The sequence below is a fragment of the Tripterygium wilfordii genome, chromosome 10 (assembly GCF_013401445.1).
Source record: "Tripterygium wilfordii isolate XIE 37 chromosome 10, ASM1340144v1, whole genome shotgun sequence".
NCBI lineage: Eukaryota > Viridiplantae > Streptophyta > Magnoliopsida > Celastrales > Celastraceae > Tripterygium > Tripterygium wilfordii.
Window position 1 is genome coordinate 4361436 of NC_052241.1, and position 51902 is coordinate 4413337.

A 51902-nucleotide genomic window follows, 5' to 3' on the forward strand; every position below is an offset into this window, starting at 1 on the left:
AACTACATCAAAACATCAAATATCAATACATCCACATCAGCAAAACACTTATCCCAATACAGCCACATAAGCAAAACACATTTTACAATACAGTCAGATCAGCAAAAGACAATATCTTTGTTGCCCCAATACCACTTCACCATTGCATTTGCCCTTAGAGGTGTACATCAGGTGGGTTCTAGGATATCGGACCGAATTAGACCCGACTATATTTTTTTTAGGTAATGAGAGACTCGACGAATAAGTAGTGTTTTAAATACCGGTTCAATCGAAAATCGGAGGGGTCACCGGTACGATTTAATAAAATATAGGTAAAATACTGGTTTAGTCAAATAGGCATGAATACCGGTTGTTTGGTTTGAAAAACTTCAAAAATGAGAATTTTTCAGTAAAAAAACACAAAATATGAAAATAAATAAGTTAAAAAAAAAACGAAAGGAGCAAAAGTTTAACCTAATTGAGATTTAAACAGTTATGTTGGACTTAGAGACCTAGTTTGGTAAAACTTTTTGAAAGTAGCAGATATGCTAGAAGAAATGGTGGTAGTAGAAATGTTGAGCAATTTTAGTAGCAGATATGCTGCATGAATGCTAGGTAAGTGTTTGGTTGTACTTTTGATGGTAACAATTATTCTGTATAGCATATTGTGACAAATTATGCGCAGGGCTATTAAGCATTTTAGCTGTAGGCAACACATGTATATATAAACATAAAAGTTTAAATTTATAAAATAAAAAAATTAATGAAAATAAAATAAAGATAATTAATTTACAACCCATAATTAAATAATAATATCAGTGACTACTATTAATTAATTAATTATATAAAGTGTAAAAATTGTGATATTTAATCAAACACTTTCTTAATAAGTAAGGGTATATTTGGTATATTAATAATTGACTAGGGACTGGTGTGAATCATTTGCAAGCGGACAAGTCGCACAAGTAATAAAGAGTGAATAGAGCATCGTTCCCATGAGAATGTTTTGGCAATTTCAATTCAATGACAATATAAGCAATTAACACACTAAAATGGCAAAGTGAATTGTTGATTGCTAAGGCTCCTAATTTCACCACTTCTTATCCGACTAAACTCCATTGGTTCATTCATTCTTACTTCTCAAGTTAGTTGTTGACAATCGATTTCTCAAACTATCCATTGTTCTATTCCTAGATACATTGAAAGTATTTTCAATAGAATCCCTGTTATTCCTAACATTCGGTTTCATATCAAAAATCCCTTAAGCATAATGGGAATCAATTAGTGATTGCATAAGTCATGAACCTATATTCCTATAGTTCATACAACCTATGTTTTCTATGGATTCTTGCAACCCTAGGTTTATCCTTCCGGTCTCAACCTAGACTAGAAATCATTCAAATGGTGATCAAGCATTTGAAAGCAATAAGCATATCCACAGAAAATCAACAACATAAAAAGAGATTCAAGAACAATAAACCAATTTCATTTAATCTTCAAAGAAGGGTTTCATTAGGACCCTTAGTTAGAGGATTAGTTCCTCATAACTAAGGAATACAGCATAAGATCCAAAATAGCAAACATTAAATACAAGATCAAAGAAGAAAAGAAGGAAAACTCTTTAACCCCCTTGCGCTTGCGCCAATGGCTGCTGTCGAGAAGCTCCCAAAGCCCTTGGTTTTGCTCAAAAAGGGAAAAGTCCCTAAGACCCTAAAAATCTAAGCTTTTATACCCCTAACAACCATCCAGTCGTTTCTTCTAATAAGTTTGTGCCGTTTTGAATGGGACCATTTGGGGTTTAGGGCAAGTTCGTGCCTTTTACAAAACTTCAGAATCGTCTCGCGAACCTGACTGATAGATCGGATTATGGTCCGATCGATTGGAATTCTCATCTGTCTGGCTCAGCTCCATGGATGTCCGATTCATCGGACCATAATCCGATTGATCGGTTCTGCTCTCTGGTTCCAATTCTTGCTCTTTCCTATCCATACAGCTACTTTTCTTCCATTTGTGCCCCGGCACCTGAAATGCGCAAATAACACTCTTTAAGCAGCATATAGTCCAAAATAACTCTTAAACAATGCAAGATTTCATGTAGAAGGATGCACAATTATATGAATATAATTGGCATATCAGGGACAAAATAGGAAAAAGTTGGTTAAAATTTGTGAAATTGTACAAATTTGGAGCATTTTATAAGTAGTATAAATGCTCTAAAAAAAGCCATTGGAATAAGTGTCATGAAATTATTGTTTGGATGACTTGCAACATTTATACTAACAAGTAGTATAAATGCTGCCAAAAAATGTCATTCAAACTGGCCCTTAGACTATAATTTATGTGGTTGTGTTGAACTTTCTTATAAGGATGTTTGTTACTTTGAGATTGAGTTTGATAATATTGTGTTTAATTTGATATCCAGAGTTTTATATTGTATTTATTACTTTATTTGGATTGATTTTAATTTATAGTATTTTTCAAATTTTCTAATAATTTATAATTTACTATAAATTATCAAAAAAATTAATTAATTAAATCATACCATTCGACCGATCAAATCGGTTGCTGGTGGCCTTGAAATCCGATGTTTAAAACATTGCGAATAATCCTGTTAGGCTGTTAAGGGTTATCGGGAATAGGGTTATTGGTTTTTGGATTATTGATTCCGGATCACTGGGTTATCGGCTCAAGCACTACCGGAATGGGACTTTCTAAATACACTCATTCTATTTACTTGAAATACCCACTCTATATCCCAATTAAGGCTTCTCACGCTGCCCAAGACCTGCCCAAGACTAATGTTCCCCTGATGAATGCTAGGATTTGACAGAGATAAGCAAATGCATCAAGGATGATTCGTTGAAATTATCAATAAAGTTCTAAAATTTTGCTTTAACAACTCTTTGTCACGTGGAGAGTTCTAATTAGGTCATTCTTGGTTCCCAGCAAGTGCCTTCACACATGACAGGATAATTATTGACCAAATAATTTTTTTTGATACACCCACAATATATCATCACTTGTTATAGCACTAATTAATTAATTAATAATTGTTAATTAGCAAAAAACAACTCTACTTTTAGACATAATTATTTGCCAAGTTTTTTTAAGAATTTTTTTTTGTGTTGGGGTAATGTTAAAATATAATTAATTAAGTCAAAAATAATCTTAAATTTTAAACCTTATATTCTAAACTCCGTATTAAATTCTAAAACACTGAATTATAACTACTTAATACTAATAACACAAAAGTTTGAATATTTAAAACAAATTTATACAAACATATTAACACATGTTACATTCCTAATCTTCCAACGCAATGGTTTCAGAAGGAAACCTAGGACACATATACTGCATGTACGTATCAATTCGCTCCGCATACGGGGTAGCCCACACAGCTGCACAATCATGCCTGAAGTGAACCCATTGAGGCATAATGGGAGGCATTGGGTAACCCTCTGTCAATGCAACCTGGACGTAGTGATTATTATTTACGTACCCGATAGCGATAGCAACATGTTGATCCGATGGTGATGGAGCAGATCGAAGTGGCAAATACGTCAAGCTTTGTGCAGCACTTAAAATGTGTAATATCACATTGAACTTCGAAGCAATCAAGAGACCCATGTTTGGCATAGTCATCCAATGCTTAATCGATGCTCCTCTATCTAATGCAAAGAAGTTCAGTGAGTTGTAAACACGAGTCCATTGGTCATCACTGTCAAATATTGCAACATATTGTGTACTGAATATGTGTAGCTCTTCTATTAAGTCATACCGAATATTTGCCCATGCATCTTTGTGAAGACCAAGACAGACAACTGTCACCCGAAAGTCACAATTTCCATCAGGTTTTACGTCTTGTACATGCATAATGTAAGGGTGCAATATAGGTAGAAACTGACGAACATAGGCATGTACAAAGTAATTGTAAACAGAGGAGCAACTATGTCTTGTTGGTTCCTGGAATTGGAAAATATATGGCTTTACAAGCTCAAATGTAGTTGTATTAGCACGAGTGGATATGTCATCTCTGTTCTTCAAGTCAAGGCCTCCTAACGAATAACTGTTTCTGGTTGGTTCCTGAGAATGAAGGGAATCATGCTCAACAAACAAGAACGCAGACGGATTAACACGAGTATTTGTTGCAACCTTTTTTTTGAGGAGGGGCGTCCACGAGTGTTTGTCTTAACAGCAAGTTCACGAATTGAAGTTGTTGATGGTGTGATTATCTCCCCCAACTTCCTTAAAAGACTGAATTTACCATGCCTTGATTGTTGTCTAAAATGTTTTGTGAACACTTGCAGCCCGACGTCACAATCAATGTCATCATCTTGAAGAGACACACACAGTGATAAGTCAAGTTTCCTTCAAAATTTATCTATGGAATCAATTGGTATGGGATGACCATCGTTCAAATATATTGCTTGCTCGTGCGCATATGGCAGTCCATAGCTCGTACGAAGTCGACATCCGCATTTGTAGCAAACTTCTCTGACATCCTTAAATCACATTGGAACAATAGTCTAGGACTCTTCCCGATTAGATTAGTTTCTGACCGTTTAATGGCAATGATATATCCTAAATTGCGTCTAGTATTTTGAATTCAATCAATTAGAGTTTGGCGCAAATTGAATACCCGAAAATGTATTAATTCTATTAGAAATTAACAACTTTTTAATAAAAATTGACAAAAAAAAACATAATTGGAATTGAGTTAAATATCATACGATGTCGGTGGAAAATTCGTTTATAACATTTTCATCTTCTTGTTTTATTTCGTTTTTGAGAATATCATCCTGACAACAATATACATTCACTTGAGCATCTGCAACTAATAAAAAATATTTCTTCAAATAATTAAAGAATTGTATATTTACCTGATCACTTGAACCACTTGAAAATTGTAGATCATTGGCCCAAATCCTCAGTTGATCCAAATTCATATCTTCTGCTGGTATGTATATTGTCAAGAAGAACCATCTCTATGTATATACAAACTAATACATAATGCACACAGGTCTGATGAAACCTAAAGAGACACACTTTAACATAGAATATATTCCTTGAAAATAGAGAATATATTCCCGAAACTAAAGTTGACGACTCCCTACAGGTGTAAACGTTAACAAATTAAGACACATATTTGCGTCATACGATGAGTCCCTTTCTTCTAAGTGAAAAGAAATATGTCATGTGCATGTAAAGATGTCATGAGCATGTAAAGCTTAGAAGAGTCCAATTTATATATATATATATATCCATGCGCATGTAAAACTTAAAAGAGTCCAATTTAGACAAAACAAGATAAGACATGATAAGACAACACATGAGTTCATTGCATGTGTATGACTAGATTACATAGGCAAAGTCATATTGGAGGGGTGTAAATATTAACACCCTACTGGAATTGGGTCACTTAGGAAAGCTTCCAGACAATGGGTCCAAAGTGTGCCGTAGTTTTAAAATGATCGGCCCATAAGTAGGTCCCCACATATACCAATAATTGTCAAAAGTTCAATTTTCTTGTCAATCTCATCCACAACTCGGCAAACTCTCTCTCCCCTTCCATGGTTCTCTCTTTCAATTCTTGGCAATTCTAGGGAAAATTAAATATTAATCCCTTATTGAAGAGTTTTGTTCCAACAATGACACTCTTAAAAGTCTTATTCCATAAAATTCATGTAGTTTGAACTAATATTTCAAAAAAGATAAAAAGTTAAAATATATAGTTTTATTGTCTAAAATACCCTCATCTTCATCATCAAACATGGCACATGCCTCCTGCACATGATTCATCTCTGACCTCTGCCGGAAGCTTGGTCTCTGTCATCGGAAGCTTCTTCTCCGTCCCTCATGGCTTATTCGAGAGTTATATGTCATTTTTTATTGATTTTTCATCCCGATTTTTATTGTATTCGAACTAGATCTACTCATACTCACCACGGGACCTATAGATCTTGTTGTTTTCATTCGATTTGTCATCACACCATTCATTTTGACATTTTCTGTGGTGATTTTCGTGGTTTTTTGGGATCTATAGACTGTAGGTGATATGTTATATGTTTCGATTAATTTGATATCTGTCATAATGTCATCTGTCTTGTAAAAATGTTATCTATCTTTAATGAAATGTTATCTGTTTGAAGTTTCGAAACAGATAATATATTAGAACAGATCCGAAACAGATATTATATCTGCAGATTCAGATCTGATTTCAGAAGGAAAAAAAGAGTTCGAAAAAACAATAAAACCTCGTAGGTAATGCGCCTTGATCCGTGGAGTCGATTTAGGCTTTAGGGCGTTGATAGTTGCCGGCTTTGGCCGTATTGGTCGGATCTAACTCTTTTTCAAACGGTGGCTGTGATTTTATGAAGCTTTTTCGACAACTCAATTGATAATCGACTGTGGGTGATGATTGGGTTTTGATCGGACTGACCTAGAGCTTCATTTTGGTAGTTGGCTTGTTGAAAATGATGAACGGACGATCAATTTCCAATATGGTGGAGCAAGAAAGGAGGAGGAAGAAGAAGAAAGAAAGAAAAAGGAGGGAAGATATTTTTATGAGTTCATAGATTTTGCTTTTTTTACAATTTTTTTTTTAAATTATCCTTATTTGAATACAACTTTTAATCTTTTTGTTCTTATGGGTAAAAACCCTTCTAATTAATCTCATCATTGCGACACAAAGACAGTCAATAGTTGGAGAATTTGAGTTGGAGAGATCTTTGGACTTTGATGGGCCTCAGTTTCTATTTCTTCATTAGCCAGAAGCAACAACAAGAATGGAAAATTCTCTTGTGATCCTCCACAGATTATTACCTTTTACTGGCCTTCACCTTCTCCTCATTCTTCTTCACTCCCTCTTATAACTTTCCTTTCAATGCCGGTTCTTTTCCGGTCAGACATCCCATGTTCGGTTTGGTTCCTGAAAAATCAATCACCTTCTCCGACCCTATACTTCCCCGGGAAAATAAAGCAGGAAAGAATTTATTGATTAATATTTTTTGGGGCATTCATCTGATTTGAGGTAACGATGTTCATACGATTCTTATTAAGATAATTTTAATAATAATTGAATGTATTTATGTTTATTTCTTATTGTATCTTCCATTTTCTTTTCTCGGAAACCAAACTAGAGATTTTCTATGGCCTCGGTATTTCTGTCCCGCGTGGTGGGCGATCTGACGGTGGGGAAGCCTGAGTTGGTGGAATCCTAAGAGATGGAGACGGTGGAGTCAGCTATTCCGGCAATAGGAGAGTCCACGGAGTGTGGTATACCATCACTTGTTGGTATGGTGGAGCACTGTGAAATGAGGCAGCAGAGGTTTGTGGGTATCCTGAATTCTCTAGATATTGTTGCGTTCTTGGCCAGGGATGAGTGCCTGGATGATCATGAGAAGGCCTTGAAAACCCCCGTCTCAGAGGTGGTTGTTCTATCTATTCTCTATTGAGATTGGTTGATCCTGGCACAAGGTTGGCTCTTCTTGTGTTTCTTTATCTTTTTGCTTTGAAGAATTCCAGATTCCTTTTAGCTGGATTTTGTTATGAGTATGACTGTATGATGTATGAGGATTGAGGGCAAACCTTGGCCCACTGATAGAGTTACTTGATTGCGAGTTAGGGGTCACAGGTTCCCAATTTGGCGGTAATTCTGCGTGTATGATTTAGTCATGCCCTGTGTTATGATTATTATATCGGAAATGATGATGAGATGATTTGAGCATTTTGCAAAGCCCACATATTGCTGCTTTTTTATTTGTTTGATGCTTGTGATTGTTTTATTTGGTATTGAGGGGCGAAATGTTATAGGAAAATTTAATTTCTCAAGAATTTTAACCACCCATGTGATTTTATAAGCATGATGACTGAATCATGCATGGGTGACAAGTCATTTGGAAGTGAATCATGCCCGGGTGACGAGTCATTTGGAACTTATGATGGGATGATATGATTGCTTTGATACACCTTCGTCGTGTTCTGTAACAGATTGTTTTATACTTGTGATTGTTATATATGTTCTGGTGATGAATCAATGCGTAGATGAGATGCTCTCTTATATGTATGCATGTGTATGTATGCACATAGATTTGTCTCTGATTTCTGCTGTGATTTAAGCGTTGCAAGGAAAGCATTGGACTGAGCATCATTTTAATTTTCTTTCACGAATTTACGGAGGCTCAACTAGATCTCTATAGTGAAAAGTGGCTTTCATGTGAATAGCATGTAATTTGGCTGTCAAAGATTTCTGTTGTTGATAAGTATAGCAGTCATGGATTGTTGCTTATTGTCCTTACTGGAAGGCATAGAGAATTAAAAGTGAGCAAAATGAAGAGATGCATATTCATTCATAAACTGTTGAAGTGATAACTTTTAAATTATGATTCTTTTGCTTAATGCCATCAGTACTTGGTAGACTGAAGTTACTAAAGTTTTGGATATAAGAAAAATCTTTCAAGCTTTTTATAAATGTTTGTCAGTGATTTTCATTCATTGGTAAGAGAACTTTTTCAGGTAAGATAAGTGGTTGGTTATAATTTAAAGAAAAGATTCTCAGGTGCTTCTCTAGCCAAATAGTGATAAGAGTAGAGGCCTCATGCCGTATCAACCATATTATTTTTTTGTGGGTTGTTCAATTCCAGTAGGGTGTTCTATCCTAATAGAGCCTATTGTAGGGAAAAAAAATTTGTTGGAAACATTTTAAATCAGCCGATTTTTTTTTTTTTTTTTTGTGATTTCTTTTCAGTTTCACAATTATATATTGCTTCCTTCGGTGAGCTCTCTGTTCATCTAGGTCATGTGCTGGAACTAAGTTTTAGTTTGTCGTATGAGTGGAAGAATAGAAGTTCTTGTTTGGCTGTCTGTTGACTTAATTTTTACAGGGTGCAATGCAGCCTACAATAAAATTACTTTAGGTTGACTATCCTTATTTCTGCTTTCATATTTAGTGTGGCCATGGCTCCTTGTTGAGGATAAGCTGATAAACATGATTATTGCTTTTTTAGTTTCACAATTATATAATGCTTTCTTTGGTAAGCTATCTGGCCATCTAGGTCATGTGCTGGAACTAAGTTTTAGTTTGTCATATGGGTGAAAGAAGAGAAGTTCTTGTTTGGCTGTCTGTTCACTTAATTTTTACAGGGTGCAATGCAGCCTACAATAAAATTACTATAGGTTGACTCTCCTATATGCTTTCATATTTAGTGTGGCCGTGGCTCCTTGTTGAGGATAAGCTGATTAAACATGATTATTGCTTTTTCCTTGAAAATGCATTGTATGTTATCGATTGTAATGAAAATCGGTCGTTTACGATCTGTCAATATATGTTTATCTGATTTCCTAGACCAGGATTTGTTGCTATTGGACTATAGTTGTTAATTATTTATTGATTAACTTTACAATGTGGAGCTTCCATTTGTACCTATAGCGAGGAGGGCAACCTTTGGTTCATAATAATCTACATGTTGAGAATGGCTTAATGAAACCACATTTTTTGGCAATAATAGCTATAATTTTTGTAGATATTGTTTTCACTTTGAGAGGGTTGAAAATGAGATGGCAGTCTGCTGATCAGTGAAATCGATTTACCTCATGGGCCACATAGGAGATGAAAAAAGATTGAAGGATATAGAGATGTAATAGTGTTTTTTGTTTTTTTTTTTTTTTTTCATTTTCCCAGATCAATGTACTAATTTGTTCACTCTACTAAATGATTTTGCTTCTAGTGCTAATGGTGATTACGATTTCTTGTTCTGATGCAAGATTGATAGATGCGCTGGAGATGATGAAGCAAGGAGTTAGGCGTCTTCTTGTTCCAAAGAGTGTGGTATGGAAAGGCATGAGCAAGCGTTTCTCAGTTCTATACCATGGGAGGTGGCTCAAAAACATTGATACCTCTAGCAGCAACGGTAACCTGACTGCCAACATCAACTGGCCTTCGGCTTCCACTTCTATCCGTGACAAATTCTGCTGCCTTTCTAGAGAGAATGTTATTCGCTTCCGTATTGATTGTCTTGGCGCTCTAGCTCCACTATTCCCCTTTCATCCATCTCCTCTCTGGGAGCCATCAACCCGAACTATCAATTCGTTGAAGCCTCCCTCCCAGCTATTGAAGTTACAAAACGGCCGCCAGGAGATCCCAGTGCGGTGGTTGTTGTGGAGCCCACTCCAGATGGTCAGTATATGATCATAGGAGAGATCTTAGCATCCAAACTATGGAAATGTAATTATTTGGTTGCAACCTGTGCTTTAACCAATCTCTTGGTCGGCCAGTTGTCAGGGGGTTGAGGATAACGTGACCTCAAGATCATTCCCCGATTTTTCAGTTGATTCTGCAGTTGGTGATAGTAGTGCAAGGAATGTGTCTGGATCAATGCGGCCGAAGAAGTTCAGTAGCAGAAGTATTGGCTTTAGTTCGACAAACACAGCCCTAGGCATGAGTCGGAGCATGTATAGGGGAAGAAGTGCACCCTTGACAATCAAAATGACAAGCTCGTTGGCTGCAGTCATGGCTCAGATGTTGTCCCACAGAGCAACCCATGTATGGGTAACTGAGGATGAAAGCGACGATGTTTTAGTTGGGGTGCTTGGTTATGCAGCCTTTATTTCTGCAAATCGATCCATAGAAACCCTTGTATCTGAGATACAAAACTGAATTGTTTGCCTTGTCTATGTTGTTCTGTGTATGAAAATTTTGAATGTTTATGTATCCTTTGTGGGGATTTGGAGGTTCAAATAGACTTCCTCATGTGTAATGCTCTTGTACTGTTGAATAATGAAGGGACCCTGTAGTTTTGTGTTCTACTACATCCCTGTTGTAATTGGTTATAACTTTAATAAAGATATTTTGATCATCGTCCGTAACCTCTAAACTCACTATAAATATTCTTATTGTAAAAACCCTAAGAATGAGAGAGAGTATGAATCCTTTTATTTAGAGAGGAGATCATCAATAAAATTTATCAACGTCACCTGTGGACGTAGGTAAGATTGGTCGAACCAAGTTACTCGTTATCTTTTGTGTGTGATTGATTTTGTTTTCGATTTCTCTATTTTTCGCATTAGTTTTTTGCATTGATCGTCAACATCCTTTTCCGCACAACATTCCTTCATTGCCAGAGTAACAGTTTCTTCAATATCATTTTTTAGGCCAGACGTGTTATGACGTTTATTGGCCTTGTGTTTTAGAAAGAGCCAGACCATGTTGGCAGGCCTGTAGGTGAGGCCATCCCCGATGGGTTTGCTCTCTATTTTCAGGTCCAGGAAAAGGAGAATAATTCTTGGTTGAACTTTATTATCGGATGTCACTGACAAAAGGAACTGTGAGAGGCATAAGATTGCATCAGAAGCCTCAGAATTAGAGATGTATAATGAGCGACTACTGTGAATGTATTCCTGAACACTAACGTCCAGACAAGTCCAATCATGATGACGACTCAGCCTTTTATATTCAATTTATAAACCATAAAATACCATGCAATAAGACGAAAATCTTTGAAAAATGCCTCTTACATATTCTTCAATCCTGAATTCCTGATGTCCAGTGAGGATCAAGGACCGACTATGCCTTACTTGGTGCACACGTCTGATAAAGTAAGAATTTACAAATGAACTTTTTTAAGTTTTTGGAGGTGTGAAAAAGAGAGAATATATAGTTGAGAAGATTCAGATATAGGCCAGTTGAGAAGTAAGATAGAGATGCCCTGTACCTGGTACCCATGCCCACATACATATTATTCAGGAGATGTTGTTATTACAACTAGCATTTGTTCTCTCTCTCTCTCTCTCTCTTAAATTATGGGAATTTCTGAAAAATTCCCATATGGGTTTTCTTTTCATTCACTTGATTTTCGTGGAGAACAGCTAACAAGCTTTCACTAGTTACATCCAAAGAAAGCTTTTGTATGACTAAATTATTAAAGACAATACTTTGATGTGTTTGGCTTGGATTATCTAATAGTATAATTTTTGTTGACAACAATTTTAATGTTAAGAGATAGGACATGTGTCATGTACGTAGCAAAACATCAAATATTAGGTATATGCTCTATGCACCACTAATCGCAATATCGGGTTAATTACACTTTGTCACTTTGATGATGGTTTATATATAATGGAGTTTCAAGCGTAACCTTTGAATATATATGTGTGTGTGTGTATATGTCATGGAGTTCCAACTGATATGTAAGCTTGTCAAAGGTAAACTCCATTGACCTTTTTAATCAATTTTATGACTTTACACTTGTTAAAAGGTTCCTTCTACTCTATATGAAGATGACATCTTTGACAACAATCAACATGCACGTTGAAGGAGTGTTATTATTCATGTACTTTTAATATGTATTTTATTTTATTTTATTTTAATTACCCAACGGTGGCATAAGAGCAGCCTAATTCGCCATTATATTATATGCATTTAACTATATATTTAAGAGTACTTATACATAGTTTATGGGGAAAAAATGTACACCTCTTATATAACCTTATTTATTCCTACTATATATGATAAGTTGATGACCTTCAACTCCATGAAACGTGAATATTTATTATCTATTGTGTCACTCTAATGTGCGCCTTCTTCTATGTATATATACATGGCAAGAAAAAAAAACACCAAGTGACCTACTTTTATCATGAATCATCAATCACCAATAATATATATATACATATATATGTATATAGAGACTGGTTAGTTAGAGTTGTGGAGGCAACAACATATTCTATTCAAAGCTTTGAAGCAGGGTTAAAGACAAAAATTGAAAATGTACACACTAGACATGAATAACACAGATAACTAATAGATTAAAAGTGGAATGAAACAAAAGCTACTTTGTCCGTTAGACATGAAGAACATATATATATATATATGTACATATATTCCAGACATGCTTGTCATTCCATCAGTCCAACTAAGATCATCCAATCACACACATTTAACCAAAGTAGCTCAGCTCTACCAATATTGGAAAACAGTTCATTTTAATTCTTTTTTAGTTGGATGACTGAAATTAATGTCACAGAATTATGCTATTTCACATCCCATCAAATCTTGAAGAGGAATAATGCTGTATTAGTGAGTGGAGAATGGAAGGCATGAATGGACTTTGTATAGGTTATAGCTTACAGCAATGGATAGGCTGCATTGACGGCCCTAATTTAGAGCAGGTCCAACTATCCGGTAGACATGTTGAGCTGTGGAATTATTGGTTAAAAAAAAAACAATGCATATAGTTAGCAAGACAAGCATAGATATAATTCTAGATGGAATTTATTCTATGTGCCTCAGATTTAATTTGCTAGTGCTTTAATTGTCTATAAATCCATGACACTTAATTGTCACTATCTCAACACTCTTGTATTAATGGAACCCATATATATATATATATATATATATGAAAGTTGTTAAATATATGCTTTGCTTATCTCATTCATCAATGATCCACTACTTTAGTGTAAAATGCTAGGAATATTAAACAATAATACACCTCAGAAACCCTAACTATTTGCAATGGTGGGTGGAATAATCGCTGGACCTCATTCCTTATTCTATACAAAACTGCTGACCATAACTTGAATTTTTTTTTTCTTTAATTAGTGAAAGCAACAACACACCTCTATTCACAAAGCACTAAAGAAAAAAAATTGAAAATTCAAGACCATTCGAGATGAATCAACAGGATAGAATTCTATACAACCAAACAAAATAATAAGAGAAAAAAAAATTCAATTTGGTCTTTCCTTTGCATGCATATAGTGTTGGTTATAAATACCTATACAACCTCTATTCATTCCAACACAAACCAATACACCCTCTCAAATAGCGCTATTGAAACCTTCAACTATTTAGAGTATTAGTTAAGGTTTGGAATTGAAAGAGAATATATATATATATTAGGGTTTGAAGATGATAGGGTGGGGAGATGTTTATAATGTGGTGGTTGCAATGTTTCCACTCTATGTTGCATTAATGTTAGGTTATGGTTCTGTGAAATGGTGGAACATATTTACACCTGATCAGTGTGGAGCCATAAACCGTCTTGTTTGTTTCTTCACACTCCCTTTTTTCACCTTCGAGTTCACAACCCATATCGATCCTTTCAAGATGAATTACAAATTCATCGCCGCCGATGTAATATCGAAGGTTATCATTGTCGTGGTGCTTGCTTTCTGGGCTAAATGTAGTAGCAAAGGAAGCTATTGTTGGTCCATTACGAGTTTCTCGTTATGCACTTTGACGAATACCCTAGTTGTTGGTGTGCCTTTGATCAAAGCCATGTATGGTGCAATGGGGGTGGATCTTGTGGTCCAAGCATCGGTGATCCAAGGCATCATATGGCTCACGGTTCTCCTGTTCGTCTTAGAATTCCGACGAACAGGGATCGACGCCTCTTCTTCTTCGAATACGAATACTAATCGTGGTGAGGATGTAGAGAAGGATGTGGACGAAGGCAACACAATTGCTACTAGGCCTTCATTTTGGTCTTTGATGAAGAAGGTTTGGCTGAAAATGGCTATGAATCCAAACTCGTATGCTTGTATCATTGGGATTGTTTGGGCTTTTATAGCTAACAGGTTTGTGAAAGAATAAATTAATCTCTTTCTCTTTCTTTTTCTGAAATTAATATTTCATATTTTGATTTAGATATTATTATATATGCTTTTTTTTTTTGTTTAATTAGGTGGCATATTGAAACACCTAGCTTGATGGAAGGATCTGTTTTGATCATGTCAAAAGCTGGGACTGGCACTGCCATGTTTAGTATGGGTGAGACCAATTTAAATGTATTATAATATTATTTTTGAACATATTTAGTCATGAATATATATATATATATATATATATATATATATATATATATATATATATATGTGTGTGTGTGTGTGTGTATAAATGTAAAAATTGGATGGTGCAGGGATTTTCATGGCATTACAAGAAAAGGTGATAGCCTGTGGAACAAGTTTAGCAGTGATTGGGATGGTGTTAAGGTTCATAGCTGGACCAGCAGCTATGGCTATTGGTTCCATTGCTGTTGGCTTGCATGGTGATGTCTTACGTGTTGCCATTATACAGGTATATACATACACACACACACACACACACATATACATATATACACACATATATATACATACATATATATATATATATATGTTAGGTCTTCTTCGTTCTCTCTCCACACAAAAAAGAAAAAGAAAATCTTAATTGTTCTTTCATTTATTTTATTTATTTGCAGGCAGCACTGCCACAATCCATAACATCTTTCATCTTTGCCAAAGAATATGGTTTACATGCACAAGTGATTAGCACAGCGTAAGTAATAATTAACAAAAAACACTTTGAATTAAGTGGTTGAATTTATTTTGAGTTCTCTGAATTAATATATATATATATATATATATATATATATATATATATATATACCATGTTTGCAGGGTGATATTCGGGATGATGGTATCTCTTCCAGTGTTGATAGCATATTTTGCTATCTTGGAGTTCGTACATTGATCCTCTCTGAAAAACTTGGCCACACCCAGACTCAGTCACTCTTTTGTTCTTTTCCTTTCTCCTCTCTTCTTTTCTCTTCTCCTCTTCTTGGTTTGGAAACTATTGGAACTAAATTAATTATTGCTTCCATATTTCTTACTGGCTTCACTACAAATAGTGATGTTATCTTGTATTGTTAATTGCGCGAGCTCATAGGTTGACCCAATAGACACCTGAAGAGTAGTGACCAAAGGTTCCTATGTCATAAATAATAATAATAATAATAAAGAAAATCTTGTTGATTAATTTGACTTATTATCTACGTTTATTGGCGAACGGGCTTGGTTATGCATGCCTAATTGCCTATACTTAGTACAGTCTGAGATTGGGACCCCTCCCATCCCCGAAAGGGCCGAACCAGTTCGATTTTTTTGGTTTAAGGCTTCCACCAAAAGAAAATGGGTCAAGGCCTGATCTTGGCAAGCTTAGCAGCCGATTACAACCCATTCGTAGGTTCCGTGGACTTAATCAAATCTTAATCATCACATCTCCATTTGCATTATGAATAATGTTTGAGACCTCAAAACGTGGCCCTCATTCAACTCCCAATTAATATGGAATGTTAGATGTTAAATGGTATTAGTAGTTTTTTTAAATTAGCAATATACAATAGAATGATATGGTCTAACTAGATCTGAAGAATTTTTAGTGGGCCATAAAAAACATACATGCTTCGACAATACCAATATAATGACATCATTTTGATGTGACGGGGATGTGGGCATGGCAAAGCAATTGCCCATATGTTTGCTCTTAGATTGACGTTCTTGCTAGCAGGCGTACCTTATGAGGGATTGGACTAATCGGTGCACAGGTGGTAGGAGCGGACAATTCCTTGGATGTGGTGTGGACCCCACAAGGGCAAAAAAAATCCCCCACAATTTTTTTTTTTGCTCATAGGCTACATACATACTAAGTCATGCCCGAGGGGCATGAAGACCATCACAACGAATAAAAATTACTCAAATCCCAACCCTCTTGGTGAGATGCCTCAAGGTCCTAGACAGACAACCTAACCAATTAGACTACCTCCCATTCTCAATCCCCCACAATTTCAATTGACATCAACCCTTGGTTGTACTGTTGTATCATATATATATAAAGCAGAAAAAATCCCCCACAATCTCAATTGGCATGAACCCTTGGTTGTAATGTTATATTATATTATATTATATATATATAAAGAAATAAAGGAACAAAAACTTACGGTAAAAGATAAATTCCGTTGCCGGGACTTGAAACCGGGTCTTTCGGGTGAGAGCCGAATATCCTAACCAACTAGACTACAACGGATCGCTAAATAATGGCCCATTTCTAACAGTTTCTTTTAGGATTGTAGATCTTTTTGACTATTAGCCATTTTAACGATTCGAAAATGCTAAAAAACAATTTCACTTGTGTTCATTAGATTCTCATATAGTCATATTTATAATACAGATCACACGCGACACAGAATATATTCTCTTCTCATGGCACCAAGCATATCAGATTGAGTCTGCAAAACCCTACTCTGCCAATGAACTCCTCAAGTTGAACACTAGAAAACACATGCACATGGTTCACATAAAATACATTCACAACTTCTATCTCACAACTTCACATTTTTTTTTGTGGGAACTCCTTGATAGTGGCTTCGCCACTAAGGGGGTTGCCGCCCCCTAAAGGTTGCCCCAACCACAGCGGCACAGACAGCTATTGTCAGGTAGGGAAGAACATGGTGACCGAGTCACCATTGTTGACTCAGTATGTTTGGAGGGGAATGGCTTTGATGTGGGCTTGTGTTGATGTTAGGACCGTAAATGGCTTATGGACAATTTATATGAATTCGACCCATGTGTACGTAGTTGCAAAAAAAAAAAAAAATAAATTGTTCAAGTGGCCCATTATCCCGAGTTCATAGACATGAAACTAAATTTGTCTACTTTGACAAATTTAACAAGTTGACCGTGGTCCATCATCCCCAGTTTATTGACATGAAACTAACTGGTAATGACACTTTTATTCATAACTTATTCATCCATAAGTTTATAAAATCTAGGTGGCATGCCACCTAGACATGTCTACATGGAAAATTCAAAAACATTTAAAAAGTTTTTTTTCCCGTACGAGCCTTCTGACATATTTTAAATACCACAATGACGCTTCCTTCGTTTTATTTACCCAAATGACATTTGATGCTGTTTTGAATGGCGTCATCAATAACGACGTTGTTTTAAACAATGTCACTAAGTGTAAATGTTTTTTAAATTAGAAAACGTTGTTTAGAATGACGTTATCATAAATTTAGATAAAGACGTTGATGTTAACAGCTTCAATATAGACAAAAGAAGAATGACGCTGATAAAAACAACGTCATTAAGAGAAATATAAATGACGCCATTTATGAAAGTATCATTCAATTGAGAATTGAACAGCTCACGGCTGTTTCTAAGAACCAGGAAAAAAACCTGTATAAATAACTGGAACTAAACCAAAATCTGAGCAAGAGTCATATTTAATCAACAATATGGCATCATATAACATCACGTACCAAGTCTAGTTTCTAATTCATTACCAAACTACAGCTATGGAATACAATGAACACGGTTTATATGCTAGTCCTCCGTCTAGTACGTGGCGGCCAAGTGCTAGGGGTAGAGGATGGTGTCGGAGCTTCCTGCGTGAGCTGTGATTACTGTGTACATGGCCACGTCCGCACGCTCGACCTTGTGTACGTCTAGGTACTATTGGTGGTCTACCTACCCCATCATGGGTAGTAACATCAGCAAGACGATGTCCCTCGCCAAGCTCATCAAGAATATCACGACATGTTGTGAACTAGTTGTGGGCAACAGTGGTAGCAGCATCATTAACCACATCCCTCAGAAAAGCAGTAGCTCTCCTAGCCCCCGCCAATGCCAAAGTCACTTGCGTAACAAATATACAATAATTATTAATTTAGAACTATTGTAAATGTAGATAAATGAGAAAAGACTTACCACTCGTTGTAGTCTAGATCCATGTGGCTCGAATTCCAATATCGGTCGACTCGGTATTGTAGTAGCAGGTGTAATTGATCGACAGGTGATAGATGAATACCACTACATGTATGCATCGAGACTAGTATAAGGGAACCGCTTCTGCACTACTTTATTGATCCGATCATCCCATTGTACTACCCATTCAGCATTCTTGTCAACCCAATTAACATCCCCGTGACCCCTTCTGGTCATATCATGTAACTTATCACTAGTATCCACTGGATCAGGGATATGTTGAGATAGCCCGAATTGTCTCATCACACGGTCAAGGCAATAAAGCTCTACTATCTCGAAGCATATCAGGGGAATGACGGACCTCCAGACTCGAGCACGTTCAACACAAACCACTGGTGCAATAGTCAATCGCTCTAGTGTATAAGGCATCCACTCAACTTGTAATAAAATCATGTCATATTGAAAGGGCCTTTTTCAGAAATTGATTAATAACTTTCATCAGTATACCTGGTGATGTGCTTGATGATCTAACTCATCTCTTGCGAATAAGAGGACTTGCCAAGGATTATGTTTGTAACTCCGACGAGTGCTCCATCTAATAACATTATATTATGATTTGTTTTACATTAATTAACAAACTACAACGATGACTTGTGAAGGATTACAAACCAGTGAAATTACCTAACTCCAAGCGGTCGTAAAGGCTCCTCTGCTTAGGCAATATCAACCTCTCCTGGTGGTTGTAGTGGAGGCACCTCTGGTATGCACAAATGCAATCTCTTCCAAAACCATAACTGCATAAATTGACACATTTGTGCATGTAAAATACATAAAATCTAGATATATAACTGGATAAAAATGGTAAGTTTTTAGTTACCTGACGTAGCATCACATAATTACCCATCTATCTCATACCCTACTTACATCATCGACATAAATTCTGATAAAAGCAAGCCAACATGACATCGCCCCAACTAAAATCTCGCATTGCCTGTGGATCTTCTAATAAAGGAAGAAATATCAATGGAATGTTGTCTCCTGTTGTGCTGGTGAAGAGTATGCTACCAAACATGGCCATAATGTACACCTTAGCATAACACAGAAGAACCTCATTCGAGGCATCAACATGAGGTGGGTTTAGATGATCCAAATGCCTACATAACCATGTCAAAGGCAAAGATGTGCCAGTCCTCTCCTCACTATGAGCCATGCGACCAAGTAATCGTATCATCACCTCATCGCACTAGTGCTGCCCAGTCCAAATAACTGTTGGTCCATCGACTCCGAGCTTAATATGGCCAATCTGAGTAACATCATAGAAATCGACCTGAATAACAAAGGTTCTGACATGTGCAACTAAAGGCCATAGATGATGATGCCTAAATGTTATATACTCCCGTACATCCTACAACAACATATCATATATTAACAAAACATATTTATATAACATGTAAAAATTTATATAACGAAATAGACTAACCTGTCCACACAAAACACGCTTCGAGCGATGCTCAGCCTACATTGTAAGAACACTACCATCCACCAACGCCAAAACTATGCTCCTAGTACCTAGTGCTGCTGCACGACCACCGCGAGTACACACCATCTGTCAACTCCCAGAAGCTGCAAAATGGCAATGCATTTAGCCATTTAAAGTAAATATGGTAATCTAAATTATATTAGATTAGATGAAATAAAACAAAAATTTTACTTTTAACCAGCTGATTGATGGTGTTTCTTATTATGGCCACTTTGACCACATATGCTACAATTGTATCGAGAACCACCCTCTCTCATATCCATTTTATTGGTCAATCGTGTCGATTTCGGATGACCTTTTTTTGATCTTCTGAGGTTTGGATCGGGTATTATTCGTGGCCCATGATACTCAGGCCATTGTCTCTCATTTGGAATCGGATAGAAACTTGGTCCATATGTACTCTCATACGCAGTCAATGTAAAGTACGATTCCATCAAATAAGCATATCCAATTTTCATTGCAGAACATGTAGCAAAAACATGTGAACACGGACGATGATACAAGAACCACATGTTACATGTATAAGATTCATTATTTGGGCGAAGAAAAACTACATCGCTTTCTAAACCACCTTGATTATTCTCCGTTCTCCTCACCCTTGTTGTGATCTGAAATGTTGGCTCATCGTGGTTGAACATCCGAACATGCTATCTCTTCAAACTCTCAATCTCTCTACATATATCCACCAATATTTGTGGTGGCCATTCCTGACCTTTCGATAGTGACTTTGCCGCCTCAATCCTCTGATTGACAAAATACTTATTTGTACGATAGAATGTTAACTGGACTAGGGCAATAATAGGCAAAAATCTACCACCTTTCAATACACTATTGAAAATCTCTGACATGTTTGTTGTCATGTTTACATATTAATGCCCATCATCGTATGATAAAGCCCATTTCTCAACCTCGTCTTTTTGTAGATAATTCCATGCTTCTAATTGATAGGTTTTCATCCTCGACCTCCGCAAATCAAACTTCTACTTTGATGGTTTGTTTGCCATCATCCGAATTGTCTTTTTCAATTCAGTATCCTTGAACTTGTCCATAAAATTACTAACAAAGTGTCGTGAACAAAACCTGCAGTATGCAAGTGGCTCGGGCCATTGCTCTCGCATTGCCCTTTTAATGCTAGCATGGCGATCAGATAACACACAAATACCGTGGTGATCCGTCACATAGGTCCGAATATAATCGATAAACCATTCCCAATTATGATTATTTTCGTTATCCACAAGTGCATAACATAAGGGAAAAGGCCATTGCCTGCATCAAATGCAACGACAATCAATAATTTGCCTTTAAACTTCCCATACAGATGAGTTCCATCAATACTTATCAATGGTCTACAAAACTGAAAACCAACAATAGATAGAGCGAATGCCCAGAAAACACTTTCAAATATTGCCTTTCCCCCAATAACTTCCTTATGATGAAAATTTGCTACAAAACCAGGATTAGAAATTTGCATAGCATGCAAGAACCTAGGGAGAACATTGTAGGATTCTTCAAATGTGCCAAATAATTTTTCCATTACTTTTCATTTTGCATTCCAAGCCATCTAATATGATACTGAGTACAACAAGTGGGTGTTGGCATATGCTTGCATAGCTGCAATGTTTATCTTCAAATCAGCTTTAACCAATGAGAACACCGCTTCAAATAGATATTCCGAATTTAATTGTTTGTGGCCCTGTTGTAGTGAAACATTAGTGCATATATGTGGACTCTTCATAACTGTTATCTTAAAAACATTCAAGTTTTCTTTCAACATTGCCCGAAGATACCATTTGTGATTTGGCTCATTGACACATCTTAATATGACCACACATCTTTTAGATCGTTCCGTCTTGTACTGGTAATTATTTTGTATATGCCAAGTCTTAACCGCATGGAGTAACTCATTTTTATTTTCATAAACCTGATTGACTGCAATATCATCATACTGAACTGGACGATTGTAATCCCAATCATTACACCTTGCATCTCTGGAAGAACCAATATCTCCAAATTCAAGAATTGGATATGGCATATCAGATTGGTACACAGCATTTTCTTGAACCACATCCTGGAAATCGACGGATTGTTTACCTCGGAAATAGGTGTGTTCATATCATCATTGTCACTATCATCAAAATCCATATCATATTCATCTTGTTCCTCCGAATTGTTGTTCGCAATTGCTTGATTAAAAAGATTGTTGTCCTCTCCATAACACATCTCCAGAATTAATGTCATATTCACTGATGAATACGGTGGCTGATATAAACTACCAAAAGCATTTTCATCAAAAAATCCGAATGAAGAATGCTTATTCCATGGTGTCGTCATTATTACCTTCACCAAAACATAGCAGAATAAAAATATCAACTACGCTATCATCCCAAGAATCAACTCAAACCAGCCACAAATTGAAAACCTACGCCTTAACCAAATCCGGCGACCCAAAATAGTTGAAGACCGTGACCATTGAAAAATGAAAAAACCAACATAGCATACATAAAAAGCTAGTTTCACTAAATTGTATCCCTATCTCAAGAACATGTATTATTAGTGGATTATGTGCATCAACAAGCAGTTCTCTGCTAAGAAATATGGCATTTTGAACAAATCCCACAAATGGCATTAATTATTAAGCATACCTAATTGAAACACTAATATAGAAAACACCAAATCAATCAAAAGGAAAATAGCTTATATTTACCTTATTGTGGTGGAATTATCATGGAGTGTGGAGAGAGAGTGTCACGCCCCTCTCTCCTAAGGTATACCGAAGTGTACCTATATCCATAAGAACGTGACCGGCAGGGGACCCCATCCCCTGAACCAACCCTTAATCCAATATGTAAATTATATAAAATGGTAACAACTCCTGAAACATAATGTGGAAATAGTCTCTCCAAAATGCCACCTATATACACCCACCCAAAACAATAGAAGTATCGACACAACAGTGAAAATAAGAAAACATATCTACCCGATATCAGACTGAGTAAATAAGTAACACATATACAAATACAATACTCAAAATCCTCAAAACTCGCTAAAGAAACAGCTCGAGGCTACACACCAGCTCATGCGTCCCACCGCTGACCATCGTTACCTAAATCCAACTCACTTGAAAGGGAAACAAGAAGATGGGTAAGCCAAGAAGCTCAGTAGGGCTTAGAAAGGGAACATCGATATTCAGAAATAAGAAATCCAGGAATATGATGCATGATATGAGGTACAATAAATATATAACTATCAATAATCCAACCAAGTAACATGACAGCCGATTAGGCTATACAGCACCATAACCACAAACACCAGTCTCTGATAATCCGTAATCCATAATCCACCCCTGGACCCACCCTAATCCCCGTAGGGTGTCTGCCAGTTTTGGTCCACACCGAAACTGGATGAGGATCGGATATCCCGATAGCATAGCCTACACCAGAGAGCATCCCCTGTGATGCACCTCACCTCATTTCAGACGGTCTATAGGTACGTACCCAGTTTATTGTATAATCCATCATAAATCCATATCCAATAGATTGGCTCGTATATGGGCCCCACAATGTACATCAACCACCTCCAATCACCCCACTCCCAAAAACATACTAACAATGATAATCAATAGAGAATACGTATAAATCAAACAAACAAGTCGTATTTCCACCCCCGGAAACCGACAGAACCATAAAATAATAAGAGTCTGTGAAACTGGAACTCTAGAATCATACGCGAGAGACATAGAAAACCCCTACCTGGAAATCGGAATGCAAATACCACGCACGCGTCCCCGTCAAACCCCTGACTCCGAAAGTCAACCAGCTCCGAATCTCAACCGGGATCACCGTCTACATTGAAAAACATGATATACGAAAATACAGTTAAAATACGGTCGGTCAACGGTGAAAGTCAACGGTCAACGGTCAAACCGGGTCAAAATCGGGTGAAATGGGTCAAAACCGGGTTAAACCGATCAACACACCAGTCAACCGAGTCAACTCGGCCTAAACCCACTCAACACCACCGCCGGCGATCTAACCACCCAAACTTGCCAAATCTTATATCAAATTGAAGAGCTCGATGAAATGAACTCATAAGTACCTGAATCAAGCCAAACCGTCGTCGGAATCGGCCGGATCAACCAAAGAAAGTTCACGGTGGCCGGAACTTCAATCTCAAATTTCTCCCAAACCGGAGCTCCGTTCGACGTGATTCAAGTTGGGTTACACTCGTCTCGTCAATATGCTTCTTTTGGTACCAACCACGACCACGACCGTCGCTGAAATCAAGAAATCACCGTTAAACCCCTTTTAGAGAGAGACAGAGGGGAGAGAGAGAAAATCGTGAAATAAGAGGGTATTTTTACGATATTTTTTTATTTTTTTATTATTTTAATTTTTCTTTTATACAATCTTTCACTTACAAAAACACCCCCGAAAACCGACAGAACCATAAAATAATAAGAGTCTGTGAAACTAGAACTCTAGAATCACACGCGAGAGACATAGAAAACCCCTACCTGGAAATCGAAATGCAAATACCACGCACGCGTCCCCGTCAAACCCCTGACTCCGAAAGTCAACCAGCTCCGAATCTCAACCGGGATCACCGTCTACATTGAAAAACATGATATACGAAAATACAGTTAAAATACGGTCGGTCAACGGTGAAAGTCAACGGTCAACGGTCAAACCGGGTCAAAATCGGGTGAAATGGGTCAAAACCGGGTTAAACCGATCAACACACCAGTCAACCGAGTCAACTCGGCCTAAACCCACTCAACACCACCGCCGGCGATCTGACCACCCAAACTTGCCAAATCTTATATCAAATTGAAGAGCTCGATGAAATGAACTAATAAGTACCTGAATCAAGCCAAACCGTCGTCGGAATCGGCCGGATCGACCAAAGAAAGTTCACGGTGGCCGGAACTTCAATCTCAAATTTCTCCCAAACCGGAGCTCCGTTCGACGTGATTCAAGTTGGGTTACACTCGTCTCGTCAATATGCTTCTTTTGGTACCAACCACGACCACGACCGTCGCTGAAATCAAGAAATCGCCGTTAAACCCCTTTTAGAGAGAGAAAGACGAGAGAAAGAAAATCGTGAAATAAGAGGGTATATTTACAATATTTTTTTATTTTTTTTAATTTTTCTTTTATACAATCTTTCACTTACAAAAACACCCACCTTTCAAAAACACCCCTAACTAAATTGTTCCTATTAACTTCAAAAATTCATAACAAATCCAATTTAAATCTGATTTGAGTAATTCTTGCGCCAATAATTTTCTTTTTAAATCCCCCATTTATTAAAAATATTTTCATAGTTTTATCTTGATTTAATTTTTATTCTCCCCAAATTCCGATTCACGATTATCGAGGTTCACTCCACCTCGATCAATGTGTCAAGATACTATGAACATTGTATAATTGGGTCAGGACATTACAGAGAGAGGCTCGGTGGGTGGAGGATGAATGCATGGTGACTTTTCAGAGAAACTCTAGTGGAGCATGAACGCACGGTGACTTGCGGTGGAGTCGCTGGAATCACACTGGTTGAGGAGGGGGAGCGACGTATGTCTGGGGCAGAAAGAGATTGTTCTGATTTAGGGATTTTATTTTCCTTACGAGAATGACTCTGCCCCTTTGAGACCCATTTCTTATTCTTCAACAGATGACGCTGTTCCTAACAGCGCCATCCTATGATCTCAAACAACGCTGTTTCAAAAAGCGTCATTATATGAAATAACGTTGTTTTCAACGGCGTCAATAGTATAAAAACTTTGTTTTTCGTGATGAAATTTTTAGTAACATCGGCATTAAGGTACAATTTTTTAAAACCGTATGACGTTGTTCCAAACAGCGTCATTAGTGTTCAAAAATATTGATGACGCCATTCAAAACAGCGTCAAATGTCATTTGGGTAAATAAAACGAAGGGAGTTCATTGTGGTATTTAAAATATGTTAGAAGGCCCATACGAAAAAAAAACTCAAATTTAAAGCCAAGCTTTACACATTTCTAGGCATTCACGAGACAAACACAAAAGCAAAAGACAAAAGTAAATATAAAAGTAAGCTCAAGGTCAAATCAAAAACAAAATCATTCTCTCTATATTCTTCCTCCAAAAATGTTAAGGGTGTGTTTGGAAATATTTTTGCTTTTTTGTTTCCTAAAACTTATTTTAAGTTTATATTTTGAAAACAAATCATAAATTTATATATATAAAACGGAGAATAAAAAATCTTTCCCCGTGAATTTCGGAAAAGAATGAAAAAGTAAGAGAATATGCTCACCGTGAAATACGGAGTACAATAATATCATACCATCATAGGAAACTATCGCACGTTAAAAAAAAATTGATTAAAAGTAAGGCGACTTTTGGGCCTTTGGCTTCTTCACATTATCTTCTCCAGTAAGACTTCGCTTTCTCATAGGTTTCACAATAACTCCTCATTGGTTAGATTCATGTATATGATTTAAAGCGACTTCTGGCTTCTTCACGTTATCTTCTCCAATAAGATTTCGCTTTCTTATAGGTTTCACAATAACTCCTCTTTGGTTCAGATTCATGGATATGATTTGTATTATTTCCAGATTCATATTCATGTATCGTGTGTGATCAGTTGAGTTTCCCTCCTTGCTCTGATATAATTTCATCTTGCCCAAAATAGTTTCTACATTTTCGCTTAAATTATATCGCTTCCTCTCTCGCTCAGGTGCGATTTGAACTCACGGAAGAATGTTCATAATTTCACGGAAGAATGTTCAGAATTTCGGTTGTTGACGATCTTTGGTTCCCCATTCTTTCCTTTGATTAGGAGTTTCATTCCAAGTAAGGGATTTAGCTTTTATCTAGGATCTTCCTTTTGACACCAACGATTTCTGTTTCTGAAATCGTTTAAATTAATATAGATTTTTTTCTTCCACTTTCTTTTTTGTAACAAAAGTTTTGTTCCAAGATAGAGATTGATCTGTTCCCTACGATCTCCATTTGGAACTTTCAATTTGTGAGTTACGAACTGTTTTAAAGCTAATTTTATTGTGAGCTTTTTCCCCTAAGGGTTACTTTAGAGCTTTGGGGATCTGCGGTGCTTTTGTTCTGACCATCTTTCCGAACTCTTTTGCTCGCCTCATTGTGCACTCCTGTTCACAGCCGGAGTTCAATGGGTGACTTTGATGGCTGAATAGTAAGAAGGTTGGTTTGTGGTCGAAGAGAGTATTGTCTTTGGCAGTTGGATAAGTCATAAATCGTATCAACTTATTTCAAATTTTTGCTATGTTCCAGTAATTTATCTTTTATATCTGATCAATGTTCTCTTCTTTTTTTTTCAATTGAGAGGTTACTAAATCGTATAAACTGATTTCAAATTTTTGCTATGTGCCAGTAATTTATCTTTTATATCTGATCAATGTTCTTTGAGAAATTTGGTTTTTTTTTAAAAAAAGGAGATGATATATATTTGAAAATTTTGATAGTTATATGACTTTATACTGTGTCTTTTGGTGGATTGGCTCATATTACTGAACTCTACTACAAAACAACTTAGAAGATATGTTGCTGGAAGATTAGCTCAACTTGAAGGGCTCTTCCATGCTTAAATGACTGCTTAGTAGTTGTAGTAGAGATCAGGGGGCTGCATTGCTAGGGTGATGACCAACTTTCCCTTTTGCAGGACGAAAATAATTGGATGGATTCCCATTTTCTGGCTTTTTTCAGGATTTGAATCGTCATATTCTTTGCTCGACAAATTTGCTCTTATGGCCCTCTAGGTGAAAGCAAAAAAAAAACTTGAATTTAATATTGGAGCTTACTTTCCAAAGTTTCCAAAGAAGAAAAAATATTAAGCACATGCCTTCACATTTTTTCCAACGTTTTCATTTGTTCTGAATTGCAGGAACTTGAGAATTGAAAATTTCTCCTTCGATTGGCCTCATGTGTATGAGGTTAGAATTCCTCTGTCACTAATACCGAGTTTGAACACCCTTCCGAGTGCTTCACTAAAGCTAATTTGAAAAAAAAAATCCATGTCCTTATTTTTTCCTAAAAGTTATGAATTTTGGATGTAAGATTACAATATACAATTTCCCTTTGATATCCTTTCATCGGATGCCAGTTCTTACGTTTGGGTTATTTCTTTGCACCCATTGTTTTCCAGGTCACATTTTATGTTATATTCCTCTTGAGACTTGATTGGTATTTCCATCTACAACCAAGGCCACATTTTATGTTAAATTCCTCTTGAGACTTGATTTCTATTTCTATCTACAATTAATGTTCTGTTGAAAGGAGTTTTTTGTTGTAAAAGACTGTATAATATTCTCAGTGATTGATCCAAATTAAGCCTTTGGCAATTTTTTTGCTAGAAATACATCAGCAATTATTGATTGTAATCACCAAGAAATTCCAAGTTTTTTTTATAGTTTCAGGAAGTTTTAGTTCTTATAAAATCAGAATTGAGCATCAAGTGTTGTAGGCTTTGTATATATCAGTCATGACTCGTGAGTAACTTGAACATTAATTGCTTTGTTATGAATTAAATTTCACTTACTTTTGTTCTAAATCACTATTATCTTACTAATTGGGGTTCATTTCTAGGTGTTCAGGTGAAAATTTATCGAAAATCCTATTCTACTCAAATTAATTGCATGGGATGATAAAAAGGACATGCAAAAAGAAGCTCGAGCTGAAGATGGAGCATTTCTGAAGCAAAGCACCTTGACAATACCATAGTAGTTAGCTACTCCTTTCACATGTAGCTCAAGTAAAGTTGTTACAGTTACGGCTTCGTAAATAGTTTTGTATTTTTTCGAGGCTTCAAATTATTTGTTTTGATGACTATCCTTCAAACCATGCGTTTGTTATTTTTCAAGGTTGATGAGGGCTCCAATGCTTCAATAAGGTCGATGAACTGTTCTGTTATAATGTGCCCTTCAGTGTTCCAGAGCATTTGAGCATGTAACGCCTACTGTTAATAAGCTTGCAAAAAAAGAAAATATGCAGTTGAATGTTAATTCTGCCACAGAGAACAAAAATATCAAACAAGATGAGTAATCATCCTTTGAAGGTATAGTTTTGATTCTCTTGGATGTTGGAAATCTCCATTTTAGTATGATAAGAAAAATAATTGGTTTTTTTAGGAAGAAAGACGCCATGTAGGGAAATTTGGTTTCTCATACAAAGCATATGTACTCAAATAGTCAAATATCGACTTTACTTTCTCATGTGATGTAAGTTCCAGTTTCATCTTAATGCCACATTTATCTATGGAACACAAAATTGCTTATCCAAGATTTTCAAAATACACCCTCCGTTGTTGCATAAAGATGTTCTTGAGAGGTACTTTAAATGTTCGTGATGGTTTTATTTACCAGGAGTTCATTTCCTGTACTGTAGTTATTTGTTTGTTATCTCACAGTTATGCCCATTTCTACAACTCAAGCTCCATCATCATACATTTTTAATTCCCAAACTAAATACATGCCGCGCGAAACGCGGGTGTGCAACTAGTTTGAGAAATAAAACTGAAAACAACATTCATTTGGCGGAGGATTTTGCAAGGAGAAAGAGGAAAGAGGAAAGAAGAAAGAATTTTATAAAACATCAAATACTAGTATTGATTTTTTGGTTTTTTAAAACTAAAAATGATTTTTAGTTTTACAAAATAATTTCGAAAAACACCCAACCAAAACGAATTTTCAAACCCATTTTAATTTTCAAAAACGAAAACTATTTTGAGAACTGTAACCAAACACGCTCTAAATGTCCTAATTTTTTTTAACCCAAGTTCTCTTAAGTCTAGGTGGCATTGCCACATAATTATGATGACATGGAATAAATGCTGACATGACCTATTTTTTGAAAATAAAATTTCCCTCATCTCTTTCCCTTTTCTCTTTTGTTTAAAATTTAAAAATTAAGCACTCCCTCTTTTATCTCCCACTTCTCTTTTTCCCCCACTTTGATGATTTCATCATCTCTCATTAACCACAAATAAACAAGTAAATCATTTTGATGCACGAATTACATTGAAAGTGAATGGTAAACATAATTTTTTTGCCGAAAAAGAATGCAATTTCATTGTTTTTTTCCATACAAACATGCAATTGCATTATTTTTTTGCATACAGACATGCAATTGCATTGTTTTCAAAATAATGTAGTTTTCATAATAAACAAACATATGCTGCAAAAAAAATAGTCCAAAAACCAGTTAAGAATGACAATGTAGATACATTGTTTCAAAAACATATCCATTGTTGCTGGAGGTGGTTGAAAATGTTATTGGAGGTGGCTGGATGTCCAGATCAACAAATTACATTGTTTCTAAAACAATGCAATTGGCTCGAGTCGTCAGAATCCGATAGCTATCAGGCTGGAAAATGGATGGGTAAGGTGCGTCTCGACGCTTGGAGTCCAAATATGAGCTTGGTTGCTAGAGACATCGATGGAGTTGGCTGGATCAATGCAATTTGTGTCATGATGACCTCCTCCTTTGGGTGCTTTTTCCCGACAAAACGAGCGGCGATGGGTGATGTGGTGGGTTGAAAAATGATGGTGGTGGTCAAGCGTTTTCGTTCGGTGGGTCGACGGCTTCGATTGGTGGCCAGAAGGTGATGCTACCGTGATTGTGGTTGTCTCATAAGTGGGAGGGAGGAAAGGAGAGTGAAACAGAGAGAGGGGAGAGAGAGAGAGAGAGAAATAGAGAGAGGATAAGTGTTTATATAGAGACAAATTGCTGAGGTGGAATCCTATGTGGAATGCCACTTAGGATTGGGATGGGTTGGGACAAAAAATCTTGGGTCATTTAGCACTATCGTTCCTATTCTCATATCTCTCTCCCCTTCATCTCATCATTTTCTCTTTGTATTCCTCCTCTCATCTCTCTCTCTCTCTCTATCTCATCTCACCATTCTCTCTCCACGCCTTCACATGCGACTTCTCTTGCTCCTTCTCTTTCTGAACGACTTGTGACTTGAATATCTTGTTGCTTCATAACTAGTTGCTAATGTAATATAAATAACAAGTTAGACCTATTTAAATTTAATAGGTGATTATTAAATTTGTTATTAAACATATAACAGTGTCTTATTAAACTTGGATGGTTCTTATTACATTGTCAATATAATTAGTTACACTGTAAATATAATAAGTCACTGTAGCCAAACGAGATTGCAATAAAACTTAGCAGTAGCCAATTACACTATCTATGAAGCAGTGTAATTAATTACACTTTCAATGTAATAAGCTATTGTAACCAAACGAGATTGCAATAAAACTTAGTAGTGGTTAATTACATTGTTTTATGAAGCAATGTAATTAATTACGCTGTCAATGTAATAAGCTACTGTCTCCATAAAAGACGTGTATAATTTAATGGCAGTTTAATTAGTAACTGTTTATAGACGATATAGTGTCTTAATACACAGTCAGAATTTCAGTGATATCTTTGGTAGGAGAAAAGGTGGGTTAGATATTCCTTGTCGAGATGAGTCCATTGGTGGTGTCAGTTTCCTCCAAATGTGATCAAATTGTCTGGATCGGTCGATTTTCCTCGTAATGGCCACGAACTTCCTAGCATGATTTTGACAACTATGGTGGACGAAACTCAGGATTTGTTGGGTTTTGTTCCTCATCTCTTTGTGATTATTTTGGTACCAGCAACATCATGAACAGTGGTCAAACGGTAAATACGCCATTTGTGTATTGGTGAGCTCGGGGTAAAAGAGAGATGAGAGAAAAAAGGAATGAAGAGAGAGAATAATGGAGAAAGAAAAATAAAAAGGTATGAAATTTTTGAGTAGAGAGAAAACAAATGAATTGAGGAGAGAGAAGTGAGAAAACCTATGTCATGTTTTTTTTTAAAAAAAATCTAGGTGGCATGTTGAGTTTGCATGCCACCTAGATTATGAAAAATTATGGATGGTAAAATTATAGACACATCTCATTTTCGAAAACTAAATTGGTCTACTTTGACAAATTTTAACAAGTTGTCCAAATGTGATTATTGGCCCAATGGGTTTAGTGAGCCCATTTTGGGATTAGGCCGATTATTGGCCATTTTTTTATCCATTTAAAACAATTGAATTCAATAGGACATTTTGACCAATTGTTTAACATGGTAAATAAGTGGGCCTATGGCCCAGTGGGTCAGTACATACCGAATAAATAATTAAAATATTGAGAAAATTACTTTGGATAGTCTAGTAATTTATTTTAGACGTTTTATTAACCCGCTATAGGCTAATATATCTTTAGGTTAGACACAGTAGATGCTTAGCTTTGTTTGTACTGCTATCGATGTAGGGGTTATGATCTTTTTGTCTTCTAACCTTTCATTTTATTATAAATTATAAGATATTACTCCCCTTGTTATATGTTCACTCGTTGAATTCCTTAATGTTATTTACATTGGGAATTATTAGCATTTTGTTGTCTCTAATTGGATTCGTTTGGAGTTTCGTTTGTTTTGTTGCTTGTTTTGCTCCTATCATGGCATGTAGGGGTTTTTCACTTATTGACCTCTAGTGCCCGATACTTTGTTGGCCTCTAGTGCCCGATACTTTGTGTTTTGAAGATTCTTTGATATATTTACTTGCATGTTAAATACATGTTTCTTTGAATCGTTCTTTGTTGCCCATTCATTGATTCGCAGTTATTCGAGCTTGATTATATTCCTTTCGACATGTGGTTAGGCATGCACTATTGGATATGGGGGTAAAAATGTTTGACATGATTAGGACTCTTCGTAGAGTTTTGCTTTTTATTCTTTAGAAAATAAATATTTTCTAAACTAATTTTGGAATTTGTTTCGGGTGTATGGAAAACTTATTGAAATACATGCATCATTGACAGTGTGTTTGGATTGATTGGATTGTGGATGTGTGGAGTTGGGATGGCCTTGTTGTTGTTGTTGATGTCTGGCTTTGGTTTTGTGCGGTGGTTATGATTCGCGACACACCACCATGAGATGTCATCATTGACGCGTTCTGTTGATTGGATATGGATGATTTGTGGCACTATGAGCATTGGGAGGAGACGCGTGATTGCATATGTATTTGCATGGTTATATATATGCATATTGGATGGTGATCGTGGCATAATTCATTTTTATATTGTCTCTTCTTTGTGTCACTTTGAGTTGTTTGTCATATCCATAGGTTTGTTCTACTTTCTTTCATATATTGTATGTGACTATTTTGTGGTTGGTTCACTCAGGTATCCGTTTCATGGATAATCAGGTTCTTATCGGGTATAAACCACTATTGGGCTATTTAGCTCAACCCCTATTTTGACTCCTTTTCAGGTGTGCATGCAGATGACGGTTGGCCTCCTAAGGCATGAGTGGTTTCCCCATGGATACGGTTGCGGGTTTATGGGTAGAGTAGGATTTGCTTATTTGAACTTTCACATACTTTTATCCTATTTATTATATTTAAGGATATGTTGGGATTTATTTTAAATTAAAATAAATACTTTGGACAATTTGTATGAAATATTCTGGTTGTGATGCACAAAGAAATTTTTGTTTTTAGATGTGCAAAACTACGAAGGGATGAATACTTTTTGAATGCAAAGTAGGATAACACGTGCCCCAAATGTGAGACACTTGAGTCGGTGTAAGCTGAGAAAGCTTTCTATGAACATGAAAGTAAATGAAACAGCAGAACGGATGTCCAATATATTAGCATTAAGTACTTTATGTACAAAGTTGTAGAAAACTTGTCTCCAACCCATTAAGTATTGGTAATGATGATTGATTGATAACTTCAACCCAACTTTGCTTGTTCTTGTTATTTATGAAAATGTTATTTATCCCAAAGAATCTCATATCTAGGTGACGCTAAGCTGGCGTGATTACTCATCATGCCAGCATGGATAAAGATAAAATAAATGAAGACTTCTTATTACATAGAGTTTCATTTTTCGCTCTTCCAAATAAAGTTCCCACTTCTCTTTGTAGAGACATCCTTTCGCAAGTTCTCTCTCTTGCTTTACACAATTTCTTTCTCTTGCTCTACAGAATTTCTCTCTCTTACTTTAAGGAAACTTTGAACTATCATCAAGGGCAAGCTCTGCCATTTGTGGGAACCGGATTGTGTTGAATTGGGTAGGTTCACGGCTGCTATCAAGGTCAGAGCAATCATTAGGCGTTAAGTTGTTCATGACTTGCCGTTGGTTTCAGAACAACTTTTGACTGTTCACAACCTAGATTCAAGGTAGGGAGTATAGATTTAGTCATTGGTGTAAATTTTCTCCAATTTCAAACTATATTGGTACTTCCATTGGTGTTAAGAACTTTGTAGGTGACCATTAAGCTGTCAACTTAAAATGGTTCGAGGTCAATTTGATACACGATGTTCTTTTAGGATTTTGTAGTAAAGTTGCTATCACCATAGTGCATTTTCATGCTAGTTTAAGTTCGGTGACACATTTGAGTGTCAGATTACTTGTTAAGTTGTTTAGGTAGCTTTTTTCGAATACATTATTATGTAATACATGTTGGACCAAGACTTAGTGTCTAGGTCAACATTGTGTTTTTGATGATTGTGTGTGATTGTATGCTAAAATGTGTATGAGCATGGTTGACTTGAACATAACCTAAAATGCTAGAAAACATGTTTAAATGGTTATTTGGTTAATTGTTTAATATCTTAATTGTGCATATACGCTTAAATGAAGGCTTATGCATATCTCTATGTGAATTTGACATCTATTATATATGTTGGAGATAGTGCCTGAAATTCAATTTTGAAAATAAGCATACATGGACTAAGTTAGGGCATTAATCTTCTAGTGATCATAATTTATCCGACTTAGGTGCTAATGACTTGAAACTTGAACCACATGTTCATGAGGATCTAATATATGTTCTAGGACAAGAATCAAGTGAAATTAAGTGCATTACATTTACATTTGGTCATATGCTTAAATTCCGTCAAAACTAAGTTTTTACGTAAAACTTAAGTTTTGGGTATACGTGTTCTCCTTTATGAACGTGGTAAACCAAATGAACTCCAATTTACATCAAAACTTGTATGCAACTTACTTTTATCATTATGAACATACTTGACTAAGGATGGTTCAAGGGAAAATATAATTTAGATTGAGTTTACTATATGTGCCCTATTTTGTGTAGTCAACTTGGTTAGGCCATAACTTTGTCACTTGGGAACCAATTAACTTGAAATTTGATGTGTGCATTATATTCACTGTGATCTTTCATATGAATGCTTAACAGCTAAATTTCGACCACCACATATTGGGGCTGCACAGTGCAGTAGCTGTACACTTAGGATTTATCGGGTTTTAGACTATTTTAAGCTACTTGCTTCGTTGAGTGATCAAACCTTACCCAAATGCTATGAAACTATATATACACATTCTAACATGCCTAAAATGATTTATCATGCATGAATTAGAATTTTCTGGGCTGGTTTGAATTATGGTTAACCTAAGTGCTCTATATGAAGGGAGTTCTATCTTCTATTTCTTTGTAGGTTAATCATCACGATGATTTCACATCACTCAAGATTCAGTTTTGGAATTGATTATGATTCGGTTTTCAAGTACGAGCTTGGAGCTCTAGGAAACCAAGATAATCCTAAGTTCACCGACTTTCCACTAAGGAGAAATATTTGAGCTAAAATACCTGTGTCAATTTTCTTGATTGCTTTGCTTGCTTATTTGCTTCTTGATTGACGAAGTGTTTAATTGCTTTCAAAATTGATTGTAAGTCATTGCAAGACCTTGCATTAAAATTGATTTTATGCCCGTGTGTTGATCATTTGCTTGAGGTTGTTAATTGCATTAGTGGAGGTTTCTCTAAATCATTAGGACAAGTGTTTTGAATTGTAGAATTTTTTGGACCCTAATCTGTCCATAAATAACAGGCTGCCTTAGAGTTTGAATTTTGATATGAATTTTTGATATAGTATTCATTAGGGTGTTTCGAATTTCGACTTGCTTTGTTAGGTGAAATTTGAGTTGTAAAATATGTGGACAGTGTGTTGTTTGAAAAATTATATCACATCTTGTATTGAATTGAATATTGATTAGGATAATCATTAGAGTCTAAATTTGTGTGCTACTTGTTAATTGATGTTGATTTATATAGAATGAGATACAGATACAATATATAAAAGTGTTCACAAATATATAAGTTTTCTCTTATATATATAACCATGCATCAACTATGTAAAATGGCTTTGTAATATATATACATCTTTTTTTCTTCATATATTTCTTACACATATACATTATATTGACATTTGGCAATGAAGTGTACAAGTGAATAGTATATGGATAATGATCATCCACTTTATGATATATATATACATATATATATATATATATATATACATATATATGTATATATATATATATATATATATATATATCACAACACTCCCCCTTGGATGATTATTAATACAAGGTAAATATGCCTTGTTAAAAAAAATTCCTAAGGAAAACCCCAGTGGGATAAAAACCTTAGTGAAGGAAAAGAGTACATCCTTCTTGTGTATGAATTGGATCCATGTGGGATAGAATAGCCTCATTAAAACCTTATCAACGAAAAACCCTGTGGGATAAAAACGTTGAGCGAAGTAAAAAGAGTATTATCCATAATACATTGCTTACTTTGTGTGTTATATTTGATGAATTTTGCAGGGTCTTACATTGACTTCAATGTAGAAATGGAAGGAAATAATGATTTATATCCCCTTTCGGAGACGAGGAAATTGAGGGATTAAACAATATGATATACAATGGAGATTGAGGGGATTTTTAGCCATGTAAATGTAGAGGCAAGCCCATAGATTTAGTAAAGAAATGGAAGGGCATGATGAGCCATATCCGTTGTGGGAGGACTTGGAGATTGAGAGGATTTTTTTGTAAGGGTTGTAGATTGTTTACTCTTAGGGAAGCTGTGAGATATATATATATATATATATATATAAAAGAGAACATATGTTGTTTTCAGCCAATGTTTAATGTAATATGCATATTGCTAATTTTCACAAAGGAAACCACAATACATAGATAAAATAGTTCAACATAGTAGCAAAAACAATATTTACAATGTACTTCTTCCTAAGCTAGCTTGGCACTATCATCTTCATTGGAAACAAGGACTAGGTTATCTTTCTATCCCATACATGACCATTGTCATTGAGAAGCACAAGCATAACGTGAGTCGTAAACCTAAGAAGATTTTCCTTGGACAAAGTCTTCGGGATAGGTTTGTTGGTGAAGATGTACTCCATCATGTGCATGACAACAATGCCAAAATCCACACTGTTTGACAACAAAGACAATAAAATAGTTCAACATAGTAGCAAAAACAATATTTACAATGTACTTCTTCCTAAGCTATCTTGGCACTATCATCTTCATTGAAAACAAGAACTAGGTTATCTTTCTCATCCCATACATGACCATTGTCATTGAGAAGAACAAACATAACGTGAGTCCTAAACCTAAGACGATTTTCCTCGGACAAAGTCTTCGGGATAGGTTTGTTGGTGAAAATGTACTCCATCATGTGCATGACGACAATGCCAAAATCCACACTATTTGACAACAAAGACAATGAATATAGATGCATAAGATAATTATTAATATTCAAAGTAATATAAATGTTTTAGTAGTTATTGGAAAACTTACGATCCTAGAGGTTGTTGAGGTGCGTCCCTAATTGACAACTTCAAATCCAAGTTACTTTGTCATTGGAAACAATGCAATCTTCAGAAAAAGAAGAAGAAGAAGAAGAAGAAGAAAATTACATGGAAGCCTACTGTGTAGCCAACAAAAATAATGTAATAAATTTGGAGCAAGACAATGCAATGAACAAAACAACGTATCCATGTGAACAAACCAAAATGGGTTCATGGATCATGGGATCTGGTTGTCAAATGAGTTCTCAAAGATTAACAAAAATCAATGGAATACAAAGCAATAGAGCCATATGGTTTCAAATCCTTCCTAAGGAACTTTATTATTCATGTAATCCCCCAGAACAAGGATGAAGGGTATCTCCTTTGGGTAGGTTACATGGTTTTATAAAACAATGCAATGAACAAAATCAGGGGGCAAATGGGAGATGGATGTCAAATGATTCGTCAAACCTTAACAAACATCAATGGTATACAAAGAAACACATCCATATGGTTTCAAATCCTTTCCAAACAACTTCATTATTCAAGCAATTGGTCCATAAAATGGAGGAAGGACATCTCCTTTGGCTAATTTACATTGTATTATCAAACAATGCAATGACCAAAATGATGGTACATTGGATCTGGTTGTCAAATGAGTCCTCAAACCTTAACAAAAAATTAATTGAATACAAAGGAACACAACCATATGGTTTCAAAACAATGCAAGCACAAAATATGTGCATAACCATTCTGGGAACCAAGATGGCATAGAAACCAATCAAAATCAATAAAGACATGCAATATGGTTAGGGAGATTCCAATTCCAACTTTATGGTCAATTCCATTGTGTTTAAGAACAAAGTAAGCGCAAAATATGCCCACATAGACTCTTTGAACCAAGATGGCATAGAAACAAAACAAAGCAAGAAAGAAAGAAATGAAACTTGATATAATTCAATGTATACGAGGTTCAAACAAAACCAAATGAACTCCACAGCTTTTTTGGTCTTTTGTATTGAGTTTAAAGACAATGTTAGTTGACAATAAGCTAACAAAAACTATGAGAACCACGATAGATAGAACCCAACCAAAATCAACAAAGAAATGCAAAATGGTCCGGGAAGATTCAAATTCCAAGTGGAAACGTCTCAAAATATTTTACTTTTGTCAACAAAGGTCACTTCCATTGTGTTTAAGAACAAAGTAATCGCAAATTTAGTTTCACATACCCTATAAACGTCTGAACAACAAGAATGTAATGCACAGTCGTTGCAAGAACATATACCTTGAAATTAGGCCTCGAATACCTTGAAACAATGTAAGGATCAAAGTACCCCATACATTCAGGTCTTCTCCATTAATCAAAGAGTTATATGGTATTTTGCATTGATTTTACAAATAAGGTAAGCACCAAAATAGTTCCACACATACTATAGGGCCCATGAAAACCAAGAAGCCAGCCAGTAACAAGCATGAAGCTATGAAATTTACGTGGGTCAGCACACACTGAAAGGGAAAGCCATAAAAATTCAATGTATCCAATTAACAATCAAAACTAGAAGAATCAGAGAGCTATATGGTCTTTTCCATTGATTTTTTAAACAAGGTAAGCAACAAGAATAAAATATACGATACTCGCATGACATACCTGGTAAATTCAAGGTATACCATTGAAAAAGAAACCCAGATGAAGAAGATGTATTAGGAAGCTTTACCGTCTGTGTCCATAAGAAACCCAGAGAAACACAAAAATTAGCAAGAACTTGAAAAGGATAACATAAACACACATCAATTTTGTTGGAAACAAACAAAATACATTGAAATTAGGGTTCCCTTACACTGAAAACACCTTGAAATTAGGGTTTCTCGAATGCTTGATGGTTAGGAAACAATGTGATAGTTCATCGACACTACAATCGCTGCTTGGAATTGAAAGAACAAGACCGAGAAAGCTTCTGCGAAAGTAAATATATTTGAAGAGAATGAGTTATTGTGATTGCATGTTTCAATGTATAAAAACCTCAAATCCTGATAGGTTTTAAATGGTCTAGAAATTAGAATTTCAAATTTTGAAATGAAATTTCAATTTTGCCACATGGATTGGCTGATTAGGCATACCACATCAACTTGGGAAGTATTGAGACTATATTCTTTGGGCTATGTAGCAGCACCATTTTATTTAATTTGATCTAAATTTCATGCGACAATCATATGCTGCATACGAAAGCTGACATGGACACATTCAAAACATCTTAGTCCTTCACAATATTATATGTATTGATTGATGATTGATTGATAGATAGATAGATAAAAAAAAAGTGTTTAGCTTGGAAAAAATTATCCGAAGCAAATAAAATCTTTATTATATTTAATATTACGCAACTAACCCTTGTTTTGAGGTACAAATAATGTTTATTTATGAAATTTTTGCCTCATACGGATATGCGAAGTGGGCCAGGACCTAGGACAATTTGCAGCCCATATTTGCAGGAAGCCGAATCACAGGCCAGTCCAAATATTCTATATTCAAGCAAAATTAATTTCAAACGCGCATTCATTAGTTTGAATTTTCACATATTGCGAGCGAATATCCCAATAACGCTTCTCGTTTTTAGGGATCTTCGCTCGTTGCCTGAAGATATCTGATCTCTCTCGGGTTCTCAGATCTCACCGCTTCCACTTGTACTGCATCGTGTAATTTCAGTGAAGCGGAGGCTTTTTGAGATCCCACTTCTATCTCTTTGATCTTTACTTCTCGGGTGAGATCAAACTTTTTCCCAGAAAACATGGGAACAAAGAGTTTCTGAAATTTTGATCTTATTTTCTGGCTCGTCAAACGGATCCCCATTTGCATAATTCATCTCATATAATGGGATTTCGTTCAAGTCATAGAAGTTTCACTTTCTATGTCTATCTTCTCCTTGCCGCCGGCTTATTGCTATTGGCTGTTGTTCGCGTCTCTGCTCAGGTCCCTAATTATCTCTTTATATATGTTGGATTTGTGCTATGTATTGTGGGATTGGATGGGGTCTAATTGTTTGCACACTACAGGAGTCTGTGATTGATTCCGAGAAGGACGAATTGAGTGACTGGGGTAAAGATCTGGGCCGGCGTGGCATGGTGAGAATTGGAATTTTGTTGGTTTTTTTGCATTTGAAATAAAAATCTCATACAGTTTATAGAGTTTCAAGATATTAGGTTTTACATTCAGTCTTTTGCATGCGTATTTTCTCAAATGAAGTTGAATTGGCAGCTAGGCCTTGTGGTAGTGATAGAAGGAAGGGATTCAATGTGTATATATTTCCCTATATGTTTACCTACAATTAATTATGCATCCAAAAATTGACTCTCTCAGTGCAAAGAGTATTTGAAGCCATGTCATTGTAGCTCGTATTTTAGTTTCTTTTGCTATTGGCATACTAACGGAAGAATTTTTGGTGCAGATTGATAAGAGTGCTCTTGGGGTAGGAGGCAAGAATGATGTGAATGCCATTGGTTTAAGTATTAATTTGGATCACGGTCTTGGAATTTTCAATGCATTTTTTGCCAGTTTTTCAATGATTATGGTCAGCGAGGTTTGTTTGCTTTCCCTTCTCTGACATTGATGTGATCAGTTGGGAATGCTAACAGGTAGATTTAACCATGAAGATTATGTTAATCCAATGTGCTTATACTAGGATGCCAAATCATAAAAATAATTGATTCTAATAGTTTTATATAATTTTATGTGCTGGAATATGGAATCACTAATTTAAATTCTTGGAAGAAGTTTATCAGTTGAGCAATATTGGGAGGTTCCATACAAAAGGTGTCGATCTTCCAGTACTGATATAATTACTGCAAGTCCTCTTGCTGTGTGCTCATCTAATGAGTGCCTTCTAACTGTAAATTATGCTGTCAGATTGGAGATGAGACTTTTATCATAGCAGCTCTTATGGCAATGCGTCACCCCAAGTCTATTGTATTATCGGGAGCACTGACTGCATTGGTTGTTATGACAGTAAGTTAATTATTTTTCCAATCTCTTTTCAAATTTGACCTGAAGAATTATCTTTCTTATTTGATTCCTTCTCTAATTTATTTCTTTTAATGTAATTCATTTGCATGGTGAGGTAATAGAATGGCCCAGTAATGCCTGGAATGTTCTCTTTCTCTTATTCTCGAATCTGATCAAGCTTAAAGCTGTTGTAAATAGGTACTTTCCACTGGACTTGGTAGGATTTTGCCGAATTTGATCTCGAGGAAGCATACAAATAGCGCAGCTACTGGTATAGTATATTTCTTATCGTAGTTCATTGCATCGATTCCTCATTAATTTTAAAGTCACTGATATGAGCTAGTGGCATTTGATTAAACTGGCTTTGTGTTTTTTCTTATGTACACAGTTCTTTATGCATTTTTTGGGCTGCGATTACTATATATTGCTTGGAGATCAGATTCAAAATCATCCCAGAAAAAGGAAATGGAGGAGGTATGTATTGCTAGTATTCAAAGAGCTTTTTCTCCTGCAGCCAAATGTATTTTACTTTTTTGCATAACGTATTAGTAAACAAATTGAATACGATGTCAGGGTGGTTCACATTTGTGGGTTCTTTATTTGACACATAGTATTAGGTGCCAGTCTGCTAGAGATCCTTCATTTATAAACTCTCTCTCTCTCTCTCTCTCTCACACACACACACACACACACACAAACACACACGCGCGCACTTGATGAAAATGTCAAAAGAAAACAGCCTTCCCCAAATTTTTGTGCTTATTGATAGTTATGCGATATTTTCGAGGCTATATTTCCTAAGCTGTCAATTGTGGAAACATCCTTGGGGAAGACAAAGAAACTCACACTTACAGCAACTGGCGATGGTTCCTTTGCAGAAATGGTTGAACGGGATATTTTTACCTTTTTATACTTTGCGAAAGATAGAAAGATAGCATCCTAGAGGCATGAAAAATAAATCATTTGCTAGATCTTCTAATCTTCTGAAATCAAAACAATGCATGTTTACATAGTCAATTCAGATTGGGCTTGAGAGTCAATTATTAACAATAACTACTAATTGTCTGCTTTATATTGAATTATCCAGAGGTAGAGTTGCAGGTGCAACCTAGAGGTTGTAGGTTCAATTCCTGGAAAGATCTCCACATATTATGTGGGATAACTGGATAAGGTTTGTGTACATCTTGACTGCCCCCAACCCTATAGTGCGCCCAATGCAGAAGCCTTGTGCACTGATAGTTTTTTCAATTGACATATGTAAAACTGTAAAAGTTATTTTTATCTCTTTTTTTCCAGCTTATGTTTGCATGGTGCAATATGGTCGTCAGGATCATATAAAATTTTTACCCCTTTGGTGTGAGATTGTGGTACCTGATTGATGGAGGATATCACATTAGGTAGCACTTGTGAGCTTAATTGTACTGTCCTGATTGCTTCTAGTTGATCATTCAGGTAGAAGAGAAACTCGAGTCAGGGCAGGGGAAAACGGCCTTCCGCCGCTTTTTTTCAAGATTCTGCACCCCTATATTTTTGGAGGTGTGTTATGTACCTTTTAACCTTTTGTAGTATTTAGATGCTTGAAAGCTGGTTCTTCAAATCATTGAAAATTTTACTGGCAGCAAGTATGTGTAGCTAGGATGAGTGTGTGTCTTCTAATTATTATCTAAGCTGACATATATTCTTCACTGTCCAGTCATTTGTTTTAACCTTTCTAGCAGAGTGGGGCGATCGTAGCCAGATAGCAACAATTGCGGTAAGACGTTCTCTTGTCTGTTTGTTATTGTTTTCTACTAATAGCCTATCTCTTTATGGCTGATTTCTCATGTTCCTGGCTTCCTATGCCCTTTTTTATTTCCTTCGTATTGTTCCTCTTACCTGTGGTAGAATTTGGATTTCTCAAGGTAGTTCAGTCTCTCAACTTTGAGATGTTGTCGTCCAATATTTGCATTGTAATTATATGTTTGAGGCCAGCGTTCCTCTTTTTCTTTCGTAGTGTGTGGGGGCCATATGGGGGTTGAGGAACCTGGATGATGTTTGAAACTCTGATGATGGCAACGATGTTGCCAGGGAAACAGCAAAGCCAGTTGTGGAACATTACCAATTTTGTCAATTGCATGAACCAGTGGGCCTTTCTCACACTTCATATAAGCACCACAACCGGCAAAATGTTGCAGTTCCATAATCCTTTAGTCCCATTGCAGTTGGACAATGATTTCTTAACCATTTTAGCGCCATCCCCTGAAGCTGGAACAGAGGAAAAGTCAGGTACCATTAGCAGCTAGCAAAATTGACGGCCCAAAAGTGAATAGTCTTCAGTTTAACATCATGTTTACTGACAACCCTGTTGGAACTACTTCCTTTTAACCAAATTCATTAGCATTTGTGAAAGCTCTTGTATATAGGTTTGAAAATGCATCTTGTGATGTCTTCCTACTTATCTTGCAGCTGGCAACACACAAAAACGCAGTTGGAGTGGCTATTGGGGCTACAATAGGACATACTGTCTGTACGTCACTGGCGGTGATAGGTGGAAGCATACTAGCCTCTAAGATCTCGCAAAAGACAGTTGCTACAGTTGGAGGCCTGCTTTTCCTTGGCTTTTCCTTGTCTTCGTATTTCTATCCTCCTCTATAGCTGATTTTGCAGGCTAACCAGAGTCTTTGTACTGCAAATTGCCTTTCTTATCTTCATGTTACAGATTTTGTACCCATGTTTAACACCAGATCTTAACAGGAAATTCTTCTTGTGTAATTAGTGTAGTTATATATTTTCGCTTCAAAACTTTCATGACTGATGGTAAACACTCATATGTGCCATATGATGTTTGATGTTGCTTTTTGTGCGATTTAGTCCAGTGATACCAAGGGTGCTCATGGTCCAGCTTAACCGGACCATGAAGCTCAATCCGAAACCAAACCAATAGTAGCGGTTTGGCATATGTTGGACTGATGGTAAACACTCATATGTGCCATATGATGTTTGATGTTGCTTTTTGTGCGATTTAGTCCAGTGATACCAAGGGTGCTCATGGTCCAGCTTAACCGGACCATGAAGCTCAATCCGAAACCAAACCAATAGTAGCGGTTTGGCATATGTTGGAACAAAAACTAAACCATGTAACATCAAAATTGTTAGAAACGGTTAATAGGTCCAATTTTGGTTTGGTTATGGATTTAGGCCTTATTTGAGTTTTGAAGAAATATATATCCTAACTTAAAAAATTCTTGAGCCGCACATTATACGATTAATTCATCGACACATATCAAACAAAATCTATTTTATTATATTAAATTTCTAATCTGTAAATTATAATTTCTATTTTAGTATTTTCTAGTTATTCTAACGGTAGATAACATATGTAATAATATATATTATATATTAATGGTCTATTTTAAAATACATTATAGTATTAAATATTATATATATCGGTCCGGTCCGATCCGGTAAACCAACGGTTACAAAAATTTCAAATCATGTCCAGACTGGCTTAACTCAGTTGGTTTCAGTTTTTAAAACCGTTTGACCAAACTCGATCAACCAACCGATTCAAATCGGATTGACTGGTTCAATTACCGATTTTGGTATGGTTTTTGGTTTCATTTGCACAGCCCTAATACTATATATGTGCTCACTAACAGGTACTGAAAGAAATGCAGTCCTTTAGTCGATAATACATCAAGCATTAATCTTATGTCGGAAAGGTTTTGTCTATATCGAAGAGGATAGCAGTTGGTGCTGTAGTTCTGTACTTAATATGATTCCTGCAGTTCTTGGTATGATCCGTGACTCATGCATCTTAACAACATAAGCTTCTAAAATTATGTTGTCGACTCTCGTGGAGGGGTCCGACTATTTTGCTTTCTTCTTTGCAAAGTCGTCTCTCTTGAGTTACTCTACTAACGATGCTTTCCATTTCGGGAACTTTATTTTGGCTTTTAGAAACTTAGAAACTGAATCAATCAACAAATAAAAGCTTGGAAACTTAAACCTTCCAGTGTTGCTTAATTAAAAAGGCAGGCTCACAGTAGTCGAATCTTATCAAATTGATAAAAATGGCATATAAAAAACCCATATTAGCATATTGTCAAATTTATAAGAGAAGCTCAATCAATGTTACAATATCCCACATTGGTTTGGGATATCAAAGCCGTGTGGTTTATAATGAGATCCAAGTCCATACCACACTAAGAGAAACAAAGTCATTAAGTGAGACAACCCAAGAGAAACAAAGTCCTATGTATCCATGAGAATCGATAAACACAAAGCGAACAATATCTTTGATACGGGTAGGGCTAAGATTCACTTTTAAAACGAGTTCACTTTTCTTCTCTAGTTACAACAGCCACGGGTGTTGTCGTGAACAACCCTGACTTTCTTCAACAATATCAAACCCAAAGTCATGGTTCTTCAGTGTCAGGTGGAATTTCTTCAACAATACCAAACCCAAAGTCACTCTTCAATGTCTGGTGATTCCACAAATGTGTTAATGGTAGAGACACTTCATGCACGGTTAAAATATATGCATGCCTGATATTGTACCAACACTACGTATGATATTATTATCATTGTCTTGAATCCACCACATGACTGTTAAAATATTTAGTACACCAACTTGGGTTTGAGGGAGACTGTTAAAATATGTGCACGCATACCGACATTACATTTGTTTTTATTACCGTTGTCTCAATCCCATCACATGACTGTTTGATGTATTACCTACATGTTATATTCTTTCACTACATGTTATTTACAACTAATGAATACAAATATTATTCTCTTTACCTTCTTCCAACTTCTTGTTCTCTTCTTCTTTTTCTTAATTTCTTTGTTACTTGACGATCTACAATCGACATTAAGCTTCTTCTAAAAACAACATGCACGGTTTGTGAAAACGAATCTCTTCTAAATCTTGCTATGAATATTTATCAATGCTTGGAATGTGGGATATGATTGCTAGAACCAAATCCCATGATTATAATCGTGACTTATTGTTAGAATAAAATTTCATGATGTTAGTTTTGACTTATTGTAAATTCCTTGATCATAGTATAGGAATATTGTACATTATTTATTTCCTTTTTTGAGGGGAAAATATTAGGGTTGGGACTGGGTCGGTTTTATTGGCCATTACTGGCCAACCGATCTATTATCGACCGGTCGATAATCAACCATCAACCGACCCACATAGTTGGGTCGATAATATCACCCGACCCATGTATAGATGGGTTGGTTGATGGTTTTTAAAATACTGTAGCATTGGTTTGTCGATAATTATCGGCTAACCAACTATTTTAAAGAAAATTAAAAAATAGTACTAATCATTTTATTTTGTTGTTATTGGCTATTACCGATCAATAGATCCATTATCGGCTGGCCGATAATCAACCATCAATCGACCCCAAAAAATCAGTTGCTAACCGACATCCGACCCATAAAAGTCAGGCCGATAATGGTTTTCACATTTGGCCAAAATCAGTTGGTCGGGTCGGTTGCATTATCGGCCGATTATCAATTGACCCGACCCAGATGCTCTAGAAGCACCGATACACAAGCTGCAAAGAGGGTGGGACCTCATGCATAATGACCACAGATGCTTTAGAAGCACCGATAGAGGCTAGAACATCAACCATTTTGTTGGCATTTTATGGGGTATACAAAACTTGACACTCCAGTAACCATTTGGACCAAGAGACTCTTGATTGATGTTGATTGCCTGGAGCATCTCTCTTCAAAAGGGAATTATTGAAACCGTATGCTTGAGCTAAATCAAAATCGAACTTGAAAGCCATAAATTCTACCATAGAGGGGCCTCCTGCATCAAAAATCATCTTCATTTCCGCCTTTGTAACACATCCATTATGGTATTTGATAATAGCACCAACATTGCCAAATTTCTCACCAATTCTCCAAGATCCATCAACATTGATTTTAAACTTAGCGAAGGAAAGGGGCTGCCTAAGCATTCCTGACGACCCAAGGTAGGCTATTGCCAGTATCCATCACTTTGAGAGCTTGAAAGTCTGAGATCAATTTAGAGGAGGACATAACTATAGAGTTAAGGAGAATTTGGGTTTCATCATGAACTTTCATATTCCTTGCAAGCCAGATATGGTAAAGTATGCCAAATAAATTCTCCAAGGTCGCTGGAGGAAGAGTCCTTAGCAGATGCACTAGCCATTTTTTAAAACAGTCATGGGGAAGATTATGGGCACTAATGGGCTGGGACCAAAACTGTAAGATAACACCAAGATTAAGGCAACTTTTGAAAAGGTGAAGAGAGGACTCAGGCTCCAACCCGTAGAGAGTACGGACTAGGTCTACATCAGTGCCACATAGAATAAGCTTGTCTTTTGTTGGGAGACTATCATGAAAAATTTACCAAGCAAAATTTTTTATTTTTGGCCTCTCTAAGCTTCAAAGAAGGAGGTCCTCGAATAGTAGCAAAACTTCAAAATTTTGGCAAATAGAGATTGAGCATTAGTTAGAAGTCTCCAGCCTTGTTTTGCAAGGAGAGCCATATTAAAGGATTGAAAATCGCAAAAACCCAATCCACCCAAGTGCTTGTGGTCACAAACTTGTAGCCATTTAACCCATGCCATTTTTCCTCTATTTGGACTACGACCCTATCAAAAATTGTGAACAATTCTATTCAACTCATCACACAGATTTGGAGGAAAATGGTAGATGCTCATCACATTTCTTTCTTAGAATAGCTTCTTTGTATCATACTATCATAATATATTGGTGTGTATACTATTATATAGAATCACCGTAATATTAAATATTCCATCAAATACAATCTCCGTCTCTAATAAATCATCCTAGCCGTTTTACCCACCTTTTGTAAGATTGGATTTACCTTTTGATTTATATGATGCTTTTCATCTCCTCTATCGATCTACCATGGGAGATATTAATGATTCTTCCTTGAAACCAAAACGCAGTTTTGATCTGTTAAGCCATTATTATTTCTATCATTCAGACAATGTATCCACCCCACTCTGTTCACAGTTGTTGAATAGCGATAATTGGGCTACATGGAGCAAGTCTGTTGAAATTGTCTTTTAATAAAGAACAAGTTAGGCTTTATTAATGGCATATTCAAGAAGCCTTCCTGACCTAACCATTCAGATGAAAATAAATTATGGGAGAAAGCCAACGATATGTTGATTTCATGGTTTTCTAAGTTAGTATCATATAATCTTGTTCCAAGTGCACTTTTTGATTCGTCCACCTAACATGTATGAAAAGATTTTCGAGCCTGCTTCTCCCAAGGTAATCTTCCTCGTATTTTTCAAACTAAAGGTTCTATTGCTTCTCATGTTCAGGGAACGATGTCAGTCACAAACTACTTGATAGAGCTATCAACATGCTATTGCTACCAATACGATGACGGGAGAACCGAAAAGTCACACCATAATGAGGATCTTTCACGTAATTCCCATTGGGACTCAATATTCTTAAATTTCAGTTCGGCCAAATTTTAATTATGAAACCTATACTCGATATTCGAGAGATCTACAACATGGTTACTCAAGAGGAGAAGCAGCAAGAAATCAGTAGTAAGCATTCACTTACTCGAATTTTTTCGATTGCAGCGGCAATACAAAGCTTCAAGAACTCCAACAATATATTTTATGATAGACCATTATCTCATTCCAACACTGTGGGATTATTTTGTAACTATTCTAAGAAAGACACGCATACTATTCAAAGTTGTCCTAAATTGCATGGTTACCCAGTTGGTCATCCACACCATGATCCAAATTCCAAATCCAGAGTATGTCAGCCACTTTATTGCTCCTGAATTCATTGTCTAACTTGTATGAACATTTAGTCACCACTCTTCTATATGGAAAGAAAGAGATTAAATTTGAATAAATTTGCAATGCATTGAATAACAACGGCTACAGAAAGAAAGACAAGCATGTTCACAGTGGCTCTTCTATTGAGACATGGACTGTTATTGGAAGGCCAGAGAGTGAGAATTTTGGGAAGCATGGTAAGTTTTGATTCAAGTCGAGAAAAGAGACTTGCAAAAGATGAATGTACCTACTGCAAATAGATTGGGCATTAGAAGAAGGATTGTATGAACTTGAAGAGTAACGACAAAAAGGATACCAATGTCATTGTTGTATATGACAATGATAAAGATTCTGATGCGTTTATTGGTTCACCATTAGTTAGCTACATTGATGAGTAGATTTTAAATTCTAGTTGTACCTATCAAATGTGCCCTCTCAGGAATTGGTTCTCCACATTTGAAAAGCTGGATGGTGGAGCTATTTTGGTGGATGATAATTAGACTTGTAAAATTGAAGGAGTAGGGAGCATCAGTTTGAGACTTCATGATGATGTCACTCTAATGTTACACAGTGTCAGGCATGTCCCTAACTTGAAGAAGAATCTTATTTTCATCGATACTTCAGAGGCCAAGGGATATAGAATCATTTTAGAAAGTGGAGCCTTAAAGGTGATTTATGGGTCACTTGTCTTAATGAGTGGAAGTATAATTTTTGGTAGAGCAATTTCATCATCAACCAAAACAGTGAAGACTACACTTGTGGCTATTGATTCTGGACATACTTATTTTGGGCACTGTAGTGGGGAGGTTTCAAAGGGACTAGTAGAACCTTATGTAATGATTGGTGTCGTGGTGTGCAAACTTATTTTGGTAGTCATTGTGTATTAGGTAAAAAGACTAGTCCATTGGTATTTGGGGCTCTAACATTGGCGTACAATAATACATACAGCCCTATGATAGTTCCAACTTTGTGAGTAAATTAATCTTTTGGAACCTATTTGTTTAACTTAACTGCATATGCTTGTTTTTGGGCTTCTTATTTAGTTTATGAACTTTATTGGTGTGATACTTTGGATTTGATTAGTCTTCTATTGGTGATGATCATACACATTTTTCTATTGCATCTATTTCATTTGAGTTTGCCTTGGTAGCCCATAATTTTGTAGTTCATGATGGTTGGTTGAACACCTGGGCTTTGGTTGCATGGATTTGTAAGTAGTCTTTGGAATTTTTTAGTCTTGTGTCTTTTACCGCTTTGATTTTGTTCTCTGTAATTGTTCTACCTTGTATTTTGTTATTGGTTTACTTAATCTATTATGTGCATTGTTTTCAAAATACTTTTTGCACAATAATTTCATGTTCCAAAACATGTAACTGTTAGAATGATTAGTTGACTAATTGAACCACATATAGTAGTATCAATTAACATAACTATATTCTAATAAAAAAATAGTCAAAACAAATCTACATAATTATGTTGTCTTATATAGCACAATTTAGAGCTTTGTATTTTGTATATTTCTTTTGATCATTTATTTTATTGTGTTGTTTGTGTGGTTGCAATTTATCCTTCATTAGTTCAAGACTTTGATTCATTTGATAAGCTTTGTAAACGTAAGATGAGGTTAACATTACAGGACTAAACAACAAAAACATATGCCAGATTAGATGACAACGAATGGGTAATACATAATATAATCAATAATAGATAATTCTTATTTATAATTCAAGAGTTAAATCTTTTAAACTTGTTTGTCAACAGTTTTTTCTTCACTTCTTTGTCAATTAATCTTAGAAATACTTTCGACAATCATGCTACGGTTGATTCATTACCTTGAAAGATAAGCAATTTCTTAGATGCCAAGGCATCAAAATATTAATGATGATAGCACTTTTTAAGACATTCTCCATGGATTAGATGTTTTATTTCCTTGAAAAAAGATAAAGAATGAAATCGGATTTATACATTATGTGATTAACTTTTGATATAAGTGACACATAATACAAAGACACTTTTTTTGACTAATATTTTTGTGGTGGTTGAATAGTTTATCACTTGATATATTCTTTTTTGGGGTGTTTATGTGTTTACAAGTTCTATATGAATGTGTATGTGTTTGGTTACTGAGCTTCATAGATTGCTGCTATGATATCATTTTGTAAAGCTTCACATAATGTATAATAATTGAAATTATCTATACTATTCTGTATAAATATTCATGTTAACATGATACTTTTATAACAATGATTATAATTACAATTGTTTTTTTTTTCTTTGTCATATATTTATTGATGAATTTTCATTAGTGTAATTGTTAGAATAAAAATGTTTGTAGGTGTATCATATGAATATTCATATTTGTTTCTTTGGTTGGTTTTGTTTTATCTTTTTACTTCTGTCTATTTTA

At 35.9% G+C, this 51902-nt stretch overlaps 3 protein-coding genes, 1 long non-coding RNA gene, 1 other non-coding gene and 1 pseudogene across 7 annotated transcripts; 4 read left to right on the forward strand and 2 right to left on the reverse strand.

Annotated features, from left to right (window-relative positions):
* Positions 1–7127: 7127 nt before the first annotated feature.
* LOC120006937 lies at positions 7128–10714 on the forward strand (annotated as a pseudogene).
* Positions 10715–13790: 3076 nt separating this feature from the next.
* On the forward strand, positions 13791–15715 carry LOC120008031 (auxin efflux carrier component 5). The gene is made up of 5 exons (XM_038858538.1): positions 13791–14550; positions 14658–14743; positions 14892–15049; positions 15213–15289; positions 15412–15715. The coding sequence occupies exons 1-5, from the start codon at positions 13883–13885 to the stop codon at positions 15482–15484; spliced, it is 1062 nt and encodes a 353-aa protein (XP_038714466.1). The 5' UTR covers positions 13791–13882; the 3' UTR covers positions 15485–15715.
* A 1028-nt stretch (positions 15716–16743) lies between these two features.
* TRNAE-CUC lies at positions 16744–16816 on the reverse strand. Its single transcript has one exon. It is a non-coding gene; the product is annotated as a tRNA-Glu (tRNA).
* Positions 16817–20107: 3291 nt separating this feature from the next.
* LOC120007272 lies at positions 20108–20676 on the reverse strand. The gene is made up of 2 exons (XM_038857474.1): positions 20217–20676; positions 20108–20121 (listed from the first exon to the last, which is right to left on the reverse strand). Exons 1-2 carry the CDS (start codon positions 20674–20676, stop codon positions 20108–20110), a joined length of 474 nt encoding a protein of 157 aa, XP_038713402.1.
* Positions 20677–26431: 5755 nt separating this feature from the next.
* Positions 26432–29102, forward strand: LOC120007949. Of its 2 annotated transcripts, XR_005470274.1 has the most exons (6): positions 26432–26658; positions 26753–26868; positions 27097–27231; positions 27710–27806; positions 27932–27980; positions 28633–29102. It is a non-coding gene; the product is annotated as an uncharacterized LOC120007949 (long non-coding RNA). The 2 variants fall into 2 exon arrangements; XR_005470273.1 differs by having other exon boundaries at positions 26432–26868.
* Positions 29103–40231: 11129 nt separating this feature from the next.
* LOC120006885 (GDT1-like protein 4) lies at positions 40232–44477 on the forward strand. 2 transcript variants are annotated; one of them, XR_005470114.1, is made up of 10 exons: positions 40232–40661; positions 40745–40813; positions 41137–41268; positions 41595–41693; positions 41889–41961; positions 42079–42164; positions 43143–43226; positions 43384–43443; positions 43684–43955; positions 44136–44276. XR_005470114.1 is itself a non-coding variant. In XM_038857004.1 (9 exons), exons 1-9 carry the CDS (start codon positions 40563–40565, stop codon positions 44322–44324), a joined length of 891 nt encoding a protein of 296 aa, XP_038712932.1. In that variant the 5' UTR covers positions 40234–40562; the 3' UTR covers positions 44325–44477. The 2 variants fall into 2 exon arrangements, 1 of the variants encoding a protein (XP_038712932.1); XM_038857004.1 differs by lacking the exon at positions 43684–43955 and having other exon boundaries at positions 40234–40661; positions 44136–44477.
* Positions 44478–51902: the final 7425 nt, after the last annotated feature.

Coding starts and splice junctions, on each gene's coding strand:
- LOC120006885 (XM_038857004.1), top strand. CDS start 40,563: ATGGGATTTCGTTCAAGTCATAGAAGTTTCACTTTCTATGTCTATCTT. Junction 41,694..41,888: donor CTGCATTGGTTGTTATGACA/GTAAGTTAATTA, acceptor TGTTGTAAATAG/GTACTTTCCACTGGACTTGG. Junction 43,444..44,135: donor GCCAGATAGCAACAATTGCG/GTAAGACGTTCT, acceptor CTTATCTTGCAG/CTGGCAACACACAAAAACGC.
- LOC120008031 (XM_038858538.1), top strand. CDS start 13,883: ATGATAGGGTGGGGAGATGTTTATAATGTGGTGGTTGCAATGTTTCCA. Junction 14,744..14,891: donor CACTGCCATGTTTAGTATGG/GTGAGACCAATT, acceptor TGGATGGTGCAG/GGATTTTCATGGCATTACAA. Junction 15,050..15,212: donor TACGTGTTGCCATTATACAG/GTATATACATAC, acceptor ATTTATTTGCAG/GCAGCACTGCCACAATCCAT.
- LOC120007272 (XM_038857474.1), bottom strand. CDS start 20,676: ATGTTCAACCACGATGAGCCAACATTTCAGATCACAACAAGGGTGAGG.